Genomic DNA, 72,089 nt, shown 5'->3' with positions numbered 1-72,089 from the left:
CTAGCGCATGTTAATCCCTGCTTCCCTCTGCGAAGGGGCAATCTTTTACTTTTATGTTGTGTCTCCATCCTTTCTTTGAGCACTTTCTTGAGAGCACAACTGTCATTCTTAGTATAATATGCTTGTCTCAAAATATGATTGATTGTGGTATAACCTTGATGCTTTTATCTTTGACAATCACTACTTCTAGTCTTTCTATGAACTCCGAGAGGTGCCCGGGCATTTATGTTTTGCCAATCAAATACAGGCAAGCGAGATACCACTTTATCATACTCTCTTATGAACATTGCAATCCTGCTTATATACATGATTCATGATGCTTATTATTAATTGTTGGTACCTCTTTATGATTGATATAGCTGTTGGATGATCTTATTTGCATGTACCTTATTATGAACTGCTTAAGTATTAGCCATATCATGAGAATATATACATCATATGAGCAAATGTGTTCGTGAAAGTTCTTTTATCGCTCAGTTGTTAACTGAATTGCTTGAGGACAAGCAATAAGCTAAGCTTGGGGGGAGTTGATACGTCCAAAACGTATCTACTTTCCCGAACACTTTTGATATTGTTTGGCCTCTAATTTGTGTATTTTGGATGCAACTAACACGGACTAACGCTGTTTTCAGCAGAACTGCTCTGGTGTCTCGTTTTTGTGCATAAATCCAACTTTCGGGAAAAACCTCGGAATTTATGCAGAAGGCCCTATTTTCCCAGGAAACTAACGGAGCCAGAAGGGCAATTGAGGTGGAGGCCCGAGGGCCCCACACCACCTGGCGGCGCGGCCCAGCGGGGGCCCGCGCGGCCATGTGGTGTGGCCCCCTCGGCCGGCCTCCGACGCCCCTTCGGACTACTTATTCGCCTCGACCTAAAAACGCACGGAGAGAAGTCGAAGTCGCCGAAACCCTCCGAACGCCGCCACATCGCGAAACTCCGTCGCGGGAGCCGAAGTCTCCGTTCGGCACTCCGCCGGGACGGGGAATTGGAGGAGATCATCACCGCCATCACCGCCAACGCCTCTCCATCAACCAGCAATGTTTCCCCCATCCATGTGTGAGTAATTCCCCCGCTGTAGGCCGAAGGGGATGGTAGGGATTGGATGAGATTGGTCATGTAATAGCATAAGATTGTTAGGGCATAGTGCCTAGTGTCCGTAGATGGTACTTTTATGATATTGTTGCAACTTGTTATGCTTAATGCTTGTCACTAGGGCCCGAGTGCCATGATCTCAGATCTGAACATGTTATTGTTTCATCATGATATTCATTGTTTATGGTCTTACCTGCAAGTTGTATACACATGTCGCTGTCCGGAACCAATGGCCCCGAAGTGACAGAAATCGGGACAACCGGAGGGAATGGCAGCGATGTGAGGATCACATGTGTTCACGGAGTGTTAATGCTTTGCTCCGGTACTCTATTAAAAGGAGTACCTTAATATCCGAGTAGTTTCCCTTGAGGCCCGGCTGCCACCGGCTGGTAGGACAAAAGATGTTGTGCAAGTTTCTCATTGCGAGCACGTACGACTATAATTGGAACACATGCCTATTGATTGATTAGTACTTGGACACCGTTTTATTATTATCTCGCAAATGCCCTGCTATGATTGTTACATGAGTTTCTCTCATCCATGCAACGCCCGTCATCCGTCCCCGTGCCTACGTATTTTAATCCTGCTGTTTACTAAAATCACTACTGCTGTCTTTGTTACTCGCTGCTGTTATTTCACTACCGCTATTGCTATAAAACCGTTACTATCGATAAACTCTTGCGAGCAAGTCTCGTTTCCAGTGCAATCTGAATTGACAACTCCGTTGTTAAGGCTTCCAAGTGTTCTTTGTCTCCCCTTGTGTCGAATCAATAAATTGGGTAATACTTCCCTCGAAGACTGTTGCGATCCCCTATACTTGTGGGTCAATAGGCAGCCTTCCGGAACTTGCCCATTTCCTCCAGCTCTGCCCTCAGCACCGCAGTGGAGTTGGCGGAATCATCCACAACCTCCGCCAGCCTGGCCTCGGCTGCTGCCTTGGCATCCTTTAGCTCTTGGTCATGCTGGAGCGCGGCCTGGATAGCCTGTTCCTTGAGCTCCATGGAGGCGGTCTTCTGGGCATCCAGCGCCTCGTGGTGCTCCTTGATGAGCTGCTCCTTTTCGCCTGGGTACCGAAAAGAAAAGTGTTAACAAAGTTGCCCGGAAAGCACAAGTTAACCGGAAAAGAAAAAGCGATACCTTGGAGTGCGGTGATCTGAGCCTTGAGGGCTTCAATCGTAGCTTCCGGGACAGCTGTTGAACAAAAAATTCATAAGTGTTAAGAAAGAAAACGTCCCGGTAAGAAGATGCCGGAGGAAGAAAAGGAAGCAAACCTTGGCAGTGGCTGTGGGCCTCGGCAAGGTCCCGATGCTCCCAGAGAAGCTCCTCGAAGAGCTGCTTTCGAGCATCCGCCGTGCTCTGTTCAAAGGAAGATAATTGTGAGAAAGAAGCCGGTTTTCTCCATGCTTTTACCTAAGTTTCGCGCTAAGAGCTGCGCTCTCAACCCGAAACTCGGGGACTGGCTATGCCGGTTTTTCGAGCTTTTACTTAAGTTTCGCGCTAAGAGCTATGCTCTCAACACGAAACTCGGGGACTGGGAAGATAGACAAGATCTGAAAAGAAAGAAACCGGCTTCAACAGAAAAGTTGCAAAAAAGATTGGTGAAACTTACCACCACGTTGCTGGTGGCATCATACCACGCACTGTCGAACTCCTTCACTGCGCGCTTGAGCCGCAAAAAGTGTTCCTCAGTGGACCGGGCCCCAGCAGGGTCTGGCGCCGGAAGCCGGTCCTTCCCCAGGCCGCGGGTGGATGCAGATATATCCGCATCGTTCCACTTTTGGGCGTAGGGGAGAAGGTGCCCCAGGTCCCGGCCCTCGCGCTTCAGCTCAACGATCCGGCCCAGGAGGCCGGGAGGTTTTTCTTGGACCGCAGCAGCGGCGGGGCTGGCTGATACGTCTCCGACGTATCGATAATTTCTTATGTTTCATGCCACATTATTGATGATATCTACATGTTTTATACACATTATATGTCGTATTTATGCATTTTCCGGCACTAACCTATTAACGAGATGCCGAAGAGCCGCTTGTCGTTTTCTGCTGTTTTTGGTTTCAGAAATCCTAGTAAAGAAATATTCTCGGAATTGGACGAAATCAACGCCCAGGGTTCTATTTTTGCACGAAGCTTCCAGAAGTCTGAGGGAAAGTCGAAGTGGGGCCACGAGGTGGCGACACACCAGGGCGGCGCGGCCCAGGCCCTGGCCGCGCCGGCCTGTCGTGTGGGCCCCTCGCGTCGCCCCTTTACCTGCCCTTCCGCCTACAAATAGCCTTCGTCGCGAAACCCTCTGTACCGAGAGCCACGATACGGAAAACCTTACTGAGACGCCGCCGCCGCCAATCCCATCTCGGGGGATTCTCGGAGATCGCCTCCGGCACCCCGCCGGAGAGGGGATTCATCTCCCGGAGGACTCTTCACCGCCATGGTCGCCTCCGGAGTGATGAGTGAGTAGTTCACCCCTGGACTATGGGTCCATAGCAGTAGCTAGATGGTTGTCTTCTCCTCATGTGCTTCATTGTCGGATCTTGTGAGCTGCCTAACATGATCAAGATCATCTATCTGTAATTCTATATGTTGTGTTTGTCGGGATCCGATGGATAGAGAATACTATGTTATGTTGATTATCAATCTATTACCAATGTGTTGTTTATGATCTTGCATGCTCTCCGTTATTAGTAGAGGCTCTGGCCAAGTTTTATTCTTAACTCCAAGAGGGAGTATTTATGCTCGATAGTGGGTTCATGCCTCCATTAAATCCGGGACAAGTGACGTAAAGTTCTAAGGTTGTGGATGTGCTCGTTGCCACTAGGGATAAAACATTGATGCTATGTCCGAGGATGTAGTTATTGATTACATTACGCACCATACTTAATGCAATTGTCTCGTTGTTTTGCAACTTAATACCGGAAGGGGTTCGGATGATAACCTCGAAGGTGGACTTTTTAGGCATAGATGCATGCTGGATAGCGGTCTATGTACTTTGTCGTAATGCCCAATTAAATCTCACAATATTCATCATATCATGTATGTGCATTGTTATGCCCTCTCTATTTGTCAATTGCCCGACTGTAATTTATTCACCCAACATGCTATCTTATGGGAGAGACACCTCTAGTGAACTGTGGACCCTGGTCCATTCTTTTACATCGAATACAATCTGCAATACTTGTTCTACTGTTTTCTGCAAACAATCATCATCCATACTATACATCTAATCCTTTGTTACAGCAAGCCGGTGAGATTGGCAACCTCACTGTTTCGTTGGGGCAAAGTACTTTGGTTGTGTTGTGCAGGTTCCACGTTGGCGCCGGAATCCCTGGTGTTGCGCCGCACTACATCCCGCCGCCATCAACCTTCAACGTGCTTCTTGGCTCCTCCTGGTTCGATAAACCTTGGTTTCTTTCTGAGGGAAAACTTGCTGCCGTGCGCATCATACCTTCCTCTTGGCGTTCCCAACGAACGTGTGAGTTACACGCCATCAAGCATATTTTCTGGCGCCGTTGCCGGGGAGATCAAGACACGCTGCAAGGGGAGTCTCCACAATCCAATCTCTTTACTTTGTTTTTGTCTTGCTTTATTTTATTTACTACTTTGTTTGCTGCACTTATATCAAAACACAAAAAAAATTAGTTGCTGGCTTTACTTTATTTACTGTCTTGCTCTCTATATCAAAAACACAAAAAAATTAGTTACTTGCATTTACTTTATCTAGTTTGCTTCATTTACTACTGCTAAAATGGCCACTCCTGAAAATACTAAGTTGTGTGACTTCACAACCACAAATAATAATGATTTCTTATGCACACCTATTGCTCCACCTGCTACTACAGCAGATCTCTTTGAAATTAAACCTCGCTTTACTCGAATCTTGTTATGCGAGAGCAATTTTCCGGTGTTAGTTCCGATGATGTTGCTGCCCATCTCAATAATTTTGTTGAATTGTGTGAAATGCAAAAGTATAAAGATGTAGATGGTGACATTATAAAATTAAAATTGTTTCCTTTCTCATTAAGAGGAAGAGCTAAAGATTGGTTGCTATCTCTCGCCTAAGAATAGTATTGATTCATGGACTAAATGCAAGGATGCTTTTATTGGTAGATATTATCCCCCTGCTAAAATTATATCTTTGAGAAGTAGCATAATGAATTTTAAACAATTGGATAATGAGCATGTTGCACAAGCTTGGGAAAGAATGAAATCTTTGGTTAAAAATTTCCCAACCCATGGACTGACTACTTGGATGATCATCCAAACCTTTTATGCAAGACTGAACTTTTCTTCGCGGAACCTATTGGATTCAGCTGCTGGAGGTACCTTTATGTCCATCACTCTTGGTGAAGCAACAAAGCTTCTTTATAATATGATGATCAATTACTCTGAATGGCACACGGAAAGAGCTCCACAAGGTAAGAAGGTAAATTCTGTCGAAGAAACCTCTTCCTTGAGTGATAAGATTGATGCTATTATGTCTATGCTTGTGAATGATAGGACTAATGTTGATCCTAATAATGTTCCGTTAGCTTCATTGGTTGCCCAAGAAGAACATGTTGATGTAAACTTCATTAAAAATAATAATCTATTATATATTAAAAGTACATTACGAGCTAACCAGAAATTAGAGAATCTATTAGAAAATGTCACAAAAATTAGAGACATCTGACCATCAATTTAATTAATAAGACGATGCCAACCATAGATCTTTTCAAAAAAAAAATTGACATAGAAGTTAAAAAAATTACCCACCAATGCCCTTGATAAGTTTCTTCGTACCCCTTCAATAATACTTAGCTAATAAGAAAATTAGGTCACGTATTCTTCTTCCATCTAAAGGAAAACAAAGTTAGCTTCCCATGACGCTGCCGCCGCCATGTTCATCGAAGTACTCACGGCCAGCCAACCTATTCCATGTGCATGCACCTAACTATTTGTTGACAGCTGATGGTTCCTGTTTTGGTTGGCAGCTGATACTTTCAATTTTTGATGCCTCCTGCATGTATTCATCAGTGCAGATGCAGCCTGCATGATCGATCGGAGATTTGCCTCGCATTGAAGGCTAGATCTAGCCCGAACAAGAGAAGAAAAAAAGTGTACCGACCATGCCTCCTCACCTCCTCAAATTCTTGGCGTCCGTTCTTCCAGATTAATTGCCGCTCATCTCCAAGCCACGGCCACGCCAAACAACCTCAAAGTTCCGGCCTCCACGGCCGGACGTACGCATACGCTCAAATTTTAGTTATGGTGAGGAGCTGCAACTTTGACGTGAAGTGTGGAGATGCAGGGTGCCTCCAAGGAAATTCCTACATGCACGTGCAGTTGCCTTTGCCTTCTAATGTCTAATCGTGTATACTGCCCTTTGAAGTTTGAATGTCTGATTGGATGAAGTCTGTAGTTTCCGTTAATTAGCTATACTGAAGCTCGATCCGGACGGTGTACTCGGCTGCTCGCAGTGGACTCCAGGAAGTGGGATCAATGGAGGTACATGTTGGTTGATAATACTCGCCAGAGTGTAAGGGTATAGGCAGGTCACGGTATCACGGGAGAGCTCCAATACAGCCACTGTACGACTATCCCTACATGATCGTTTGATGCTGCACATAATTATAATGAGATGATCATGATCCTTGCCAATCGCCACCAGAAGTGAAAAGCCCAGGCTGCAATTATTCAGTTGGTTCCAAATTAGTAAATTGCTAATATTCATTTTATGACCTGCTATTTATCTCTCCCCTGTCTGTTAACAATCAGACTGGATATGGCCAAGTTATTCTGCCATATTTGTTGTGAATTATATTATATTGCACTATTCTTGTACACGTCAATTCAGCCACCTGATAACTAAGGTGGATTACAGCTAGAGTTATCTAATTTTAGCTGGTACTGTCATGATCCATGTTAATGATACTGATAGTCTCTTCAAACTCTGAATATATGGATATCTATCATAATGTTGCATGCATTCATCCGATTAATCCCACGTAAAAATGCTTAACCTTACTCGGTAGTATTATGCTCAGTTCTTGATAACTTTCCTCGGTGCTACACTGCCCTGATTTATTGCCTTCAAACGTATGCATTTTGTCGGTCTTGGCTTGATTGTTAGTTAACCTAAATGCATTAATATTGTTAGTAATTTTGGGGATCTGCAATATAGGTTATATTGATGGTAAAGCTAATATACACTGTTTAGATCACTCCAAAATATCCCTGGAATTTTCTGCTTCTGCAGTATATATTGACGATACATGTATAAATGAATTTTCTACAAGGGTTGTGTATGTTCTTCGCTAATGTTCCATTAATTATTTTCTAAAGCCGTTTTGCAACCTAGAACGTCAAAATAGAGTAATCATGTACCAGATTTTTGGTTATATGAGTAAGTATTTTGATGTATCAGATTTCACTATGCTTATCTGCTTATGTATATAGAAAATAGTTTACCTTGAAGTTTTGCAAACCGGTAAATCATTTAATGGTTCGTTCTGTTACCCTTACCACTAGCTCTCATATGCATGTTATTTTCTGACAAAAGATGCATTAGTTAAACTCAAGCATCACTGGATAAAAGCAGTTTACACACGGCCTCTCCATATCCAAAACATTACAGCGTGAATTGCTCTGTCACAAAGTGTCAGTTTCGTAGCATAGGAACCTGAACTATGCTTATATTTTTTGTTGAAAGAGAGACATGGGCCAAACTTACCTAAGCAGCTACCGGGCAGGAGAGGAAAACAACAGGTACAACTGAAATTTACATAAATCACTTGCAAGATCAGACTTTCAGTACAAAAATTACTTGATTTCTCTTCTAAACGTAGGTATACCATATTACTAGCTATTTCTTGAGCAGGTGCATACGAATTACTTTTGATGATACACAAATACCAAATGTCTCACATAATTACAAATTATATAAGAATTTGGTGAAAATCAATTATTGCTTTGACGACTCATATTTCCCCCATTAGTAATCGTGTTTTTTTTGTCAACTTAGAGAATTATTCGAGATATAGATATTACTTTAATGAATATTCTTACAGAACTTAGCTTAGACTTGCTTCGAGTCAGGTGTTAGCCTACCATGCGAACATATAATTCATTTATGAATGTATTTTTTATTTTAAGATTTAATACGGAATGAGAGTAGGAGGACTCAGCTTGAGTCGTTCCTGCTGGGAGAACCAACTCGCGTCGCCCAAGTATGCACGAGCAGATGTTAGTCAGCTGTGGTTAAGGAAAGGTCTCAGTGTTTTGGTTTCGACGGATGCCCAAGGACGACGGGATTGCACAAGGCAAACATGACTAACATATAGCAGTAGCAGCCTAGCAGGCCGGCACGTGCATCTTTGATGTGGATTAGATCTTGTCCTGACCATCCTATTTCACTACAATCTGAATTGCTAATGTTATGGCTGCAGGATGATATCGAGGAGTTAATTCAATAATGGTCAGCTTATTTTTTCGACTCTGGGCGTCAAGGTTACCGCAGCATCGTTAGCTTCCAGCAAAGAGGCAATCGGTGTCACCACTGAGCTGCCTGCTACAAATTAATATTATTTACTTGAGACATTATGATTTTTTTTCCAAATGTCTAACATGGTTATGAATTATAGAATAATAATTAATAAGTGATAGAAGTATTGCTTAAATAACATAATATCTATGTAATTACAGTAATTGTATTTTTCGTTGACCATAGAATATTCTGTAAACTTATAGTTAATTTATAAAAACATGTTATTAACAAATAGGGTTTTTGAAACCTATATATAATTTATAAATGAATTAAATTATTAAAACTTTTTTACACCCGAGTGTCACACGGTAGCTTACTTGCACAAATTGTCTTATTAAAGACAATTATGCAAATTTCCTTATAATCTGTAGCAGGTGGAGACTAAAAATTTGCTAATGTTTTAGAGAAGTTTTTATTTGTTCCACAATTAATATATAATTATATGAACAAATTACTTTGATTGGTCGTACAAAAAAGTTACGATTAGATGTTTTCTTGAAAAACAGTCCACAATTTCCACAAGATGATAATCTCCGACATCTTATTCAAATAAAGGATCTAATTTATATCTTGGAGTCTCATACCTAAAACCTCAAACATCATGCATTTTGGCACTATGCGAGCAAATGAGAGGAAGAACATTAAATAGGTAAAATTTATTAAGCCACATTTGTAAGCATAAATTTATTCTAGAGCACAAACAAACAACTAAAGATGGGGCCCTCGCATTTGCGAGGGCCACTTGGCTAGTTCTTAGTAGAAAGTTTTGAAGCAACACAAAGGAAGATATAAGTTTCAGCGGTTGCTTTCAACTTCCACATGTTTATCTCATGGATATATCTCATGGATAATTGTCAACACAAAGTAATATGATGAATGCAAATAAGCAAGTATGTAGGAATCAATGCACACAATTGACACAAGTGTTTGCTTCTAAGATAGAAAGAAGTAGGTAAACTGACTCAACATAAAGTAAAAGAATAGCCCTTCACAGAGGGAAGCATGGATTACTATTTTTGTGCTAGAGCTTTTTATTTTGAAAACATAGAAACAATTTTGTCAACGGTAGTAATAATTCATATGTGTTATGCATAAGACATCCTATAAGTTGCAAGCCTCATGCATAGAATACCAATAGTGCTCGCACCTTGTCCTAATTAGCTTGGATTTACATGGATTATCATTGCATAACATATGTTTCAACCAAGTGTCACAAAGGGGTAACTCTATGTCGCCTGTACAAAGGTCCAAGGAGATAGATCGCATTTGATTTCTCGTTTTTGACAGATCTCAACTTAGGACATCCATATCGGGACAACATAGACAACAGATAATGGACTCCTCTTTAATGCTTAAGCATTCAACAACAGATAATATTCTCATAAGATATTTGAGGATTAATGTCCAAACTGAAACTTCCACCATGATTCATGGCTTTAGTTAGCGGCCCAATGTTCTTCTCTAACAATATGCATACTCAAACCATTTGATCATGATAAATCACCCTTACTTCAGACAAGACGAACATGCATAGCAACTCACATGATATTCAACAAAGGTGTAATAGTTGATGGCGTCCCCGTAAACATGGTTACCGCTCAACAAGCAACTTATAAGAAATAAGATACATAAGTAACATATTCAATACCACAATAGTTTTTTAAGCTATTTTCCCATGAGCTATGTATTGCAAAGACAAGGAATGAAATTTTAAAGGTAGCACTCAAGTAATTTACTTTGGAATGGCAGAGAAATACCACATAGTAGGTAGGTATGGTGGACACAAATGGCATAGTTTTTGGCTCAAGGATTTGGATGCACGAGAAGTATTCCCTCTCAGTACAAGGCTTTGGCTAGCAAGGTTGTTTGAAGCAAACACAAGTATGAACCGGTACAACAAAACTTACATAAGAACATATTGCAAGCATTATAAGACTCTACACTGTCTTCCTTGTTGTTCAAACACTTCACCAGAAAATATCTAGACTTTAGAGAGACCAATCATGCAAACCAAATTTCAACAAGCTCTATGGTAGTTCTTGTCGTCGTGGGGAACAGACAGATGCCATAGGATGGCTTAAGTTGGGCCGAATGGACGCTAGAGGATTCGGGGGAGGGTTTGCGATTAGATGGGATGAACTTCCGGATGCTTTCCTTAAGAACTTAGCCAAGGCTAGAGGTGGAAGAAGAAAGACATAAGGAAGAACTCGCTCTAGATCATCTTCTTCATTGATCTCCACAAGTTACAAGTTTCTGAATACAAGGGCTCACACGTACCTACATACATGCCCGTGAAGAGGGCTACCCCCTCTCCTTATATAGGGGAGAGGGTGGCTTACAGGGGAAGAAACCCTAGAAACCCTAATGGCATCTTTGACTAGACAAACTACTTTACAAAGTTACTTTAATCATAGATGACACCGGGGTCTTCTTTAATCAGGGAGGCTGACGTCCTCCGGCTTCTTTCAGCATCATCCTCTTCTTTATCGTCAGGCCTTCGTTTAAAGCTACTTTGCTTAGCTCATCTTTGTCCTCTAGCTCTGGAGAGAATCTTTGACCAGTCCCGCCGACGTGCTACAAGACACTTCTTACCGGTGGCCCGGTGTCTTTTCTATCCGGTTCCGGTATACCCCTGCGGGGATACCGGCTTAGCTTCACTTAGCCAAATCCTTAACTTCGTGCTCCGGTATAAACATTAAACCGGTATCTTGATGGCCTAAACCATCCGGTTTTGGCATGCCTTTGGCATACCGGGGGTCATCCCCCCAACATTAGTCCCCGAAGCTGGTATAGTCCGGTGGATCCTATCCGACGGACCATGCCAGGTTCTCATACCTTAAGGTACCGGTTTAATCTTCCGGCGATGAACTTAGATCTCCGGCATCTTTGCCGGATTTACTTCGCTCCCCCTTCTCAAGGCGCCTCCGGTATCCTATTCCCCGGCATCTTAGACATTAACTCTCTCCTCGGCGAAGTCGAGAATTTCTCGGGTACAGTGCCTGTCAGTGACATGCGCACTGTGTCTGACGCGCCAGTGTCAGAGGTCACTTCCCTTCGGCTTCTGCGCCAGTATTTATTGCGCCACACCGGATCCTCGCGGCCGTTCCGGATCCGTGTGGCCTCCCTGTGGCATGTTATTTTCCGCACGTGTATCTGCGTGCCACGTGGCGGCCCACGAGGTGAACCGCCACGGCCCGACGGTTTTCGGCCCACTTCCTCTTCTCTCTATATAAGGGCGGAGCGGTTCCACTTCATCTTCTTCTTCGCATTCACCCCCATTTCCAGAGCACTTCGAGCCCTTCGCCCCTTGCTTCCTCGTCGCCGCCGGTCGCCGCAAGAGCGCTGCAACTATCGACGTTGCGACGCTGCTCTTGCTGCGCCGAAGCTCTTCATCGCGCGGAGTTCCTGCTGCGCTCCTTCCTCGCTGCTGATTCGAGCTTCCTCCGGCGGACTTCGCCCTTCTCCGTCGCCAGCTTTCGTCGACGGCCAGGAGCTCGCCATTTCTCTGGTGAACTTCTTCCTAAGCGCCTCCGCCGCCTCAGGTTAGGCTCAATACGCATTTACCTCTTTTCTCTTTGCTTTCCAGATCTTGGGCCGGTAGAGTATTTACTTCCTTTTTATTTTGCTTTTCCTCTTACTCGTAGATCTTCGCGCGAGGGTAGTTTTTGGGTAAACTCGTTTTGCGAGTAGATACCGGCGTCCTCCGGATCCACATGTCTAGCGAGGAATCTCTTCTCGCCTCATCTTCTAGTAGCCAAGGAAGTAGGACTTCCGACGGACTTACCGCAGATCTCGCCCGGATGGAAACTCGAATCCGGCAAGGACCAAGAGGTCGGCACCTCCAGCCCGGGCCCCGGAAAGGATCTTTCCAGTATCACACGCGGAACTTGGAGAGGTTCCGACGTGACACAACATGAGATTGACTGGCTTTACCGGTCTCGGAGGATACCGGAGGGAGTCTCCTCGCCGGCTTCCGGGCGACGAGATCGAACCGGTGCTTGAACCCGGTGAGGTCGTTGTCTTTCTTGCTCACTTTGAGCGTGGCTTCGGCCTTCCTCGCCTCCGACTTCTTCCGCCAATTTCTTGATTTCTATCGACTCCAGCCTCACCACCTTCCCGGCAACGCCGTTTTCTATCTCTCTTGCTTTGTCGCCTTCATGGAAGGCTATATCGGCATCCGTCCCGCTCGCGAGACCTTTGCCCGCTTCTTCTCTCTCCGGATCAATTCGGTCCAGGGCAAGGATATTCCCAAGCCCAAACCCCCCGTACAATGCGGGTCTTGTATCATCGGCTCCCGCCAAGGGAGCCCCTTTTTTAAGTTCAACGGCCTCGAGTCCTGCCGGTTGTGGCAGACAACGTTCTTCTACGTGAAGAACGACGGCGCCGCGGATCTCATCAATCTGCCGGCTTTCAACCCGGCGCCGCCCACCAAGGCCAACTGGAGCTACTTCCCCGGTACGGATCACATAGAGACGAACCGGGTGGTACGCTTCATGGAAAAGTTGATGAAGGAGACCAACATCTGCTCCGATGATATCATCCGCACCTTCATCGGCCGCCGGGTGCTTCCCCTCAAGCGTCGGGCGCATAAGATAAGCGAGATGTACGGCCCCGGTGATCCCACCAAGATCACCGGCCTTCCATTAAGCAAAGCGGATGTGGTCCTCAAGGCTAGTCAAATATGCCAAACGGACATGCCGGATGACTGGGAGTGGGGCTTTCTGCCTCTCAGCTCCCTCAACCCTCCAACCAAGGAAGTAAGAGATTGCGCCCCCGGGTTGTTCTACCGGTAACTTTTACGCTATGGCTAACTGTTTTTCTTTTTGTTTTCAGGCCAAGGACCGCTTCCCTCACATCGAGTCAGATCGGCGAGGCCCTTGCCGGAAGCGCCCTTTGGACAAGGTTGATCCAGATCCCTTCGTCCCTTGGTACGATCTCAAGATGGGCCGCATCCCCACTCAGCGCCCTGGTAACTTTTCTTCCGCGGCTTCCGGTTCCGACGATGAGCTCACCATGTTTGAGGTAGTTTTCTCTTCCGATCTCTCATATTTTGTTGCCTATTTCCTTCTGTAGACGCTCCCTCAGCCGGCCCCGAACCACAGGTCCACGAGCACGTGCCTCCCCGCAGGCCGAGGTCGGTCATGAGTTCCCGGACAAGCTCATGCCCTCGAGCAAAAGAACAAGGCGCCTGCTCCTGACGCCGGCTCCAGCCAAGCTCCCCCCGCCAAACGCTTCCGGACGGAAGTCCTTGGGGGGAAAGAGACTGGCAGGAGGCGCTATAAGCATAAGCAGATGCCGGTCACCTCTAGGTAAGTTCTTTGTTTCTCTATTTGCTTCGTTTTCTAAACTTTTCCTTTCTCTTTGCCGCTTTTGATCTTTCCTCCCCTTTTTGTTTAGCCCTGCTCTCAAGCTGTCCAAGAGCGCCAGCGGCCCGAAGCCGGTGACCTCCGAGGGAACCGCAAGGGCCCCAACTCCTCCTCCTCAGTCAAGCCCGGTACCATCCGGTACCGGCGACCTCTCTCGCCTCCCCCTCTGGGAGGCACCACAAGTGCGGGGCGCGCGGCCCCTACACCTCCTGATCACCGCGCGGAGGAGGATCTCACCTCCCCTCCAGAGAACCCAGATACCGGCGCCAGCAACACCGGCGCCGATGATGAAGCTGCCAGGCGGGCGGAACCTCTGGTTCCTCTCGCCCCAAAGAAGAAAAAGAAGAAGCACTCTAGCTCTCCCCCCACCAAGGCCGCGCCGGACACTTCCGCGCCGACCTCCTCTACACCGCCCCCAGAAGCTCCTATTCTTGAGCCTACTGGGGCCACTCCAACACCGCCACTAAGCATGTTATTAACAAATAGGGTTTTTGAAACCTATATATAATTTATAAATGAATTAAATTATTAAAACTTTTTTACACCCAGTGTCACACGGTAGCTTACTTGCACAAATTGTCTTATTAAAGACAATTATGCAAATTTCCTTATAATCTGTAGCAGGTGGAGACTAAAAATTTGCTAATGTTTTAGAGAAGTTTTTATTTGTTCCACAATTAATATATAATTATATGAACAAATTACTTTGATTGGTCGTACAAAAAGTTACGATTAGATGTTTTCTTGAAAAACAGTCCACAATTTCCACAAGATGATAATCTCCGACATCTTATTCAAATAAAGGATCTAATTTATATCTTGGAGTCTCATACCTAAAACCTCAAACATCATGCATTTTGGCACTATGCGAGCAAATGAGAGGAAGAACATTAAATAGGTAAAATTTATTAAGCCACATTTGTAAGCATAAATTTATTCTAGAGCACAAACAAACAATTAAAGATGGGGCCCTCGCATTTGCGAGGGCCACTTGGCTAGTTTCAACAACAATGCTTATCGGAACAATTCTAGTAACAACTATAGGCCATATCGTTATAATAATGGTAACGGTTATGGTAATTCTTATGGGAATTCTTACAACAATAATATGAACACACCCCTGCACTTGAAGCTATGCTTAAAGAATTTATTAGTACACAAACTGCTTTTAACAAATCTGTTGAGGAAAAGCTCAATAAAATTGATATTCTCGCTTCTAAGTTTGATAGTCTTGCCTCTGATGTTGATCTTTTGAAATCGAAAGTTATGCCTAATATGGATATTGAAAATAAAATTGTTACTACAGCAAATGCCATCCAAGTTAGAATTAATGAGAATATAAGATTAATGGCTGAATTGCATGCTAGGTGGGAAAGAGAAGAAAATGAAAAACTAGCTAAAGAGAATAATGTAGCTAAAGTTTGGACTATTACCACCACTAGTAATGTTAATGCTCCACATGTTGCTGCACCTCCTACTATCAATGGTAAAATAGTTGGTGTTGGCAATGTTTCTACTCCTAGTGCAAAGCGTGCAAAACTGCCTGAAACTGCTAAAACTGCTCGAAACTGCTCGTCATAAAACTGCTGAAATTTTTTCCAACATTGGGGATGATGATCCCATTGCTGTAGATTATAATGGTTTGGATTTTGATGATTGTCACATCTCTGAAGTTATAAAGTTCTTACAAAAACTTGCTAAGAGTCCCAATGCTAGTGCTGTAAACTTAACTTTCACAAAATATATTACAAATGCTCTCATAAAAGCTAGAGAAGAGAAACTAAAACTTGAAACTTCTATTCCTAGAAAGCTAGAGGATGGTTGGGAGCCCATCATTAAGATGAAGGTCAATAACTTTGATTGTAATGTTTTATGTGATCTTGGTGCAAGTATTTCCGTTATGCCTAAGAAAATTTATATTATGCTTGACTTGCCACCATTGAAAAATTGTTATTTGGATGTTAATTTTGTTGATAATGCTATAAAGAAACCTTTGGGGAGAGTTGATAATGTTCGCATTACCGTTAACAATAACCTTGTCCCCGTTGATTTTGTTGTCTTGGATATTGAATGCAATGCATCTTGTCCCATTATATTGGGAAGACCTTTTCTTTGAACTGTTGGAGCTATCATTGATATGAAGGAAGGTAATATTAAATATCAATTTCCTCTCAAGAAAGGTATGGAACACTTCCCTAAAAAGAGAATGAAGTTACCTTTTGATTCTATTATTAGAACAAGTTATGATTTTGATGCTTCATCTCTCGATAACACTTGATATACACTTTCTGCGCCTAGCTGAAAGGCGTTAAACAAAAGCGCTTATGGGAGACAACCCATGTTTTTACTACAGTACTTTTATTTTATATTTGAGTCTTGGAAGTTGTTTACTACTGTAGCAACCTCTCCTTATCTTAGTTTTGTGTTTTGTTGTGCCAAGTAAAGTCGTTGATAGTAAGGTTCATACTAGATTTGGATTACTGCGCAGTAATAGTATTTCTTTGTTGTCACGAATTTCGACCTGCCTCTCTCGTAGGTAGCTCAGAAAAATATGCCAATTTACGTGCGTGATCCTCAGATATGTACGCAACTTTCATTCAATTTGGGCATTTTCATTTGAGCAAGTCTGGTGCCTCAATAAAATCCATCTTTACGGACTGTTACTGTTTTGACAGATTCTGCCTTTTATTTCGCATTGCCTCTTTTGCTATGATGGATGAATTTCTTTGTTCCATTAATGTCCAGTAGCTTTATGCAATGTCCAGAAGTGTTAAGAATGATTGTGTCACCTCTGAACATGTTAATTTTTATTGTGCACTAACCCTCTAATGAGTTGTTTCGAGTTTGGTGTGGAGGAAGTTTTCAAGGATCAAGAGAGGAAATGATGCAATATGATCAAGGAGAGTGAAAGCTCTAAGCTTGGGGATGCCCGGTGGTTCACCCCTGCATATTTTAAGAAGACTCAAGCGTCTAAGCTTGGGGATGCCCAAGGCATCCCCTTCTTCATCGACAACATTATCGGGTTCCTCCCCCGAAACTATATTTTTATTCCATCACATCTTATGTGCTTTGCTTGGAGCGTCGGTTTGTTTTTGTTTTTTGTTTTTGTTTGAATAAAATGGATCCTAGCATTCATTGTGTGGGAGAGAGACATGCTCCGCTGTTGCATATGGACAAATATGTCCTTAGGCTTTACTCATAGTATTCATGGCGAAGGTTGAATCTTCTTCGTTAAATTGTTATATGGTTGGAATCGGGAAATGCTACATGTAGTAATTCTAAAATGTCTTGAATAATTTGATACTTGGCAATTGTTGTGCTCATGTTTAAGCTCTTGCATCATATACCTTGCACCCATTAATGAAGAAACACCTAGAGCTTGCTAAATTTGGTTTGCATATTTGGTCTCTCTAAAGTCTAGATAATTTCTAGTATTGAGTTTTGAACAACAAGGAAGACGGTGTAGAGTCTTATAATGTTTACAATATGTCTTTTATGTGAGTTTTGCTGCACCGGTTCATCCTTGTGTTTGTTTCAAATAACCTTGCTAGCCTAAACCTTGTATCGAGAGGGAATACTTCTCATGCATCCAAAATCCTTGAGCCAACCACTATGCCATTTGTGTCCACCATACCTACCTACTACATGGTATTTCTCCGCCATTCCAAAGTAAATTGCTTGAGTGCTACCTTTAAAATTTCTATTCCCTACCTTTGCAATATATAGCTCATGGGACAAATAGCTTAAAAACTATTGTGGTATTGAATATGTACTTATGCACTTTATCTCTTATTAAGTTGCTTGTTGTGCGATAACCATGTTTTCTGGGGACGCCATCAACTACTCTTTGTTGAATATCATGTGAGTTGCTATGCATGTCCGTCTTGTCTGAAGTAAGGGAGATCTACCACTTTAATGGTTAGAGCATGCATATTGTTAGAGAAGAACATTGGGCCGCTAACTAAATCCATGAATCATGGTGGAAGTTTCAGTTTTGGACATATATCCTCAATCTCATATGAGAACACTAATTGTTGCTACATGCTTATGCATTAAAGAGGAGTCCATTATCTGTTGTCTATGTTGTCCCGGTATGGATGTCTAAGTTGAGAATAATCAAAAGCGAGAAATCCAAAATGCGAGCTTTCTCCTTAGACCTTTGTACTGGCGGCATGGAGGTACCCCTTTGTGACACTTGGTTAAAACATGTGTATTGCGATGATCCCGGTAGTCCAAGCTAATTAGGACAAGGTGCGGGCACTATTAGTATACTATGCATGAGGTTTGCAACTTGTAAGATATAATTTACATGATACATATGCTTTATTACTACCGTTGACAAAATTGTTTCTTGTTTTCAAAATAAAAGCTCTAGCACAAATATAGCAATCGATGCTTTTCCTCTGCGAAGGACCTTTCTTTTACTTTTATGTTGAGTCAGTTCACCTATTTCTCTCCACCTCAAGAAGCAAACATTTGTGTGAACTGTGCATTGATTCCTACATACTTGCATATTGCACTTGTTATATTACTCTATGTTGACACTATCCATGAGATATACATGTTATAAGTTGAAAGCAACCGCTGAAACTTAATATTCCTTTGTGTTGCTTCAATACCTTTACTTTGATTTATTGCTTTATGAGTTAACTCTTATGCAAGACTTATTGATGCTTGTCTTTAAGTACTATTCATGAAAAGTCTTTGCTTTATGATTCATTTGTTTACTCATGTCATTACCATTGTTTTGATCGCTGCATTCATTACATATGTTTACAATAGTATGATCAAGGTTATGATGGCATGTCACTCCGGAAATTATCTTTGTTATCGTTTACCTGCTCGGGACGAGCGAGAACTAAGCTTGGGGATGCTGATACGTCTCCGACGTATCGATAATTTCTTATGTTTCATGCCACATTATTGATGATATCTACATGTTTTATACACATTATATGTCGTATTTATGCATTTTCCGGCACTAACCTATTAACGAGATGCCGAAGAGCCAGTTGCTGTTTTCTGCTGTTTTTGGTTTCAGAAATCCTAGTAAAGAAATATTCTCGGAATTGGATGAAATCAACGCCCAGGGTTCTATTTTTGCACGAAGCTTCCAGAAGTCTGAGGGAAAGTCGAAGTGGGGCCACGAGGTGGCGACACACCGTGGCGGCGCGGCCCGGGCCCCGGCCGCGCCGGCCTGTCGTGTGGGCCCCTCGCGTCGCCCCTTTACCTGCCCTTCCGCCTACAAATAGCCTTCGTCGCGAAACCCCCGAGTACCGAGAGTCACGATACGGAAAACCTTACTGAGACGTCGCCGCCGCCAATCCCATCTCGGGGGATTCTGGAGATCGCCTCCGGCACCTCGCCGGAGAGGGGATTCATCTCCCGGAGGACTCTTCACCGCCATGGTCGCCTCCGGAGTGATGAGTGAGTAGTTCACCCCTGGACTATGGGTCCATAGCAGTAGCTAGATGGTTGTCTTCTCCTCATGTGCTTCATTGTCGGATCTTGTGAGCTGCCTAACATGATCAAGATCATCTATCTGTAATTCTATATGTTGTGTTTGTCGGGATCCGATGGATAGAGAATACTATGTTATGTTGATTATCAATCTATTACCAATGTGTTGTTTATGATCTTGCATGCTCTCCGTTATTAGTAGAGGCTCTGGCCAAGTTTTTACTCTTAACTCCAAGAGGGAGTATTTATGCTCGATAGTGGGTTCATGCCTCCATTAAATGCGGGACGAGTGACGTGAAAGTTCTAAGGTTGTGGATGTGCTCGTTGCCACTAGGGATAAAACATTGATGCTATGTCCGAGGATGTAGTTATTGATTACATTACGCACCATACTTAATGCAATTGTCCGTTGTTTTGCAACTTAATACTGGAAGGGGTTCGGATGATAACCTGAAGGTGGACTTTTTAGGCATAGATGCATGTCGGATAGCGGTCTATGTACTTTGTCGTAATGCCCAATTAAATCTCACAATATTCATCATATCATGTATGTGCATTGTTATGCCCTCTCTATTTGTCAATTGCCCGACTGTAATTTGTTCACCCAACATGCTATCTTATGGGAGAGACACCTCTAGTGAACTGTGGACCCCGGTCCATTCTTTTTCATCGAATACAATCTGCAATACTTGTTCTACTGTTTTCTGCAAACAATCATCATCCACACTATACATCTAATCCTTTGTTACAGAAAGCCGGTGAGATTGACAACCTCACTGTTTCGTTGGGGCAAAGTACTTTGGTTGTGTTGTGCAGGTTCCACGTTGGCGCCGGAATCCCTGGTGTTGCGCCGCACTACATCCCGCCGCCATCAACCTTCAACGTGCTTCTTGGCTCCTCCTGGTTCGATAAACCTTGGTTTCTTTCTGAGGGAAAACTTGCTGCTGTGCGCATCATACCTTCCTCTTGGGGTTCCCAACGAACGTGTGAGTTACACGCCATCACTGGCGTGCAGCACTAGAGGCTGCGGGCCGGCGGCTGAGGCGCTGCCCTCCATGGCCTTTCCCCGGGAAGCCCCCGGCTTGAGGAACTTTGTGATCTTGAGGGTCTCGGGCGGCGGCTTCGGCTTGGCCGCGGAAGGTCCTTGGCTTAGTGGCGGTGTTGGAGTGGCCCCAGTAGGCTCAAGAATAGGAGCTTACGGGGCGGTGTAGAGGAGGTCGGCGCGGAAGTGTCCGGCGCGGCCTTGGTGGGGGGAGAGCTAGAGTGCTTCTTCTTTTTCTTCTTTGGGGCGAGAGGAACCAGAGGTTCCGCCCGCCTGGCAGCTTCATCATCGGCGCCGGTGTTGCTGGCGCCGGTATCTGGGTTCTCTGGAGGGAGGTGAGATCCTCCTCCGCGCGGTGATCAGGAGGTGTAGGGGCCGCGCGCCCCGCACTTGTGGTGCCTCCCAGAGGGGAGGCAGAGAGGTCGCCGGTACCGGATGGTACCGGGCTTGACTGAGGAGGAGGAGTTGGGGCCCTTGCGGTTCCCTCGGAGGTCACCGGCTTCGGGCCGCTGGCGCTCTTGGACAGCTTGAGAGCAGGGCTAAACAAAAAGGGGAGGAAAGATCAAAAGCGGCAAAGAGAAAGGAAAAGTTTAGAAAACGAAGCAAATAGAGAAACAAAGAACTTACCTAGAGGTGACCGGCATCTCGCTTATGCTTATAGCGCCTCCGCCGGTCTCTTTCTCCCCAAGGACTTCCGTCCGGAAGCGTTTGGCGGGGGAGCTTGGCTGGAGCCGGCGTCGAGAGCGAGCGCCTTGTTCTTTTTGCTCTGGGGCATGAGCTTGTCCAGGAACTCATGACCGACCTCGGCCTGCAGGGGAGGCACGTGCTCGTGGACCTGTGGTTCGGGGCCAGCTGAGGGAGCGTCTACAGAAGGAAATAGGCAACAAAATATGAGAGACCGGAAGAGAAAACTACCTCAAACATGGTGAGCTCATCGTCGGAACCGGAAGCCGCGGAAGAAAAGTTACCAGGGCGCTGAGTGGGGATGCGGCCCATCTTGAGATCGTACCAAGGGACGAAGGGATCTGGATCAACCTTGTCCAAAGGGCGCTTCTGGCAAGGGCCTCGCCGATCTGATTCGATGTGAGGGAAGCGGTCCTTGGCCTGAAAACAAAAAGAAAAACAGTTAGCCATAGCGTAAAAGTTACCGGTAGAACAACCCGGGGGGCGCAATCTCTTACTTCCTTGGTTGGAGGGTTGAGGGAGCTGAGAGGTAGAAAGCCCCACTCCCAGTCATCCGGCATGTCCGTTTGGCATATTTGACTAGCCTTGAGGACCACGTCCGCTTTGCTTAATGGAAGGCCGGTGATCTTGGTGGGATCGCCAGGGCCGTACATCTCGCTTATCTTATGCGCCCGACGCTTGAGGGGAAGCACCCGGCGGCTGATGAAGGTGCGGATGATATCATCGGAGCAGATGTTGGTCTCCTTCATCAACTTTTCCATGAAGCGTACCACCCGGTTCGTCTCTATGTGATCCGTACCGGGGAAGTAGCTCCAGTTGGCCTTGGTGGGCGGCGCCGGGTTGAAAGCCGGCAGATTGATGAGATCCGCGGCGCCGTCGTTCTTCACGTAGAAGAACGTTGTGCCGCCACAACCGGCAGGACTCGAGGCCGTTGAACTTAAAAAGGGGCTCCCTTGGCGGGAGCCGATGATACAAGACCCGCATTGTACGGGGGTTTGGGCTTGGGAATATCCTTGCCCTGGACCGAATTGATCCGGAGAGAAGAAGCGGGCAAAGGTCTCGCGAGCGGGACGGATGCCGATATAGCCTTCCATGAAGGCGACAAAGCAAGAGAGATAGAAAACGGCGTTGCCGGGAAGGTGGTGAGGCTGGAGTCGATAGAAATCAAGAAATTGGCGGAAGAAGTCGGAGGCAGGAAGGCCGAAGCCACGCTCAAAGTGAGCAAGAAAGACAACGACCTCACCGGGTTCAAGCACTGGTTCGATCTCGTCGCCTGGAAGCCGGCAGGAGACTCCCTCCGGTATCCTCCGAGACCGGTAAAGCCAGTCAATCTCATGTTGTGTCACGTCGGAACCTCTCCAAGTTCCGCGTGTGATACTGGAAAGATCCTTTCCGGGGGCCCGGCTGGAGGTGCCGACCTCTTGGTCCTTGCCGGATTCAGTTTCCATCCGGGCGAGATCTGCGGTAAGTCCGTCGGAAGTCCTACTTCCTTGGCTACTAGAAGATGAGGCGAGAAGAGATTCCTCGCTAGACATGTGGATCTGGAGGACGCCGGTATCTACTCGCAAAACAGTTTACCCAAAAACTACCCTCGCGCGAAGATCTACGAGTAAGAGGAAAAGCAAAATAAAAAGGAAGTAAATACTCTACCGGCCCAAGATCTGGAAAGCAAAGAGAAAAGAGGTAAATGCGTATTGAGCCTAACCTGAGGCGGCGGAGGCGCTTAGGAAGAAGTTCACCAGAGAAATGGCGAGCTCCTGGCCGTCGACGAAAGCTGGCGACGGAGAAGGGCGAAGTCCGCCGGAGGAAGCTCGAATCAGCAGCGAGGAAGGAGCGCAGCGAGAACTCCGCGCGATGAAGAGCTTCGGCGCAGCAAGAGCAGCGTCGCAACGTCGATAGTTGCAGCGCTCTTGCGGCGACCGGCGGCGACGAGGAAGCAAGGGGCGAAGGGCTCGAAGTGCTCGGAAATGGGGGTGAATGCGAAGAAGAAGATGAAGTGGAACCGCTCCGCCCTTATATAGAGAGAAGAGGAAGTGGGCCGAAAACCGTCGGGCCGTGGCGGTTCACCTCGTGGGCCGCCACGTGGCACGCAGATACACGTGCGGAAAATAACATGCCACAGGGAGGCCACACGGATCCGGAACGGCCGCGAGGATCCGGTGTGGCGCAATAAATACTGGCGCAGAAGCCGAAGGGAAGTGACCTCTGACACTGGCGCGTCAGACACAGTGCGCATGTCACTGACAGGCACTGTACCCGAGAAATTCTCGACTTCGCCGAGGAGAGAGTTAATGTCTAAGATGCCGGGGAATAGGATACCGGAGCGCCTTGAGAAGGGGGAGCGAAGTAAATCCGGCAAAGATGCCGGGAGATCTAAGTTCATCGCCGAAAGATTAAACCGGTACCTTCAAATATGAGAACCTGGCATGGTCTATCGGATAGGATCCACCGGACTATACCAGCTTCGGGGACTAATGTTGGGGGGATGACCCCGGTATGCCAAAGGCATGCCAAAACCGGATGGTTTAGGCCATCAAGATACCGGTTTAATGTTTATACCGGAGCACGAAGTTAAGGATTTGGCTAAGTGAAGCTAAGCCGGTATCCCCGAAGGGTATACCGGAACCGGATAGAAAAGACACCGGGCCACCGGTAAGAAGTGTACTCGTAGCACGTCGGCGGGATCGGTCAAAGATTCTCTCCGCAGCTAGAGGACAAAGATGAGCTAAGCAAAGTAGCTTTAAACGAAGGCCCGACGATAAAGAAGAGGATGATGCTTGAAAGAAGCCGGAGGACGTCAGCCTCCCTGATTAAAGAAGACCCCGATGTCATCTATGATTAAAGTAACTTTGTAAAGTAGTTTGTCTAGTCAAAGATGCCATTAGGGTTTCTAGGGTTTCTTCCCCTGTAAGCCACCCTCTCCCCTATATAAGGAGAGGGGGTAGCCCTCTTCACGGGCATGTATGTAGGTACGTGTGAGCCCTTGTATTCAGAAACTTGTAACTTGTGGAGATCAATGAAGAAGATGATCTAGAGCGAGTTCTTCCTTATGTCTTTCTTCTTCCACCTCTAGCCTTGGCTAAGTTCTTAAGGAAAGCATCCGGAAGTTCATCCCATCTAATCGCAAACCCTCCCCCGAATCCTCTAGCGTCCATTCGGCCCAACTTAAGCCATCCTATGGCATCCGTCTGCATTCCCCACGACGACAAGAACTACCATAGAGCTTGTTGAAATTTGGTTTGCATGATTGGTCTCTCTAAAGTCTAGATATTTTACTGGTGAAGTGTTTGAACAACAAGGAAGACAGTGTAGAGTCTTATAATGCTTGCAATATGTTCTTATGTAAGTTTTGTCTGTACCGGTTCATACTTGTGTTTGCTTCAAACAACCTTGCTAGCCAAAGCCTTGTACCGAGAGGGAATACTTCTCGTGCATCCAAATCCTTGAGCCAAAAACTATGCCATTTGTGTCCACCATACCTACCTACTATGTGGTATTTCTCTGCCATTCCAAAGTAAATTACTTGAGTGCTACCTTTAAAATTTCATTCCTTGTCTTTGCAATACATAGCTCATGGGAAAATAGCTTAAAAAACTATTGTGGTATTGAATATGTTACTTATGTATCTTATTTCTTATAAGTTGCTTGTTGAGCGGTAACCATGTTTACGGGGACGCCATCAACTATTACACCTTTGTTGAATATCATGTGAGTTGCTATGCATGTTCGTCTTGTCCGAAGTAAGGGTGATTTATCATGATCAAATGGTTTGAGTATGCATATTGTTAGAGAAGAACATTGGGCCGCTAACTAAAGCCATGAATCATGGTGGAAGTTTCGGTTTGGACATTAATCCTCAAATATCTTATGAGAATATTATCCGTTGTTGAATGCTTAAGCATTAAAGAGGAGTCCATTATCTCGTTGTCTATGTTGTCCCGATATGGATGTCCTAAGTTGAGATCTGTCAAAAACGAGAAATCAAATGCGATCTATCTCCTTGGACCTTTGTACAGGCGACATAGAGTTACCCCTTTGTGACACTTGGTTGAAACATATGTTATGCAATGATAACCATGTAAATCCAAGCTAATTAGGACAAGGTGCGAGCACTATTGGTATTCTATGCATGAGGCTTGCAACTTATAGGATGTCTTATGCATAACACATATGAATTATTACTACCGTTGACAAAATTGTTTCTATGTTTTCAAAATAAAAAGCTCTAGCACAAAAATAGTAATCCATGCTTCCTCTCGTGAAGGGCTATTCTTTTACTTTATGTTGAGTCAGTTACCTACTTCTTTCTATCTTAGAAGCAAACACTTGTGTCAATTGTGTGCATTGATTCCTACATACTTGCTTATTTGCATTCATCATATTACTTTGTGTTGACAATTATCCATGAGATATATCCATGAGATAAACATGTGGAAGTTGAAAGCAACCGCTGAAACTTATATCTTCCTTTGTGTTGCTTCAAAACTTTCTACTAAGAACTAGTTAAGTGGCCCTCGCAAATGCGAGGGCCCCATCTTTAGTTGTTTGTTTGTGCTCTAGAATAAATTTATGCTTACAAATGTGGCTTAATAAATTTTACCTATTTAATGTTCTTCCTCTCATTTGCTCGCATAGTGCCAAAATGCATGATGTTTGAGGTTTTAGGTATGAGACTCCAAGATATAAATTAGATCCTTTATTTGAATAAGATGTCAGAGATTATCATCTTGTGGAAATTGTGGACTGTTTTTCAAGAAAACATCTAATCGTAACTTTTTTGTACGACCAATCAAAGTAATTTGTTCATATAATTATATATTAATTGTGGAACAAATAAAAACTTCTCTAAAACATTAGCAAATTTTTAGTCTCCACCTGCTACAGATTATAAGGAAATTTGCATAATTGTCTTTAATAAGACAATTTGTGCAAGTAAGCTACCGTGTGACACTGGGTGTAAAAAAGTTTTAATAATTTAATTCATTTATAAATTATATATAGGTTTCAAAAACCCTATTTGTTAATAACATGTTTTTATAAATTAACTATAAGTTTACAGAATATTCTATGGTCAACGAAAAATACAATTACTGTAATTACATAGATATTATGTTATTTAAGCAATACTTCTATCACTTATTAATTATTATTCTATAATTCATAACCATGTTAGACATTTGGAAAAAAAATCATAATGTCTCAAGTAAATAATATTAATTTGTAGCAGGCAGCTCAGTGGTGACACCGATTGCCTCTTTGCTGGAAGCTAACGATGCTGCGGTAACCTTGACGCCCAGAGTCGAAAAAATAAGCTGACCATTATTGAATTAACTCCTCGATATCATCCTGCAGCCATAACATTAGCAATTCAGATTGTAGTGAAATAGGATGGTCAGGACAAGATCTAATCCACATCAAAGATGCACGTGCCGGCCTGCTAGGCTGCTACTGCTATATGTTAGTCATGTTTGCCTTGTGCAATCCCGTCGTCCTTGGGCATCCGTCGAAACCAAAACACTGAGACCTTTCCTTAACCACAGCTGACTAACATCTGCTCGTGCATACTTGGGCGACGCGAGTTGGTTCTCCCAGCAGGAACGACTCAAGCTGAGTCCTCCTACTCTCATTCCGTATTAAATCTTAAAATAAAAAATACATTCATAAATGAATTATATGTTCGCATGGTAGGCTAACACCTGACTCGAAGCAAGTCTAAGCTAAGTTCTGTAAGAATATTCATTAAAGTAATATCTATATGTCGAATAATTCTCTAAGTTGACAAAAAAACACGATTACTAATGGGGGAAATATGAGTCGTCAAAGCAATAATTGATTTTCACCAAATTCTTATATAATTTGTAATTATGTGAGACATTTGGTATTTGTGTATCATCAAAAGTAATTCGTATGCACCTGCTCAAGAAATAGCTAGTAATATGGTATACCTACGTTTAGAAGAGAAATCAAGTAATTTTTTGTACTGAAAGTCTGATCTTGCAAGTGATTTATGTAAATTTCAGTTGTACCTGTTGTTTTCCTCTCCTGCCCGGTAGCTGCTTAGGTAAGTTTGGCCCATGTCTCTCTTTCAACAAAAAATATAAGCATAGTTCAGGTTCCTATGCTACGAAACTGACACTTTGTGACAGAGCAATTCACGCTGTAATGTTTTGGATATGGAGAGGCCGTGTGTAAACTGCTTTTATCCAGTGATGCTTGAGTTTAACTAATGCATCTTTTGTCAGAAAATAACATGCATATGAGAGCTAGTGGTAAGGGTAACAGAACGAACCATTAAATGATTTACCGGTTTGCAAAACTTCAAGGTAAACTATTTTCTATATACATAAGCAGATAAGCATAGTGAAATCTGATACATCAAAATACTTACTCATATAACCAAAAATCTGGTACATGATTACTCTATTTTGACGTTCTAGGTTGCAAAACGGCTTTAGAAAATAATTAATGGAACATTAGCGAAGAACATACACAACCCTTGTAGAAAATTCATTTATACATGTATCGTCAATATATACTGCAGAAGCAGAAAATTCCAGGGATATTTTGGAGTGATCTAAACAGTGTATATTAGCTTTACCATCAATATAACCTATATTGCAGATCCCCAAAATTACTAACAATATTAATGCATTTAGGTTAACTAACAATCAAGCCAAGACCGACAAAATGCATACGTTTGAAGGCAATAAATCAGGGCAGTGTAGCACCGAGGAAAGTTATCAAGAACTGAGCATAATACTACCGAGTAAGGTTAAGCATTTTTACGTGGGATTAATCGGATGAATGCATGCAACATTATGATAGATATCCATATATTCAGAGTTTGAAGAGACTATCAGTATCATTAACATGGATCATGACAGTACCAGCTAAAATTAGATAACTCTAGCTGTAATCCACCTTAGTTATCAGGTGGCTGAATTGACCTGTACAAGAATAGTGCAATATAATATAATTCACAACAAATATGGCAGAATAACTTGGCCATATCCAGTCTGATTGTTAACAGACAGGGGAGAGATAAATAGCAGGTCAGAAAATGAATATTAGCAATTTACTAATTTGGAACCAACTGAATAATTGCAGCCTGGGCTTTTCACTTCTGGTGGCGATTGGCAAGGATCATGATCATCTCATTATAATTATGTGCAGCATCAAACGATCATGTAGGGATAGTCGTACAGTGGCTGTATTGGAGCTCTCCCGTGATACCGTGACCTGCCTATACCCTTACACTCTGGCGAGTATTATCAACCAACATGTACCTCCATTGATCCCACTTCCTGGAGTCCACTGCGAGCAGCCGAGTACACCGTCCGGGTCGAGCTTCAGTATAGCTAATTAACGGAAACTACAGACTTCATCCAATCAGACATTCAAACTTCAAAGGGCAGTATACACGATTAGACATTAGAAGGCAAAGGCAACTGCACGTGCATGTAGGAATTTCCTTGGAGGCACCCTGCATCTCCACACTTCACGTCAAAGTTGCAGCTCCTCACCATAACTAAAATTTGAGCGTATGCGTACGTCCGGCCGTGGAGGCCGGAACTTTGAGGTTGTTTGGCGTGGCCGTGGCTTGGAGATGAGCGGCAATTAATCTGGAAGAACGGACGCCAAGAATTTGAGGAGGTGAGGAGGCATGGTCGGTACACTTTTTTTCTTCTCTTGTTCGGGCTAGATCTAGCCTTCAATGCGAGGCAAATCTCCGATCGATCATGCAGGCTGCATCTGCACTGATGAATACATGCAGGAGGCATCAAAAATTGAAAGTATCAGCTGCCAACCAAAACAGGAACCATCAGCTGTCAACAAAGAGTTAGGTGCATGCACATGGAATAGGTTGGTTGGCCGTGAGTACTTCGATGAACATGGCGGCGGCAGCGTCATGGGAAGCTAACTTTGTTTTCCTTTAGATGGAAGAAGAATACGTGACCTAATTTTCTTATTAGCTAAGTATTATTGAAGGGGTACGAAGAAACTTATCAAGGGCATTGGTGGGTAATTTTTTTAACTTCTATGTCAATTTTTTTTTTGAAAAGATCTATGGTTGGCATCGTCTTATTTAATGATGGTCAGATGTCTCTAATTTTTGTGAGATATTCTAATAGATTCTCTAATTTCTGGTTAGCCCGTAATGTACTTTTAATATATAATAGATTTATTGCTTTATGAGTTAACTCCTATGCAAGTCTTATTGATGCTTGTCTTGAAAGTACTATTCATGAAAAGTCTTTGCTATATGATTCAGTTGTTTAGTCATTGTCTTTACCATTGCTTCGAATCACTTCATTCATCTCATATGCTTTACAATAGTATTGATCAAGATTATGATAGTAGCATGTCACTTCAGAAATTATCCTTGTTATCGTTTACCTACTCGAGGGCGAGTCGGAACTAAGCTTGGGGATGCTTGATACGTCTCCAACGTATCTATAATTTCTTATGTTCCATGCTAGTTTTATGACAATACCTACATGTTTTGTTCACACTTTATATCATTTTGATGCATTTTCCGGAGCTAACCTATTAACGAGATGCCGAAGTGCTAGTTCCTGTTTTCTGCTGTTTTTGGTTCCAGAAATCTTACACAGGAAATATTCTCGGAATTGGACGAAATAAAAGCCATACTTCCTATTTTCCACGGAAGGTTCCAGAGCACCGAAGAGGGACCAGAGGGGAGCCAAGGGGTCCCCACCCCACATGGCGGCGCGGCCAAGGGGGGGCGCCCCCTGATACGTCCCAAACGTATCTATAATTTCTTATGTTCCATGCTACTTTTATGATGATACTCACATGTTTTATACACATTATATGTCATTATTATGCGTTTTCCGGAACTAACCTATTGACGAGATGCCGAAGGGCCGGTTGTTGTTTTCTGCTGTTTTTGGTTCCAGAAATCCTAGTAAGGAAATATTCTCGGAATCGGACGAAATCAATGCCCAGCATCCTATTTTTCCACGAAGCTTCCAGAACACCCGAGAGCCAGCAGAGGGGGGCCACAGGGCCACCACATGACAGGGTGGCGCGGCCAGGGCCTGGGCCGCGCCCCCCTATTGTGTCACCGCCTCGTCAGCCCTACGACTCCGCCTCTTCGCCTATTTAAAGGTCCCTGACCTAAAACTTCGATACAGAAAAGCCACGGTACGAGAAACCTTCCAGAGCCGCCGCCATCGCGAAGCCAAGATCTGGGGGACATGAGTCTCTGTTCCGGCACTCTGCCGGGACAGGGAAGCCCCCGGAAGGCTCCTCCATCGACACCACCGCCATCTTCATCAACGCTGCTGTCTCCCATGAGGAGGGAGTAGTTCTCCATCGAGGCGAAGGGCTGTACTGGTAGCTATGTGGTTAATCTCTCTTCTATGTACTTCAATACAATGATCTCATGAGCTGCCTTACATGATTGAGATTCATATGAGTTTTGTATCACTATTCATCTATGTGTTACTCTAGTAATGTTATTAAAGTAGTCTATTACTCCTCCACGGTGTAATGGTGACAAGTGTGTGCATCGTGTAGTACTTGGCGTAGGTTATGATTGTAATCTCTTGTAGATTATGAAGTTAATTATTGCTATGATAGTATTGATGTGATCTATTCCTCCTTCATAGTGTGATGGTGACAAGTGTGCATGCTATGTTAGTACTTGGTGTAATTGCAATGATCTATCATGCACTCTAAGGTTATTTAAATATGAACATTGAATGTTGTGGAGCTTGTTAACTCCGGCATTGAGGTGCTCTTGTAGCCCTAGACAATTAGTGGTGTTCATCATCCAACAAGAGAGTGTAGAGTGGTTTTATTATGTGATCAATGTTGAGAGTGTCCACTAGTGAAAGTATGATCCCTAGGCCTTGTTTCCAAGCATCGAATCTCCGTTTGTTTGCTGTTCTGTTGCATGTTTACTCGCTGCCATATTTTATTCAGATTGCTATTACCACTCATATACATCCATATTACTTGTATTTCACTATCTCTTCGCCAAACTAGTGCACCTATACATCTGACAAGTGTATTAGGTGTGTTGGGGACACAAGAGACTTCTTGTACTGTGATCGCAGGGTTGCTTGAGAGGGATATCTTTGACCTCTTCCTCCCTGAGTTCGATAAACCTTGGGTGATCCACTTAAGGGAAACTTGCTGCTGTTCTACAAACCTCTGCTCTTGGAGGCCCAACACTGTCTAAAAGAATAGAAGCACCCGTAGACATCACCCCCTATGGTGTGGGTCCCTCAGGACCCCTCCGAGGCTGCCCTTCCGCCTATAAAGTCTCTCCGTCGCGTAAACCCTAAAGAGATAAGCCACGATACGACAAAAGTTACGCAGCCGCCGCCATCGCGAAGCTAAGTTCGGGGGACAGAATCTCTGTTCCGGCACGCCGCCGGGACGGGGAAGTGCCCCCGGAAGCCATCTCCATCGACGCCACCGCCATCTTCATCGCCATCGCTGTCTCCCATGATGAGGAGGGAGTAGTTCTCCCCCGAGGCTAAGGGCTCTACCGGTAGCTATGTGGTTCATCTCTCTCTCCCATGTGATCTTTATGTGATCATGAGCTTTGTATCACTATTACTATGTGCTACTCTAGTGATGTTATTAAAGTAGTCTATTCCTCCTTCATGATGTAATGTTGACAGTGTGTGCATCATGAAGTACTTGGCGTAGGTTATGATTGTGATCTCTTGTAGATTATGAAGTTAACTATTACTATGCACTCTAGAGGTTACTTTAATATGAACTCCGGATTCACTCTCCACGGTGTGATGGTGACAAGTGTGTGCATCGTGTGTGTTTCCTTTATGACGTTGTGGAGCTTGTTTACTCCGGCTTGAGGGTGCTCTCGTAGCCCTACACAATGAATGGTGTTTATTATCCAACAAGAGAGTGTTAGAAAGTAGCACAAGAGAAGAGAAGTTATTTATTTATGTGATCATTGTTGAGAGTGTCCACTAGTGAAAGTATGATCCCTAGGCCTTGTTTCTAAGCATTGAAACACCGTTTCCAACAAGTTCTGTTACATGTTTGCCTGCTGCCATCTTTATTTTAGATTGCTATTACCACTCATACTCATCCATATCACTTGCATCTTACTATCTCTTCGCCGAACTAGTGCACCTATACATCTGACAAGTGTATTAGGTGTGTTGGGGACACAAGAGACTTCTTGTATCATAATTGCAGGGTTCTTGAGAGGGATATCTTTGACCTCTACCTCCCTGAGTTCGATAAACCTTGGGTGATTCACTTAAGGGAAACTTGCTGCTGTTCTAAAAACCTCTGCTCTTGGAGGCCCAACACTGTCTACAGGAATAGAAGCGTGCGTAGACATCACCAACCGAAGAGGGAATATGTGGTGAGACCACATGCTAGTGGTATGAGGGGTAGAGGAGGTGGAAGAGGCCGGGGTGGACGTGCTAACTCCAGCCAGGAGTATCAGGACATGGAAGAAGATGATCCAAGAGACCGTCCAGGCTCTGGGAGAGGTGATATGGAATGGTTGCGGAAACGTGATATGGGCACACGTGAAGGACAAATGCAAGTGAATACCTTGGCAATCACTTCGGGGTCCCATGTTGCCGATGTGGTTGGGGTTTTGGAGGGGAAGGCCGTGGGGGAGACGACACCACAGAAGAATCAGGCACCGAAGAGGCACAAAGTTATCGATCCATCATTCCCGTTGGCGGCCTCCAGTGAGGAGGGCCGCCGGGGACAATGAAGACACGTGGGTATAATTGCCGGGGACTAGGCTCCGACCCGGCAATTAGATCGCTTCTAAAAATTCGGAGGCAACATAGAGCTGATATATTGTTTTCTATCTGATACTCACCTGGATGGAGATAGTGGTGATAGACTGAGAATTAAGCTTGGTTATGCTCATATGTTTGTGGTGCCAAGCAATGGCAGAGCGGGAGGGTTGATGCTGCTGTGGGATCAACATGTGAATATCCAGTTAAAATACAAGCATACAAACTATATTGATGTTCTTGTGTCAGGAGATACACCAGACAAAGATTGGAGACTCACGGGTCTATATGGAGAATCAGTATGGCGACACAAATATCGTACGTGGCGCTATTTGCGAGACTTACACCAACAAGCTAATATTCCTTGGTTGGTGTTGGGTGATATGAATGAGATCATCTCAGAGACAGAAGGAAGGGGGAGCTCCAAGGCCTCGGTTATACATGCAAGCTTTTAGAGATTGTCTCTCTGACTGCGGTCTCGATGATTTGGGATATATTGGAAACAAATTTACTTGGAAACGTGGTAACATATGAGAACGGCTGGATAGGGCAGTCGGTAACGTGGGTTGGATGCATCTGTTTCCACACGCGGGTGTCCACCATCTTACCTCTACAGGTTCTGATCACAGACCAATTCTGGTAGATACTGATACATACGCTGCAGTGCTGAGCAGTAATAAGAAGAGGCTTCGCTTTGAAGGCCGCTGGTTGAAGGAAGAACAAGTAGAAGATATTGTGTCGACATCATGGTTGCATGCTCCTCCAGATGCCTCTGTTATGTCGAAACTCTCAGCTGTACACTCAGAATTACATGAGTGGGATCGTAATGTTCTGAAAGCTCCACAGAAAAAGGTTAAGGAGTTGACGAAAGAATTGGATCAGTTGCTTAGTGGACCGATGTCTGATGAGTCTGGCCAGAAGCAGAAGGAAATTACCAGGCAGATTGAGGTTGCTCTGGAGCAGGAAGAAGTACACTATATGCAGCGAAGTCGTGCCAACTGGCTTATGCATGATGATAGAAATACGACATTATTTCATAATTATGAAAAGGCACGTCGAAAACGTAATACCACTCTGAAGTTGAAAAATGTGAATGGTGAGTGGATTGAAGGAAATAATGAGATGGGCTCTCTAATTCATGAGTACTTTTCGAATCTGTTTACCTCTGAGGTGCAACAAACTAATGAGGAATTAGTGAATAGGGTGATCCCTAGGGTAACCTCAGATATGAATGGATCTTTACTAAAGCCATATACTGCTGAAGAGGTAAAAGCAGCCATGTTTAGCATTGGAGATTATAAGGTACCTGGTACTGATGGGTTGCATGCAGTGTTCTATAAGAAATTCTGGGATGTGGTGGGGGATGAAGTTACACGTGAGGTACTTCAAGCACTAAATACTGGTGTTATACCTAAGGAATGGAACGGAACTGCTATTGTTTTAATACCTAAGGTGGAAAGTCCTGAGCTCGTTACACAGTTCCGACCGATTAGCCTCTTTAATGTGATTTACAAAGTGATCTCAAAGGTATTGTCGAGAAGGTTGAAAGTTTTATTACCTGATATTATCTCGAAGACACATAGTGCTTTTCTCCCTGGGAGATTGATTACAGATAATGTGTTGGTTGCCTATGAAAGCTTCCATGCAATCAAGACGAAGAGACAAGGGAATAGAGGTATTTGTGCGGTGAAATTGGACATGCACAAAGCGTATGATCGCGTGGAATGGAATTTTCTTCGGGATATGATGTTGCGGCTAGGTTTTGACCAAGGCTGGGTTAATCTTATCATGGCATGTGTCTCTTCGGTGAATTACAGGGTTTGGTTCAATTCAGAAGAAACCGAGACGTTTACCCCTACAAGGGGTATTAGACAGGGTGATCCTCTGTCACCATATTTATTCTTGATCTGTGCTGAGGGTTTGTCTAGCCTTCTAGCGTATGAGGAGATGATTGGTGGTATTCAAGGGGTCAAAGTGTGCAGGAACGCACCGCCAGTGTCACACCTTCTTTTTGCTGATGATTCTCTGATCTTGATGTCGGCTGATTTGTCTAACGCCACGACTCTCCGAAATGCATTAGAGATGTACTGTGCAAGCTCCGACCAACTTGTAAGTGAAGCAAAGTCTAGTATTTTTTTAGCCCAATTACAAATGTTCTGATACGGGAGGAAATTTGTGCACACCTCAATATACTAGTAGAATCTTTGTCAGACTGATATCTTGGACTGCCAAGTATTGTGGGCATTGATCGAAGTGATTGCTTTCAACACTTGATTGAAAGAATCTGTCAGTGAATTAATGGATGGAATGAGAAACTTCTGTCTATGGGAGGGAATGAAATACTTCTGAAGGCAATAGCTCAGGCTATACCGGCATATGCTATGTCAGTGTTTAACATACCAAAGTAAGTTTGCAAGGAAATTTGTAATGCAATTGAAAGGTTCTGGTGGGGAGGTACAAGCACTCAACGCAAAATTCACTGGATGGCGTGGTGGAAGATGAGTATTCCTAAAACTGATGGGGGAATGGGTTTTCGTGATCTACACTGTTTTAACCAGGCAATGTTGGCTAAGCAATGTTGGCGGTTATTAAGTGATCCTGGTTCTTTATATGCTCAAGTTTTGTGTGCAAAATACTACCCGGATGGTGATCTGATTAATGCCAAATTGAAGAAGGGAGCATCGTTTACCTGGCAGAGCATTATGGCAGGTTTGAAAACCTTCAAAAGAGGTTGCATTTGGAGACCTGGAGATGGTAGTACTATAAATATTTGGACAGATCATTGGGTACCAGATAGTCCAACACGGATGGTGACTATCCAAGAGGTCGTTGTCTTTTGACAAGAGTAGAGGAATTAATTAACCCAACAACGGGTGGTTGGGATGAGGATCTGCTTTGGGAGAATTTCTGGCCCGTTGATGTATATCGCATTCTACGGATACCGTTGCCAAATTATGATCAACCTGATTTCATTGCATGGCACCCCACCAAAACAGGTTGTTTCACGGTTAAATCGGCATACCATATGGAGTGGCGGGTGAAGTATAGAATGAGGGCACAGAGATCTGATGCTACTGATAGATCGTCACCTCATGAGGTTTGGAATCGAATTTGGAGAGCAAAAGTGTCTCGGAAAGTCCAGATTTTTACTTGGAGAGCATTGCATGGGATTGTCCCATGTTTATGTGTTTTGGCTAATCGACATGTTGGATCGGCTGTTAACTGTCCAGTTTGTACGGTGGATGCGGAGGACCTAAGGCATATGTTGTTCAAATGCCCAAGATCAATGTTGGTTTGGGAGGGTTTAGGACTTGCCGATGCTGTCAGTTTGGCAGTGCGGATGGACCACTCTCGGTCGCTAGTTCTTGAAGAATTTATGTGTTCCTCTCGACCTGGTGGTATAGCATGTGATATGGAGCACCGAGCTGAGTTAGTGATGATCGCATGTTGGTATTTGTGGTGGTCAAGGAGGCAGATTAAAAATAAAGAGTCTGTACCGAGCCCGAAGAGAACAGTCATCTACATTCAAGGTATCTTGGCCAATAGTGTGAAGCTTAGAGGAACTGGTAATGCCATCCGCAGGAATGGATGGACGAGGCTGGCTAAGGGTGTGTATAAACTGAATGTGGATGCCGCTTTTGATGCTGATTCAGGAAGAGGTGCTACATGGGCGATAATTAGGGACTCTAGAGGAAACTTTGTTGCAGCTAACTGTAATTTCACTGATTCGGTGATTGATGCAACATCAATGGAGGCCTCGGTGCTGCTCTCGGGTCTCCAGTTGGCTGAACAATTTGGTGCCAATTCCCTAATGGTGGAGTCTGTTGACTGCCAAAACCCACCGGCGGGCAGCGGCCTTGTCAACACTGTAGAGCCGGGGGGAGCCTAGAGCTGCGGCTGGCTGAGACCCCTCCGAGCGACGGCCCGCAATGCTCTTCTGGTCACACGCGGCGTTGCGAAGTGCAAGGGCGTGCCACCTGACCTATACCTGGTCGGGAAGGTGATGAGATTGCCTCGCTTAGTTTCTGCAGGGCATACATGTAAACGTTAAATACGAGCCTCGATCGGCTCTCAGGTTATCCCGTGAATCGGCTCAAAGAGCCGATCCACCCATGATCCGTACGGGGTGTACGAATACTTGGTGGTCCTGCTTGATCAAGATGAAGCTAATGAGATCTACGACGATTTAGGGTTTTCACCACATAATCGGATCATCCTACTCCAGGTTGGGCCGGATGGCCACGCACGGTGCTCGTAAGCCGATCCTAAACAAGGCCGAAAACCAACATGAAGTTGATCCTAGGAACATCCCGTTTAGGACTTGCGAACGCCACCCTACGTGCCACAGGATCCTCCCCCTTTGTAAGGCCAAACTATTGCAGATATTAAACTAATCCTTGTAGAACAAGGAGCAATCGTAACGGATCAGATCTACTAAATAATGATCAAGCGGGGTGCCGCCCCCACACCCGGGATAGGCGTGAGGACGGCTAGATATGCAAGGGTTGCACTACGTAAGCATGCTTAAACGAAGAACAATGCTAACCCTAACACATCTAATGATAACTACGTTGCTCGCCATCAAAAGCGCTTCGATACGAGCAACGCATGAACAACGTGGGCTTGTGCTGCCTAGATCGCAAGATGCGATCTAGGCAGCATGTCGCTTACCCGATAGAAACCCTCGAGACGAAGGAGTTGGCGATGCGCCGAGATTGGTTTGTTTTTGGGGTTGAACGTGAGTTGTTGTTTATTCCATAAACCCTAGGTACATATTTATAGTCCAGGGGACTTTCTAATGTGGGCATGCACTAAACCGTGCATGACTAAGATTCTATCTCTAAACTAAAACGGATCTAATATGTTACGTATACACGGGCAATTAAACCCAACGAGGCCGATTCATATAATTCTCCACGTATATTTCTTTAAGTCCATCTTGACCGCGGCCCACCTCTGACTCGGTTAAATCTTGGTGATAACACATGCCCCCCTGGTTTTGGAAATGGAATTTCCAAAATCATTACGCTCTCGTTGGGTCATGTCGTGGCAGAACCGTCGCAGTATCCGTTATCATGATGACTTGCCTTCTCAACTTCTCCGCGTGATTTGGCAGTCTTTTCTCTTTCTTTCAAACACCACTTCCTCGGAAACTGCTGTGGCATTGAATTTTCACCATCCCCCTTTATTTAACCGCCACGAACAGTTCTGCCCTGCATCCTCACATTAGCAGCCCAAAAACCCTCCTGCACCATCATGTCTTCTTCCTCCTCAGCCCCATCGGACTCCTCCAGCCAGTCCTCCATGTCCCGCGAACCGACGCCGGAGCACAACCCAGCGGCAGCCCATGCGGCCAATACCCGCCGCGCCATTGCGGCCGGGGAGGAGTCGGATCATGACTTCTCCATCCGGTCCGAGGACGACCAGTCCTCGACGGACGGGAGAGCGACCTCCGTTTCCTCGCCGACGGGGAATCGGAGGAGGAGAGCGATGACGATCGCTTCTCCCGGGACGACTTCACCTCCTCCGAGGGGGTGATGGAGGAAGAAGAGGAGGAGGAGGACGACGACGATGACGACTCCTCGAAGGCTACCCACCAGCGAAGCGCCTTCGCATGTGGTGGGACGACGACGAGCAGGCGACGACGAGGATGGGGATGAGGCCCCCATGGAGGGCTACGGGAGTAGCGACGAAGAGCCCATCGGCAGCAGTGCCGATGAGAGCTCGGAGGATGATGATGAGGACAACGACGGCCCGTAGATAGGACCTCTGTCATAGGGTCAGTAGTGGTAGATGGGGCAATGTATCCCCTCGCATTTCCTTTTGAGAGCAATTCAGTTCTTCATGTAAGAAATCCCGCTTATCAATGAAGAATTGTTCCCCACTTTGATTTTGCCGATTTCTTCTGAGTTCGGTTGAGCCGATTTGCCCACTTTGCCAATGTGTGATGAGCCGATAACAACGCACCGGCCCTTCAACAGAGCAATCTACCAGGCCTGTTGCCCCCCGAGTCTCAGCCGATGTAAAACAGAGACGAGGAATACGCGCATGAACTGTGTAGACCTGGGCCTGATTGTGTGCGGGGAAATTCCTTACGTAGCGCCAGCCGATTTGAACACAAATCGGCCTCTCTGAGCGGAAAGCCTTCAAGGCGAGCTGCCCCCCGAGTCCTTACTCGAGGCGAGAATGTGCCACAACCGATCCTCTTTCTTCCTCTGACAGCTCGATAATCTTCCGTTCCAGCTGTACTAACCCCACAGATTGGATAATCCTCGCACAACCAGAGTTGATGGCTACGCATCGGCCGTTTCTTGATTCTTGACATGCTGCTCCTGACATTGTCCTTGAAGAAATTTCCCTTGAGTCGATGACCCTGCATCGGCTTTCATGTCCTTAAGTCGATGCCTGCTGCATCGGCTATGTTCGAAAATTTTCGAATTTTCACTTTTTGTTGTTTTTTACAGCCGACCTGTGCATCGGCCCCCATATCTCAATACCCGTCAACAAAAGATGACGCTTCGTTGTATACCCTCATATTTCATATACTGGCGCCCCCGAGCCGATTCTGTCAAGAAAATTGATGGTATCGGCTCGTTGGATAACATGTTGAACCCAGGGCAGAGAGGTAGGTGAGGATAATTTTGGCCGATTGCTGGAATCGGCCTCCACGTTGCTTGTTCGTTGCAGGTTTTGTAAGTTCCCTTCGTAAATTTTTGGGGCCGATCACAAGGATCAGCCTCTACTGGTTTGCCCATTGGTTTGGTCTTGCTACTTGGTCAAGCTGGATGAAACCAACCCAACCTCTGACTTGATGCGCCTGCTGTCGCCCACCTTGTGTGCTCCGTAGAGTCGTGGAGCGCTACGCTCTGTCGGCAAGACGAGTACCATGTTTGTGCCAGCCGATGTCTCATCATCGGCTTTCCTCTCGTTTAGGGCGCCACTCCATTTTCCGTGGACGACCCTCTTCATCCAGGGTTCGCTGAACCTTTGCAGCCAGATCGGGCCGTGCCTTTCTTAGCGTATGCAGGTACAACCTTTCGGCTTCCTCCGAGCCGCGCAATCGCCGAACCCTCGCGCTTCGGGAACGGCTGAGTCCGTCGGGGCACCACCTTGGCCGGTGGTACCTGTCTTCTTCCACTTCTCCCTCGTCTTCCGAATCTTCAAGATCTGCCCAACGAGGTGACTCAGCCGCGTTTGCTTTGTGGTGGGAGAGGCCCTAAGCGCTCGAACACGGACACGTTGGCTGCCTCCTTCTTTTTCGATTGCATTCGGGCAATTGCCGATTGTGGGCAATCGGCTCATTCCTGAATCCCAGCAGTGTCTGAAGAAGGGGCAGTCCCAATGCCTGGCGTTGTCGTCTTGCTCCCTTGATGCTTCCGTGGCATAGCGCTCATGCTCCTCCTCATCGTGATCCCGCCGACGATATCTTCTGGCTTCTCTAGCCAAACGATCTTCTCTCGTAATAGGGTTGCCGGCGTTGACCATATTGATTAACATATTTGTTGAGGAGGTGATCGGAGAGGGGTCGCCGATATCTTATATTCTTCACCTCTCCTCTCGTGACATAGCGCTTGCCATCATGACGGAGCCGATCGCATGGAGCGGCCTCATCCGTATCCTTGCTGTGAGAGCAGCTGCCCTCATCTCCATCTTTGCCGAGTGGTTTCCAGTGCCCTACCATATTGATGCTCGAACGAGGGGCCTGGCCGGCAACCTTCGTGGTAGGTGATTCCTACCATGTTAACGGCGGGGAAGGGTTGGGTGTCGACCTTCATGGCGTACTCGGTTGAAAATTAGTCGCCCCTTCTCTATCGCCGCTTGGATGTGCCGACGCCACACCCGGCAGTCGTTGGTGGCATGGGAAAGCGAGTTGTGGAATTTGCGGTACGGCTTTCCGTTTAGCTCTTTCGCCGTGGGGAACTTGAGACCTTCAGGAACCGTCAACTCGTTTCTCCTTGAGCAGGAGGTCGAAGATTTGTTCAGTCTTGGTCACGTCAAAATCAAATCCCCCGGGCGGCCCCGGCGGCTTTACCCATTTGCAGGCCACGGGGTTCCTCCCCGCGTCCACTCAGCCACTCGCTATCTCTTGGCCTCCCGCAGCACTTCATCCTCCTCCGTATCGACCATGACTACCGCACGTTTGAACTTGTCTTGGTACAGGTCGGGGTGGCGCTCGTTCATATGCCGATAGTTTCCGAACCATGTGCGCCGGTGAGGGATAATCTGCTTGGGAGGCCATGTCCTTGAGCTGTGTTGCAAGTCCCGCTACCGCCAACTCGATCGCTTCCTTTTCAGTTATACGAACCGAATAACATCGGTTCCTAAGATTCCTGAAGCGCTGGACGTATTCTCGTCACCGTTTCCCGCGCTTCGACGTAGTTGTGCTAGATCGGCAATGCCGGACTCGGAAGCTTCGTATGGTATTGCATATGGAACTGTTCTTCCAATTGCTTCCAAGACTCGGATGGAGTTCGCCGGTAGAGAGGTGTACCATCCAAAAGCCGATCCCGTGAGGGACCGTGAAAAGAGCCTCACGCGTAGCTGATCCGACACCGAAGCCGGTCCTAGTTGAGCCAAATATCGGCCGACGTGCTCGATGGAGCTGGAGCCATCCGATCCACCGAATTTGGAGAAGTCGGGGAGCCGATATTTTGGTGGCAGCGGGATCATCTCGTAATCGTCCGGTACGGCTTGGAATAGCCGACCGCCCTTCTTTTCGGCATCATGCCGAACCGGTCTCTCGCATGGTACCGATCCGATCCGCCGTGCCGGCCGTAGGAGTTGCACTCGAAGATTCGCCGGGGTGGCGTACTTGGCCTCGCCACGTTTGCTTTTCCAGCTCGAGCCGCCTGCAGGAGCCGGGCTCGGGAGTTTCGTCGGTGTGGCGTATTTAGTCAGCCACGTCCGCTCTGCCGCCGACGTTCCTCCCGTCTTCGCCGGAGTCCCCGATGTTGTGGCCTGGTTTGTGAGTGCCCGGTCACCACAATCCGGCACATACATGCATGCGTACCCATGAGGGATCTCCTTAGGCGCCTCCATTAAGAACCGGTAGTCACCGGGGTCGCCACCAATTCCGTAGACGAGGAATGCCGGTGTAGTCGGCACTTCAGCAGGTGCTGCCAACGCAAATGGCAGCGGTGGACGGGACCGGAATGGCAATTCTCCTTGATGCGTCCCGAGAGCTGGTCCCGACGGCGAGTACCGGTGGCTCATGATCTCTCGGATCACGCGCGAGCGACACGCTCCAAGCACGTTAACCAAGTTCTCGCAGTGGCGGTGTAGCGAGTGAGCCACCGGGTAGTTGATCTCCTCGCCGCGACCCCCGGTGCGTTCCTCCGACGGGGAAGAAAGGTCTATCCCATCGAGTGCACCTTCCGGTGAGAACCCCTTCCATCCGATGCCACCGTAACGGGTTCTCTCGAAAAGAGCCGATGAGGTCGGCTTCGAGGGTAGCCTTGATCTCATTGTATTGCTTCTTGAGGTCGTCGAGCGGATCCTCGTAGGTGACCGGCGTGCCGTCCGCCATCTCGGATGTAGATGGCGATGTGGTTGATGTAGACGATGGTCCCACCGGCGTGCCGGAATGTGTTGACCGCCAAAACCCACCGGCGGGCAGCGGCCTTGTCAACACCGTAGAGCCGGGGGAGCCTAGAGCCGCGGCTGGCCGAGACCCCTCCGAGCGACGGCCCGCAATGCTCTTCTCGGTCACACGCGGCGTTGCGAAGTGCAAGGGCGTGCCACCTGACCTATACCCGGTCGGGAAGGTGATGAGATTGCCTCGCTTAGTTTCCTGCAGGGCATACATGTAAACGTTAAATACGAGCCTCGATCGGCTCTCGGGTTATCTCGTGAATCGGCTCAAAGAGCCGATCCACCCATGATCCGTACGGGGTGTACGAATACTTGGTGGTCCTGCTTGATCAAGATGAAGCTAATGAGATCTACGACGATTTAGGGTTTTCACCACATAATCGGATCATCCTACTCCAGGTTGGGCCGGATGGCCACGCACGGTGCTCGTAAGCCGATCCTAAACAAGGCCGAAAACCAACATGAAGTTGATCCTAGGAACATCCCGTTTAGGACTTGCGAACGCCACCCTACGTGCCACAGGATCCTCCCCCTTTGTAAGGCCAAACTATTGCAGATATTAAACTAATCCTTGTAGAACAAGGAGCAATCGTAACGGATCAGATCTACTAAATAATGATCAAGCGGGGTGCCGCCCCCACACCCGGGATAGGCGTGAGGACGGCTAGATATGCAAGGGTTGCACTACGTAAGCATGCTTAAACGAAGAACAATGCTAACCCTAACACATCTAATGATAACTACGTTGCTCGCCATCAAAAGCGCTTCGATACGAGCAACGCATGAACAACGTGGGCTTGTGCTGCCTAGATCGCAAGATGCGATCTAGGCAGCATGTCGCTTACCCGATAGAAACCCTCGAGACGAAGGAGTTGGCGATGCGCCGAGATTGGTTTGTTTTTGGGGTTGAACGTGAGTTGTTGTTTATTCCATAAACCCTAGGTACATATTTATAGTCCAGGGGACTTTCTAATGTGGGCATGCACTAAACCGTGCATGACTAAGATTCTATCTCTAAACTAAAACGGATCTAATATGTTACAGATACACGGGCAATTAAACCCAACAGGCCGATTCATATAATTCTCCACGTATATTTCTTTAAGCCCATCTTGACTGCGGCCCACCTCTGACTCGGTTAAATCTTGGTGATAACAGAGTCAGACTCTCTTGAGGTAGTTCAAGATGTTCTCGATCCGTCAGAGTTCAGAGGGTTCTTTGCGGTGGTAATTGATGATTGCCAACATTTACTAATGATGCTTGGCATGGCAACGTTTCAACATGTTCCGCGAGAAGCTAATGTTGCCGCTCATGAGCTTGCTCGCTATGGTTCTTCGCAGGGTTTTAGGGGTTTCTGGTTTTCGGATCCCCCAGATTTCTTAGTTTCTGTAATAGTTGAGGACCGTATTCTCATTCAGTAATAAAGTTGCCTAAAGTTCAAAAAAAAAAAAGCCTAACCAGATACCCAGCAAGCGAAAAACGAAGAAAAAAAACACTAATGGGCAGCGGCCCAAAATCGCCAGCAGCGCGTGCTAAATAGGTTTTGCCGCTAACGAGAGCGGGAGCCAAGCGTCAAATAGAAGGGCCCGGCCCAGTGAGTGTATCTACGCTCCCATAGGAATCGTAGCGGGCCCAGCCCAACCAGCATCCTCTTTCCTCGAGGGCCCGCCCCAACCCAACGGCACTTTCTGGAACCCCCCACCGACCCAGCAAAATCCGACCGTTGCCGCTCCCCGATTTTGCCTTGCCTTCCTCCAACCTCCCGCACACCCAAATCTCTTTCCCCAATCTATTTTCCTCCCGCTCCCCCAAACCCCAAGAACACAACCTCCCGCACACGGAAAACACGCCAAGAAACCAAGAAAATCTTCTCGCTCCGCCTCCGACGAATCTAGCCTTCGCCGCCCCCAAGCACCGCGCCTTTCCCTCCGGCCGCTGCACGCCGCCGCCGGCGACCTCTTCCCCTCCACCGTCCCCGCCGCCAGATCGGAGATCGATCCGGATTCAAGACTCATCCCTCGCGTCGGTCGGTAAGATCTATATTTCCTCGATTGGGTTCCGCGTTTCCCTTACTTGTTTCCTCCCCTTAGTTGCGCGAGGTTGTGGGCAGCGAGTTCCAAACCCTAGCTCTCCTGCTCTGCGGTATCCTGTACGATTCGTGTACGCGCTTCTGTTATGATGGCCGCACGCGTCGTATGCGCCGGTTGCGAATTAGTATTTTGCTGCTAGCATCGCGAAAAGTCCGATCATAAATCCATATGTTTCGCTCGCTTCTTCTTCTTCTTCTTGGGCGTGCATCGACGCGGTGTCTTGGAATATGTTATTCATAGACGCGACGCGAGAAGCAGTCTTTCTGAATATGCAACGCATATTGTTAGCGGAATTGCTGTCAACCTAAAATCTAACGGATATCTGGGCTGCCTTCGCGAAACAATTCGGTCTGATGTTAACTGCTGTGCAGATTGCGATCTCTGTACAACGCAAATAGGGTAGAGATTGCTTCTGTCTTCTGATCTGATGTTAAAGTAAAATCTAGTTGAGATCTTGGTTTGCCAATGTGTGTTCTGATGCTAAATCCTATGCTCATTGCGATTTCCCTATTGTACATTTACAGTTGCGTTGTGTTATTGTTTTTTGCTGTCTGACTAATTTCCCTTTTCCACCATTTCGCTAGCTCCGGCTTTCGAGGTAGAGGAATAAGGGCTTCTGTTCTGCCGCCATGGCTTTCGCAGCTCCAGCAGCTGTGTTTCTTGATGAGAACCTGCCAATCCATAGAGGTGAGGCGGCTTTTGGCTCAAACTAATCTCATGAAAAGGAGGTTTCCTGCTGTAAACATCTGACGTACTTGTTCCTGATGATGTGCAGGCAAGAGGGCTGATGGGCTGAATGCCAAGCCACTGAAACCATCAGCTAAGCCGTCAGCCAGGAAGGCCCTGCGGGATGTGTCCAACACCAGCAAGCCCCTGCGGGATGTGTCCAACATCAAAGGTAACGCCGCCTTGAAGGACAGGTCCGTCCTCAAAGACAAGTCTGCTCTGCGTAGCCAGGAAACCATTAAGAAGAACCCAGTGAACAAGACTACAATCTTTCCTGATGAGGCGACCAAAAAATGTCATGACTGGGCTAAGGGTGGCGTGGAGGGTGCCCACTTCACTGGGAATGATGCTCAGAAGTTGGACAGTGACAAGATAAATCAACGTGAGAATCTGTGTCCTGTAGTTGCTTCGTTTGCCGGTTCGTTGGTGGGTGGAATTTTTCAATGTGTACATGTGGCTGATTATATCAACTATGCAGGTGTCAAGAAGAAAGTGGATAAAATAAATTCAGCATTGCGTGACTGGCCAGATGTGATATTTGATCCTCTGCTATTTCCAGCTAAGGTAAGCCACCGACATGCACGGAATTTTTAGAAATCCTCTACAGATTATTTTGAATCCCTATATACTTCTGCAGCCATCTATCCAGTTCTTGCATTAACACTTCGCAACTATTCGTCTCTTGGTTCTTGAACTGCCAAACTTGTATCCAGACAAACTAATCTTGGTAAACATGAAGAATGTTCATCTCAGTATGCTATTAGTATCTATGATACTCTGTTTTCCTTCAGAACTGAATGCATTATCTAACCTATTGAGCTATGACTTTTCCTAGGACATCATATAGCATAAAAGACAGAATCTTAAATGATTATTTGTCCCACTGTTGCATGATTTATTTGTTCCACTGTTACATGATTATACGTTCCACTGTCACATGATTATTGTTCCACTGTGACATGATAAGTCAACCAGGAGAGTTTGATGTGTAATGTGATCCTTTCATGCCTCTTTGTTCTTGCTATCTCTACAAGCAATACGTACAAACAACATGGACTTAGTAACAAGATGTATCAGCAATACATATAACTCTATGTTGATACAAATTAAGGAATGACTTCTGAATTCGTATAACTCTATGTTGGATGTATATTTGAATCTTTACTTTCCACTGTACTGTTTGCCAGTAGAACTGAAGGAATTTGCTTTCCATTATATGTATATCGCTTTACTATCTATAGGTGTCTTGTCTCAGTGCAGTTTCTTTACTTCGCATTTACCCCTGATGACTATATGGATACTGACATCTATAAACCAGTAGTCATTCCTTAATTTGTTTGGTATGTTGTTACCGGGTCTATACAAGCTACTGCACATATATCCTGGTTTGTCATTTGTTCATGCTCCAGTTAACAACATTTCTGGTTTATGTTCAGTTTTCCCTCCTTTAATTCATTATGTTGATACCATAAATGCAATATCTGTTTGTTGATGATTCAGGCAGTTGCACCGTTTTATGAAGAAGTAAACGTGCTGGAAATGGAGCCTGAGATTCTTCCAGATGTCACCAGCAGCCGTGGTCTCTCAACTTCAGGTCTCTTTCTTCCTTGCAATGGTGCATTTCTCTCAACTATACTGGCGATCTAGAATTTATGTCAGTTTTCTCACATGTAACTCGTGTACATTTGCATCCAGGCAATCTTGCAAAGCTGGCTGAAGATTATTTCGGTGATGACAATTACCCATTCCTGGAGCCTGTTGAGTTTCAGCTGAAAGACGAGGAAAGTTGTCATCCCTGGAGCCTGGAAGGAATGAACTGAAGACATATCTGTCCACCTGAAAACTTCAAACACTGTTGCTGTCGCTGTCTTTGCAACACTGCTTGCTCAGGAGCCGTATTAGAATGCTAGATGTTGCTCTCTTTCTCCCGTCTGTTCTGATTGATGGATGTGGTGTGAGACGTGCCTTAAGATTTCAGCGTCTTTGTTAGCGGAAGCAGCTCAGCTTCCTGTTTGTTTTGGCTGGGACTCTTTCCAGTGACCTGTAAATGTTTGTGCGAGAATTTAAGATGTTGCAGGAAATTTAGCCGTTTTTGTGTCGCCTGTAGTGAATTCTTGATCTTTGATTCTCATCTCAAGTCATAGGTAAGCGCAAGTTAACAGAGTGTATTGGCAAGTGAAATTAAACGTAACAGTTTTGGAATGCAAAGCAGGTAAACTAATTTCTACAAAGACCAGATCACATTAACTGGCAAGGAACTTGTTATCCCCTGCCGTATGTCACATTTCTCCCGAGTGAATCTATTTTCGTCGCTGCCCCTGTCCGTTGTAGCCGCCCAAATAGCAGTAGTGGGGGGAGCAAAAAAAAAAATGTACTCGGCGTTGTTTCCAGATAGCTTTGCCCAACATGCAGACCTGGCTATCTAGATTGGAGACCTTGTAAACGATACTTATCTTCTTTTTTTTTTGGAAGAACAATAAAAGATACTTAGAGCATCTCCACCGATGACCTTCAAATTGTAGCCGGCAGCACACATGCCGGGTACGTATTAGGGTCGCCGACTACTAGTGCTAGTCAAAAAAGAATTAGTTCGGGCTGGAAAGTTGGTCCCAACCCAACGTGAAGTTTCCTTGCATGCGTCGCCGACGTGCCCAAGAGCATCTCCATCGACGCGCCCAAATAGTCGCCGGCAGGGTCACCGGCATTGTTGTATGGGAGGCGCCGACAGTGCATCCTCTATTTAGGGATGATGTTCCCACATCGGCGCCTTTCAAACGGCGGCCCCCAAAACTTTTTTTTAACAATATTTTGAAACAACATATCAATCACATTTTATTCATACTATATTCAATAATTCATACAATCAACAAATAGTACTTAAATTATTCATGCAATCAAACAAATAGTACTTAAATTATTCATATAATCAATCAATCAAACAAATGGAAATTAAATTATTCATACAACCAAACAAATAGAAATAAAATCATGCATTATTGGCGGCTTCTCTCCTCGTCCACAAATGCACAGCTAGATCCGTCTTAAGTTGTGCATGGATATCTGCATCTCGAATTTCATTGTGCATATGAAGAAAAGTGGCAAATTCTTGGGGTACATGCCCTACCTCAGCAAGTGGCCCTTGATAATCAAATGGTTGATCATACTGCACATGTTCCTCGCGCTCGCTCTCAATGATCATGTTGTGCATGATCACACAGGCGTTCATCATCTCCCACATCTGAGACTCAGACCAAGTGAGAGTAGGGTACCTGTGTAATATCCCGGGATTCGAGATGTTTGCGGGGTAGAATTAGAAAAGGGATGTGCATTGCATCGCAAAACTAGGGAAAATTTTGCGCTTAATTGCATAAAACCTAAGAGGGAACAAGTTTCTCTCTCGACACCAGCTAGGTTTAGGGATCCGAGAGTGCGACAAACTTGGACATGATCTTTTTGAATTAGGGCTTTGAAATGAGTGGGAACAATTGCATTTCACACTTTGAGTTGTGTGATTGAATTTGAAATGAGTTTGAAGTGAAATTCAAACTCAAACAACACATAAAATGTGAAGACAATTAATAATTCAAATAATAATATTATATTGGATAATATAAATAAGAAAAAAATATGCATATATCACAATAAGCTCATTAGAGAAACATTGAGCTTTACTGCTCATCACACACAAGATACATTGTCTTTACAATATTAAAATAGAATAAATATTACATAACTCATTTCAGAAAATGATAAATGAAAAAAAAGTAAAATTACAATATATCAAAGAACTAGCTAAACTAAAATATCTTCATCTTCTTGATCTTCTTGATCAACAAGTTGATGGAGTAGTTCTTGATCATCTCATCTTGATCCCTGCATAGCAACAATAGAAACAGAGATGCACATTGTGCCAAGTGGCAATGCCACTTGGTAGATCAGAAACAATGGTAAATAGGGAGGATAAGATTCAATCAGCCGAGCTGATCCACTCCAAGGGGCACAAGTTTCAACCTGTGAAGCACACATCTCACAAGGATGAGTGCATGCTCACCAACACACACACACACGGGAGGAGTCACCAAAATGGCATAGGACATGCTATCGACCAAGGAGGCCATCACAGGTTGATATAAAACATTTTCAAGCACAAACCCTAGATGCTCATTGACATAAGCACCAGAAGGGTAAGAACATTAAGAAGAACAAGAACAACAAGAACACCATAGTAGCCAAACCATCAAGCATCTATTCCACCAAGAACAGGCAGCTGTTGAGCAAGAAATGGAGTAGCACCAGCACAGGCCAGTCAGGAGGAGCAGGGCAAGCACCAACCCAACAGCCAGAAGCAAAACCTCTACACCAACACCATCTAGGAGTTGGAGTGAGGTATACATCAAATCATGGACAAACCAGATGGTTTTGTCCATAATATTGCACAGGCATGCTACACACAAACACACAAGGGTGGAAACCCTGTTTGATCATCATTTGGTCATAGACCAAGTGAATCTGGTGAAAATGGCAAAGCATCCAGAGATGAATCAAACTTATGTCCATGGTTATGCCAATCATTCAACTGATAGCATCTTCCAAATGGAAATAGGAAGGAAACCATCCCAGACAATTAAACCATATCTACCAGACTACACTAGCCCTTTTAAAACCATCAGAAAAAGACGGTAAAAATGTTTCTGCCACTATTTTTCAACACCAAAAGCTGCTGGCAATCCAAATGGATCACCCAGCAAGCACATATCCCATCATAGCAAGCCAACAAGGTGGGAGATATCAAAACAGCAGCCAGATGCTGCTCAGGCAAACTCAACCACACACAAAGCATCCAAACAGCAAGTCAAAACCATATATCATCACCCAGAAGGGTTCAAGATAGAGCTAGGGTCCCCAACAATAGTTGGCATCCCTCTAGCTCAAGCATATACATCATAAGAATCATTACTGCAAAGCATTTCATCTCATTTATCCATCCATTCATTCATGATAAGCAATACAGATAAATGAAATAAGCAATTAACCAGCAACAGAAACACTTGCTAAGCATCCAATGGATCACTGCAAGCATAAGCACATGCTTTATCAAGAATTAGCAATCACCAGTACATGGTGAGGTGCTACACAAGCACAAGAATAACCATTAGCAAGCACATATAGGATTACAGTGAGCAGTTATCAAGTAACTGATGATCATATGATCATCATAGCTTGCTAGAGCTTGCTAGAACCAACCAGAGCATCAGTAAATTATAATAGTTACTGAATTATCACAACCAAGTCATAACTGAATTAACAGTAATTGAATAAAAAACTTTATAATTGTATCCAGAAGCACATCAAGAAATTGATGTACCATTGAATCAAGCAACACAAGATGGCACAACAGCACACATCACACATCACTAGCACTTGCACAGGCAAGGATTGCTCAAGGCAATTAGCCAGAGATATAAATTATAGATAAACAGGAATATATAGTGTCACAGCAGCAGCTGGAGCATCATGGCAAGGCCATGAGCATCACAGCATGAGCATGAGCATCACAGATGCAACAATAGCATGGCAATGCCATGAGTATCACAGTAGCTAGAGCACACACATAAGCTTGAGCACAACAAGGACATCAGTTAGGGTAGAACAGCACACACATAAGCACATCAACAACATAGATAGAGCAGCAACAATAGAGCATGGCTAGCAGCAGCAACAGCTCTAGCCATGGCATAAGTGGCCAGGAGCACAAGCATAGCAGCAGCAAGCACAACACAGAAGAAGCATGGCATGGTCAGCACCTCGGAGAGGAGCATAAACGGTGGCATACCTGGAGCTGGACGCTGCGAGCGTGCCATGGCGGCACGGCGGCACACGCCTGGTCGTGGCGGTGCCAGGCCAAGACCTAGCCGTGGTCTACGCCAAGCACATCGCTCCGGCGCACCACCAACGCGCTCTGGACACCACCATGGCGTCCAGGAGCGTCAGCACGGCGAGATCGCCGCGGATCCCGTAACCCTAGACGCAGAAGAGGGGTCGGGGACAAGCGGAGGCGACGCCATCTCCAAATCGACGCGAATGGAAATGATCGGCATCGAGAGGCGGTCCGATTGCGACCCATCTCATCGCTAGGGATCAACGGTGGCGGCCAGGAGACACCGGCGACGGTGACGGTGACACCGAGTCGCATGAGCGTGAAGGGGATTAGGGTTAGGATGAGAGGAGAGAGACGCGAGTGTGTGTGACGGTTGGGCCGAGCCCAACGGGCTGGTCCAACCTAACCGACTCGGTCGATCTGTCTAGTGGGCCCAGGAGGAGCAAAATGGTCTTTTGACCATAAGATTTTAATAAAAATTGAAATTAAAATCTAAAAACCCTAAAATAACTCTAAATCAATAAATAAAAATATGTTGTCGCTTTAAAATTTTGAGAACTATTCAAAACAAATACTTTCATCACAAAATAAACAAATGTTAAAAAATGAATGTGATGAAATAAGATAAAAAATTGAATAAGAAAATATGGAGTTTTTAAAACAATTAAAGGAAGAAGGAAAATTCATAAATATTTTAAATAATTTAGAAATCAAAGAAAATGAATAATTTTTTTGATTAAACATCTCAATACAAATAACCAAGAATTATTTAATAGCTCTTAAGGAGCATTATAAATTGTGCTTATTCGCCACCTCCGACATTAAATAATTAAGCATCGGGAATGGGGAAAAAACCCTAAAAATCAAAAGCATGCATATTTGAATCTTTAACCATTGCCCTTATCGGACAATGATGCTATCTTTCAGAAACAGAGGACGAGGGTCAGTCCAAACAATCCAACTGCACTACCTTGCAGTCACCAGGCAAGTTCATCGCTTGCTCATGTCAATTTGAGTATTTTTATCAAATTACTTGCAAAGTGGTACCATACTTATAACTTTTGCATGAAAAGCAAAAATGTTAATTTCATAACTATGAATATGACTATGTGGTGGGAAATGGAACCATGGTATGAGTATGGTGGAGGTTCCATTGCAATGGGTTTGTATCCATCTGAGATTAACAACAAATGTCATCCAGTGATTCTTGTGCCGTAAGACCCGTGTTAACCATAAGATCTAGAGTGGGACGGAGTAGTCAGTTGTGTTTCTTCCTCTCGTACATCAAGGGATGCGCTTACCATAGCAGTTGTGTCTTGCGAGAACAACCGGTGGGTGGGGATCCCATGTTGGGATTCTTAGCATAGAAAACAAAAAATTCCTACCGCAAGAACGAATAACAAGCCAAGATCTAATCTAGTAGATGGTAGCAACGAGATGAATGTGAGACTAACCCTTGAAGATTCCAAAGCCTACGCGATTAGATCTCGTGGTTGATGTAGTCGATCACTTGCCACTTTCAAAAGCGCGTAGAAGATCTTGACGGTGCCACAGTCGGGCAGCACCTCCTTACTCGGTCACACGTTCGGTGTTGATGACGACGTCCTTCTCCCCGTTCCAGCGGGCAGCGGATGTAGTAGATCCTCCTCGGAATCCCGCCAGCACGACGGCGTGGTGACGGTGGTGGTGGAGATCTCCGGCAGGGCTTCGCCGTAAGCACTGTGGGAGAAATAGGAGGAGGGAGGAGAGGGAAGCTAGGGTTTGGGCGCAGGGTGGTGCTGCCACTTGGGGAGCTAGGGCTGCGACTTGAGGTGCCCTTGGGGTTCCCCTTGGTCCCTTTAAATAGGTGGCCAAGCCCCTTGGGTCGTCCATAAACCTGCCCCCAAGTTTGACTGAGTTCCGACAGGTTTCCGGTTCCGAAAACCTACTCCTACTCGGACTCTTTTGCCAATTCCGAAATTGCATTAAGGAAAGACTTATTTTCCCTTAAGGCAATATGGTTGCACCTATTATGGAACCCTCCGGACTTCCTTAGACATCCCGGGTTGTCCCGGACACTTCCAGAACCTTCCATAATATTCTGGACTATTCCGGTCCTTCCAAAACCTTCTAGAAGCTCCGGTCAAAACACCGGACTTTTCCGAACCTCGGAAAATGACTTCCCATATATGAATCTTATTCTTCGGACCATTCCGAACCTCCTCGTGATGTCTCGGATCCCATTCGAGACTCCGAACAACATTCGAGCTCCATTCCATATTCCATATCTACTTATAATGACATCAAACCTTAAGTGTGTCACCCTACGGTTCGAGAACTATGCGGACATGATCGAGACTCCTCTCCAATCAATAACTAAGAGCGGGACCTGGAGATCCATAATAGCTCCCACATATTCAACGATGACTTCGTGATCGAAAGAACCATTCACATACGATACCGATTCCCTTTGTCACACGATACTTTACTTGTCCGAGGTTCGATCATCGGTATCTCCATACCTAGTTCAACCTCGTTACCGACAAGTACTCTTTACTCGTACCGTGGTATATCATCTCTTGTGACCTAGTCACATGCTTGCAAGCTACGATATTCCACCGAGAGGGCCCAGAGTATATTTATCCGTCATCGGGATGGACAAATCCCACTCTTGATCCATATGCCTCAACTCACACTTTCCGAATACTTAATCCCATCTTTATAACCACCCATTTACGCAATGGCGTTTGATGTAATCAAAGTATCCTTCCGGTGTAAGTGATTTACATGATCTCATGGTCGAAGGACTAGGTAACTATGTATCGAAAGCTTATAGCAAGTTGAACTTAATGACTTGATCTCATGCTATGCTTACTATGGGTGTGTCCATCACATCATTCACCTAATGATATGATCTTGTTATTAATAACATCCTATGTTCATGATCGGAAATCATGATCATCTATTAATCAACAAGCTAGTTAAATGAGAGGCTTACTAGGGACTGCAGGTTGTTTACACAACACACATGTATCAATGTTTCCGGTTAATACAATTATAGCATGGAGTGTAAACATTTATCATGAACACTAAGATATAACAATAACTATTTTATTATTGCCTCTCGGGCATATCTCCAACAGTCTCCCACTTGCAATAGAGTCAATAATCTAGTTTACATTTGTAAAGATATAACACCTTGGCCTTCTTGTGTTTATCATGTTTTGCTTACGAGAGAGGTTTCAGTCAACGGATCCAACACGCTCAGAAACGTATGTATTTTGCAATTCATTTGCGTCTCAACGCATCACTCATTTTCCAAATGAGTCGGCATTAATCATATATGTTCAGTCTTCTGGTGGAACCTTAATTCCGCGGTCCGAAATATGTCACTAATATTGTCACACATAATATAGCTTCAAAGTTCCGACACTATCGGAACTACACCAAGTTCTCAAAGAACTCCTCGACTTAAAACATCCTCGGTCATTCTCAAAACAATGACATACTCGCCTTCGTTTGTAGAATCCGTCACAATATTTAGAACTCATCTAAATCTAGCATAGACTTCTTCTAGCTCATTGTGCTACCTTTTAAACAACACTTAGCCTAATTGAGATTGAAATTTTATTTTTATATGTGACCAAACTAATATCGGTGCAACACCTTACATCGATTTGTTTGTCATTACCCATACAAAACTATATATATATCCTTGGTTCTTCTAAAGCACTCAGAGATATTCTTACTGTTGTCCAATGATAATTACATGAATCATTCTGGTATATGCTCTTAACACTTTAGAGCACAGGACATCTGATTTTGTACATATTATTCGTGATCTAAAATCACTCATGTGTTTTTACTCATCAAGTGTCAAATACACTTAAGTCTTGTTAAACCTTCACATGGAAAAGAACACCTTCTTAATATTTTTATATTGAACTACTTAAATATTCATTCTATGTACTTTAACTTAAACTTATTATGTGTTTCAATCTATCTTCATAGATCTTGATACTAAATACGTTTCAGTCCATATCCTTTCATTGAAGTTAATTCTCAATGAAACCTTTTAATCATATCAAGTACATGATTACATTATTTATAATCAACGATATGTCATCTACATAAAGTATTATAAATATGTCTCAGCGCTCCCACTTAATTTCTTGCAAATGCAAGCTTGTTCATAGTTTCTGATGAAATCATAACTCTTTGATCGTTTCATCCGGTGAAGATTCCAACTCCGTGATACTCACTTCATCGAGTGAAGTTTGTATACCTTTTTAGTATTCTACGGACTAGCAAAACTCTCAGTTGTATCTTGTATACACCTTTAATACACACTTCTGTTAAGTAATGTATTTTACCATCCTACTAGAATATCTCATAAAAGAAATATGTAGCGATTTCTACAACAATCCGCGTAGACTATAAGCATCACTTCATCCACCGTTTGGCCTTGCAATGAAGCAATTGCCCGGTGTCGTTAGAACTAGATTGCTCAGTTCTTGTCGAAGCAATAAAAGGAAGGACACAAGATAGATCTCATGTAGCACATCTTATAGCAGAAATAAAGACATGGTTCATGGTAGTAGACTTATATCTATTGTAAAAGTGGATCGAGTTCAGAATAGGGCAAGCCACTTTTTTTTTGCATGGTAATACGATTCTCATTGATAAATAAAAGACGAGATACAAAGTACGTATACACCGATCTTACAGATCTGGAAAGATAGGATAAACCTATGTGACAAACCAACGCCTATCCATCTTCTTTGGCACCACCGTAGCAGCCACCAAGGAAAAAATGGATAGATCACCTCTTCACACGAGCTCGACGCGGCTCCATCGGCTGATCATCGGCTTTTCGGACCTCCAATGTAGTTTGCCATAGGACAAACCATTACCGTTGAAAGAATCGGATCAGGGCAGCATGTCCCTGGACACGCCATCGAACTCCAGCAGCGGCACCCACGCACGACGATGTCGGAGTAGGGAACCGGAACCATCAGCCTTCAACCACGAACCCACCACAAGGTGCACCATCTTCCAGCTGTCACCAGTGCAGACCACCGTCTGCACGTACTCCTGGACGAACCCTCTCTGCTCCACCTTGGCGCCGGAGACAACGCCGCAGCAACGGGGACAGAGCAGGAGTAAACAACCATCTAATGGAGTCGTCGCCGCCGCCTCGCCGACACCATCCATGAACCCTATGAAAGTGCATGGAGCCCCCATGTGTGGTTTTGGTAATTAATGACAATCCCTATGGACTAATGTTTGCATTGAGTTATATTTGTAGGAGTTGTCCATAAGCAATTCTTGAACCATATGTTGGCTTCAAGGTTGCAATAAGAAGAAATTGATGAAGGATATCAAGTGTCAAGTATGTCTTGAAGATGAAGATGAAGTGAGCCCTCAAGTTATCTCAAGACATCAACATGATGAAGAATGAAGAAATGTTGTGCAAGTTCAAGATGAGCCAACTCGAAGAGACCATATGCTTGAAGCTTGCCATCCATATGGTGTTCATGGATTTGTGAAGATGTGCCGAAGAAGAAGCTCTCCCATGGTGGATTATGGGGGAGCAATCCACAAGACTTCATCAAGCAAGCACAATCAAGAAAGGCGTTTCATCTTGTTGAGGTCAAGATCGTCATCATCGAGCTTAAGTGGAATGCGCAAGTATAAGGTTTGCTCTTGATAGGGTTTCTTTCTCACCGGTCTCATGGTGTAGTTGGAGACCGGTTTATAGTTTAGTTGCCGTACTATCAAGAGGGCTCTCGAGTGAGTAACTCGATTGTATCGTTCGGAGAGAGTTCAAACCTTTGCATTCTTGCATCATCTTTCTTGGTTGTTATTTGGATCTTATCCATGTGATATTTTAGAGCTTGTGCTTATTCTCATGACAAGCTCTAGTTCTTCGAAAACGGATTTCGCATAGATCACTTGTTGCGTTTTCGAGTTTGGTGATTTTCTCGGTTTCTCATGTTGAGGTGTTGCACCTCTAAAAATAATAGAAAATCACCCCCAGCTAGTTTCCATATTTTCAACTAAATTGGTTTCGTCTTAATCCGAGTTTCCAAACTCTAGATATTGTCTTTTGAAGTTTGTCTTCAATTTGTTTTAAAGAAAAAAGGAAAAGGAGAGGAGGGGCAGCCGCCGGAGGCACGGGCGGTACCACCGGCCTCACCATGGCCGGAGCCTCCGGGCTCGGTACCGCCCGCGGTACCGCTAAGGCGCCGAGTGCCTCCGTAAAGCTCCGGGGCTATGGGGAGGTTCGGCGGTACCCGGCCGGTACCATGGCCGGAGGCTCCGGCCTCCCCTCCCTGCCCGCAGCTCGCCTCCCCGCTGCCTCCTGCCTTCTCTGGCCGGTAGTACCGGCCACCAAGGGCCGGTACTACCGGTCCCCTTCTTCCCCGCGCGCAGCACTCCAACGGGCAGAAATTGGGGCATCCTTTTAAGCCCCCTCTCTCTTGTTTTATTACTGCTTGCTTCTTCTTCTTCCTCCTCTCTTCTCAAGCTTTGCTCCACCATTGTTTGTTCATACTTGAGCTTGAGATCTTTCTCCCCAACCAATGATTCTTGCATCTATTTGAGAGAAAGGTTGAGGGGATCTAGATCCACACTTTGACCAAACCAAATCATCTCTTTGTGAGTGAATCTTTGGGATCTAGATCTTGGAGAACTTTGTGTTCTTCTTTTGTTCTTCCTCTCTTATTCCCCCAATAGCTTTTGTAGCTTTGTTGGAATTTGAGAGAGAAGGACTTGAGCATCTTTGTGGTGTTCTTGCCATTGCATTTGGTGCATCGGTTTGAGTTCTCCACGGTGATTCGTGGAAGTGAAAGCAAGAAGGTTGTTACTCTTGGGTTCTTGGAACCCTAGACGGATTCTAGGCCTTTGTGGCGATTTGTTGGGAGCCTCCAATTAAGTTGTGGATGTGTGCCCCAACCTTTGTGTAAGGCCCGGTTTCCGCCTCGAAGGAAATCCCTTAGTGGAACCGTGACCTAGGCCTTTGTGGCGAGGGTCACCGGAGATTTAGGTGAGGCGCCTTCGTGGCGTTCGGTGTGTGGTGTGAGTACCGCATCTTGGGGTGAGGCCTTTGTGGCGTTGGTGTGCATCGAGCAACCACACCTCAAGGTGAGCCTCTTGTGGCGTTCGGGAGCACTAAGCAACCGCACCTCTCCACCGGAGATTAGCACTCGCAAGAGTGTGAACTCCGGGATAAATCATCGTCTCCCGCGTGCCTCGGTTATCTCTATACCCGAGCTCTTTACTTATGCACTTTACCTTGTGATAGCCATCGTGCTTGAAGTTATATATATCTTGCTATCACATACTTGCTTGTATTGCTTAGAATAAGTTGTTGGTGCACATAGGTGAACAATAGTAGTATATAGGCTTTGGGCTTGACAAAGTAAACGCTAGTTTTATTCCGCATTTGTTAAGCCCATCTCGTAAAAGTTTTAAATCGCCTATTCACCCCCCCCCCCTCTAGGCGACATCCGTGTCCTTTCACCCTAAAGCCACCGATCTGAAAGATCGGCAAGCACACAGTGCCACCAACTCCGAGACGCCGCCATGAAGGACAGCGCCGATGTGGGAGAAGAGTTGAGGCAGATTTATTTGCTCGGGCGCCGTTCCCACCACCCCAACGGCGCGCCATGCCAGAGAACTCCTAGCCCTAAGTACCATGCAAAAAACGGGGGCCCCCTCCCTCCTACCGCCGGAGCGGCAAGCGGAAGGAGAGGGGCCCAACGCAGATGCCGTAAATTGGAGCAGGAAATTTTTTCCGCCGCCGCCTGGGAGAGACCGCCGCCTGGGAGAGACGCAGACGCGGAAGACCTAATTTCCGAATAGGGCAAGCCACTGCCTTGCGAAATATGCAAGAGCAAGAGGCCGCATAGGCCATAACGTACTAATGTGTGGTCGGTACAGGGCTGAGGTTTTGTCTCAGGTACTGGAGTATGACCTTCTTGTAAGCCCTGAGATTTAATATAACCACTTTTACCCGTAAAAAACTATTATTTTAAATTAATTATAAACCTAGCCGTGATGGTCCTTTTAAAAAAAATCTATACGCTGGCACCACCGTATTTCCCATGGCGGCTTTTTTCTATTATAAGGAAGAAAACGTATCTGCCGCGCGCACACACGCCACGTTGCATAGACAATACCCAGTCAAGGCACAAGTGTGCTTGGTCTACGCACTACGCTGTGAGATTATCTTCACATTTGTTTTCTCCTTTTTCTTTCAGTTTATGTAGCTGTCGCTCCTGGCTCGGCTCTGGATTGGATCGAGTATGAAACGAAGACATTTGTTGTAGTCGTGGCCGACGTTGCCCTGCCCAGTAGGGATACACAGCCCGATTTTTATTTGTTTTTAAAAAACCCTGTTTTAACCCTGTAGCAAAACCTGCGACTACATATACTCCACAGGCACAGGTCAAACTCAAACCGAATCGCGAGACGTACAGGCCAACCACCCTTCCAGTTCTCACTCGATCCACGCACGCGCATCTCGATGGGCTCCGAAGGCACCTACGACGACGCCGGCGCCGCCGCGATTGACCTGCTCCGCACGGCGGCGCCCGTCCGGCCGGACGCCGACCACCTCCTCACCAGCCGCACGGGGCTCGTCATCGTCGACGTCGTCAACGGCTTCTGCACCGTCGGCGCCGGGAACCTCGTGAGCAGCTCTGCCTCCTCCCTCCCCATCCCTCCGTCTTGTCTCCCCTCCTCCTGACATCTGCTTTCACCTTCTTGGCTTCTTCCTCGGCTCAATCGGCTGACGCTGGCGTGCTGAGAATTAGATTGTCTCCTTCTGGCGTCCGATCTCCCGTTGTTCCTTGGCTTTTCCGTGCCTCCTGGACGAAGCTTGCGTTCTAAAAGTAGGATTTTGGCTGCCTGCCTAGGATGGATGGGGACACGAGTGAACGGACGGGGCCATGGGGATGTCCGCCCGCTGTCCCGCCGCTTCCCGCCTTTGCTTTCTACTGGTACCAGCACCTCTTGGTGTTCTCTTCTGTTTTTGTCTTTCTTGCCCTGAATCTTCACTTCTGTTTTGTTCTATCCCATCAATAGTACATGTCTGTTTTTGGCCGATTCCTTCTGTTTTGTTTCCTCCCATGAATGCCAATCTGGCTGGGTACCCATATTCTCGGCATCCTTCTGTTTTGTTTCCTTCCATTAATGTCAATCTGGCTGAGTCCCCATATTCTCAGCATAGTGTTTATAGCAAAATACAAACTGTACTGCATGCTTTTGTTCTTTTCCTTTATCTGGAAAAGCGTGCAGTTCTCTGTTTCTTCATGCAACACACTGCTCCCCAACACGTTTACTACTGTTGCTTACAATACAAGGTGTTGCCTGTCTTGAATTTGCAGGCCCCTGTTACTCCAAACAAGCAGATAGAGAAGATGGTGGAGGAGGCCGGGAGGCTCGCCAGGGTGTTCTGCGACAGGAACTGGCCCGTCTTCGCGTTCCTCGATACCCACTACCCGGATAAGCCCGAGCCGCCTTTCCCGCCGCACTGTATCATCGGCTCCGGCGAGGAAAATTTTGTTCCAGGTTGATGCAAACACTTTACACTCTCCTTAATTATCTTCAAGCTTCTCGCATGTCATTGTCAGCTTCTATGACTGACTGGCTCTTTCCTGTTGGATTGATGCTTCGCCGAAGCTTACTAGTCCATATTTGGTTTCTGACCAAGTCCAGTCTAACACATGCAGCTCTGGAGTGGTTGGAAAACGATCCCAATGTGACCATCAGGAGGAAGGACTGCATTGACGGTTATCTTGCCTCATTTGAGAAGGACGGGTCCAATGTCTTCGGCGACTGGGTCGCCAAGTTTCAGATCCAAACTGTAAGTGATCGGTCCCGCTCTCTTAATGAAACGGTAAAGAAAATTGTGACTGCGCTTCAGCGTGACTCGTGAATTGGCTTTGGTGCAGGTTTTAGTTGTAGGAATATGTACAGACTACTGCGTTTTGGACTTTGCGAGCTCGACTTTGGCAGCCAGAAATATTGGCAGAGTACCGCCGTTGCAAGATGTTGTGATCTACTCCGAGGGATGTGCTACTTTTGACCTCCCTGTTGAAGTAGCCATGAATATCAAAGGAGCTTTAGCTCATCCACAGGTATATTTTTTTGGATCCTCAACCGCTCATCTAAATGTCTTATCATTTTGTATTAGAAGAGGAATACCGAGAAGGCGCCAAGGCGCATAATACCAAACATGAAACAACCCCGAAAAACGCAAACAAAAAACAGAGCAAACCTGTGGTAAGCTAGCTAAAACAGAAGAAAGAAAGGCAGGAGGGAAAAGAAAAGGTCAGTGCTACTATGCTGCCATTATCTCTAGAATGTGCCAATATCTTCTATGCATGATCACTGATGCTGCAGAGTTCAGCCGGAGAGTGATTAATTGTATATTGCCTTTAGTTAATTCTAGATTCTAGATTTTAGAGGAAGAATACCATGCAAAGCTCTCCAAACAAAAATTTAACATGGTAAATGCATTGTCTTCCTTGCTGTAAATGCACAAATCACCATACATGTTATATGCATTGTTTATCCAGGTTGTGTTCAGCTGTTTTCTTTTCACCTGATTCTTTCTTCCTGGACACAATGGTGGCTGTTTTTTACCTCAGACATCTTCTAGAATGCTTCGTGCGTTATAGGAAAATTATTTCCATTGATAGTCCTTATTGCCAGCTACTTAACTTTCAAATGCTGCAGGATCTTATGCATCACATGGGACTTTACATGGCCAAATCAAGGGGTGCGAAGATAGTTGACAGAATTATTCTTGAATAGTAAAGACTGGATCAATTCATCTAGTCTGACTATACTGTTGTCCTTCAGTCCTTACGTTTATCCGTCTGGTGTGCAATAAAAAGTATGCGGACTTCCTGTTTATTGACAGGTTGTGTGTAATTATCCAGTGGCTAAGATTAACCAGCATTTACCATCCGGTGTGTAGAATAGACATCATTTCCCCCTGTTTTTGGTGTCGCCTAGTTTGTATCTTTTGAGTGCCAAGATTGTGCATCCTGAAAGATGTATCGGTGAACTGCACTTTTGGATAGGAGAAGACCTGGCGCAGGAAGACAATATCAGTCACCACCCACCGGTGTTGAAGAAACTGTCGATATGGAGGATCATCAGCTGGGCGCACAAGCATAGAAACATATCAATGTTAGTGTCCTGTAACCTGATCTGAACAGAAGTTGGTATTAGTGTCTTCCGTTTTGCCATGTATATAAAGTGTTCAGTTTAATAAGCAATTTGTTCAGCCATTTCTCTTGAAAATAATTCTTTCGATGAAGTAAGGATCAACTTAAAGGCCAACAAGGCGCTAAGGTGGCCCTAGCTATATAGAGGCTACTGATCATTGTTCATATCATACAATCTTGTTCAGTCACGAGATTGCCATGGGTTCGCAATTTATTGATCTGCACTGTGTCTGGCTTATGAGGATGCTAAGACTTAAAGCGCCAGGTCCCAAGAAACGGACCAGAGATGCGCTATGAGGAAGCTGGCCACTGCTTGTATGCATTTCAGGGAGCGCATTTACCTCTGCTGATCAACGCTAAGCATTCACGCTTCTTGCATTGATATAGTTCCTGCTAACCCAGCTGCCTCAAAAGGTGCAGACTGTTTATCTTAGCACTCAACTATTATTTTTTTCCGAAAAGGAACAACAAGAAAAGGAAAGACAAGCATAGGTTGTCTAATTGTCCTCAATATGGTCAATACACTATTATTACAATTTTTACAACAGTTATACAACACTACAACAGGTCAATACATCGCCGGCAAACAACCAGCAACACACATCTTAAACAAGACGGACTGGGTCATAGTTATATGTACACACGAACCATGCTACTGGAGTGAGCCTGTGCCACTTGGGCACCGTCAGTTAACAACCAGGAACACGAAAAATCTACTTCTTCCTTTGCTGCCGCTTGCATTGCGGCAATCTTCTATTTCCACCCTATCGTTGTCCCATGCCCCAGAGGCAGGTAACTTCATATGTCACACGCCTCAGGCATACAGGGAAACAGGGGGTTCAAGTCCAATTGAATCCAAATGTTCAAGGCTTGTCAAGAGCTACCGGTGCTGCTGATATTCGCAAACCTGGCAGGTCCTAGCAGACCTAGGGTTTGCAAATGTGCACTGTTCACATGCCCAGATATTACCATCATCCATGCCACGGGTTGAGCTGCCTGACTTGGAGACAGGTGCCTTGTTCTTGCCACTCTTGCTCTTACTGCCAAGGCTCTTCGAACTTACGGCCTTGCTAGATGCAGCATGGCCACTGTGAGGTCCAACGTCATTTAATCCAGACTCCAATGCACGGACCAGGTTCTCGAAATAATTGCGAGTTACACTGTTATTTAGACCGAACTGTTAGGTGAAGATGAGTGGAAAAAAAAATATAGCGATGACATGAGAAGTTACTGAATTAAGGAAAACAAAACCACAAGCTGCCAGATTCCTGCAGCTACACGTATGAAGAAAAGGCCAACACAGAATTACATAGTTGAAACCAGTATCTTTACAAGATTGTAAGAAATGTATTATGATGTTCATACTAAAGATGATGACACCAGTTAGAAAGAAAGTCAGAAACAACAATAATGGGAAATAAAATATAGTAGGATTTGTCAATACCTGGTCAATCCAGCCAATTTTGTACGGAAGTCGTTGAAATCTTTTGATGGGCAGTCTGCATCAAGGTAGATCTGAAGTTCTTTCTCCGCACATTGATGAAGGCGTTCCAAACCTGATTCTGCTTCGCCTGAACAAGCAAAAGATATCCTTTCAGTCATATATACTTTGAAATGGAAGCTACAATAGGAAAAATATGAACCTTGCAGGTATTCAAAGAACTGTCTTTTGGCATGCTCATTGTCTGGAAGGTAATAACCATATGCGTAGGTCCACTTCAATACCCGCCTACACTCAACAATCTGTAAAATAGATTATACTCCCGGTGTGAGACATTCAGGTAACTGAACAGAGTACTGGTGAGGCTTGGGGACTTGAATGTCAATCATACCTGTAACCATGCTTCTATTATGAATTTAAGTTGTGACTCCGGTTGGCTTTGTATGTCACTTAGTTTCTCAAGCTGAAGGCAAACAAATAATGGTCGTTACATGTTAGAGAATTTACCAAAGAAATAATGGCAGTCTATGCCCTGGATGGTATTCCTTTGATAAACACCAAAACAGAGGTGGCGGAAGGCAAATGCCAGCTACCTTGTCATTCTGCAGACTCTGCAGATCCCCAAGCGCCTTTTGCCTCGACTACAGCATAGTTAAAATAATGTGTAAATACAAAAAAATAAGGGTTGCTAGTACATCAATTTTGTAGCATCAATCAAAATACAAAACCAAGAAACAAGAAGTATTTGCACTTTACTTTCATTAACTTAGCTTACTGAAAATTATCATAAATATTCTATTCCACCCTGTGATATTGAGATTTGAGAAACTCGAAACATCCTACACACAACATTGTATCCAATTGTAAAAAACTACCACTGCAACTAAGAACAGATTCCAAGTTGTCTCGTCCTTAGTATGGATATTTGTACACTATGCATTCATAATAGTCATAGGCTCATGGCTGTTGCCAAAGAAAAATTTACAGCATATGTTACCATCCCAAATCCAGGATTATCTCACAAGTCACCACTACATAATAAAAAATTATTCAGTCTTGCATTTTTCAAAGTCACAGGCCTGTGAGCCTGTGGCGTCTTGGCTGCATAGGATTATCTCACAAGTTGCCACTTAAGACCTGATATTAAAGGAGTAGCAATGTTGCTAACTAAGTTCAATATCACTTACGGACTGATTGGCTGCCCATCGTTCATAGTAATGTGTATATCTCTCGAGGGAGTTCTTTGCCATTTCTCTTCTCCTTTCAGAATCGTCAAACTGTTAAAGAAATGTACAATGAATTAGCTAAATTATTTATTAATACTATAAATTTGATGCTCAAGATTAGTTGAACCATTACCGCTCCCTCTTGCCGTGCTGCCTCATAGCGATTACAAGCATAAAAGCCACCTGTCCTCTCCCCATGATCAGACCATGGACCAAGACAAAGCCTGCAATCACAGTATAAATGTGTCAACTATCTGAAATGGCAAAAATTATAAGCAGAACTGTAGCAAAAATGTGATTGTGTACCAGCAAAATTCAAATTTACATGGCGGTGTGCAGGTAATGTGCATGCAACCCTGGTTTTTTTCAATAGGGCGCTTACACTTTGGACAAGGCTTCGAATTAGCTAATATCCTGCAAAAAATAACCAGCATGTGATGAAGAAAGAAAAAGGTATAGCTTATAGTCAAAACAACTCAAAACAAAAATGCAATATATCTGTGCAGATGCATCATTTTATTGACTGAAGTATTAAGGCTGTTATGAAATTGCACAAAGTTTCTATCGCCTAGAAGCAGCAGCGTGGATGGATCTGCTCAGGAAGAGGGCAAGGGTGGTGGGGAGTGAGCACGTGAGTTGCAGCACCCAGGGAAGACATCGGAAAAAAAAAAGTTTGCCTAGGAGGAGAGAGAGCAACCTAAGCATAGGCTTTCATGCCATGTTAGGGAGATGCATATTGTATCCCCATGAGGCCACAGGCCAGTATATATGCACGTACAGGTGAGGAAAATATGCGGAAAAACCCTTATGCAACAGGGATATTACACAACTGATATATGGAAACTATGTAGATCTCTTAGACATTCGACCCTAAAAGAAGGATACAGATTATAAAGAAGTAAAGAACACTAGAACGGGAGAAAAGGAACAAATCTAGAGAAGCCTGAAATAGATATGTGAGATTGGAAAAAAGGTTTGCAGTCCTATTTTCGTATTTACAGCAAGCCTTTTTTCAAGAAACTTAGTTTGGAAGAAATGCAGTAAAGTGGAGTTTCAAAAGAGCAGTAAGAATACTAAGCAATAGGGAAGTGGACAAAATGAGCAAATAGATTATAGAGTGGCACAACTTGTTAGTAACAACTGTGCTTGTTATTCCATTAGCAATTAAATATGGTAACTTGATTGACATGACAAACAATGCTGATTTAGCAGAAATCGACAACACAGTTGGAAGTACAGAAGAAATACGTTATCTTTTCCATACCAATTCATATTTTCGGACTCTGCACTGTTCTTGAGAACCCATTTTGAAACTGTGGAACAGTCCACAGGGCGATGAGCTTCCTCGGTACACTGCCAATTTTGTCATGCAACTTCTCATTTTGAAGTTCTACTGGACATATAACAAAATAAGCTACATCAAGAAATACTCACATTCCAACAGAACCCGTAAGAACAGCCACAAGAAACATCATAGCTGCCACCACCCACGATAAATTCGACAGCATACTCACAGCCAGGAGCAGGACACCATTTTGTCTGCACAACATAACGACACGAAATAAGAAACAAAGTATAATCAATAGGTAAGAGTAGTCAACTGTGATCTAGACAAGATTTAACCATTCCTTTTGCAGTTATCAGCACTAATTACCAAATAATCACGGCAGTCCAAATATTGAAAAAAATGAAATTCTGACATGTCTAATTGTGATAAATGTTAAATCAAATACAAAGGAGAGAATACCAGAAAATAGGGTGAATGTAAGGTACAAATTCTTTTATTTTTTTAATCCTCTGCCCTTCTCCAACTAATGCTAAGTAAAAAATAGAATTCAAAAGAAAATCATGGAAACCCACCCAAATATTATTTCAGCATTTTCTTTGAGGTGAATATTATTTCAGTACTGAACTGCTTAAATTACGGTCAACATCCCTCTAAATACAGACTTACTTTTCTATTATCTTCAATGTAAGATCTGCAAAGATAGCGTTCATACTTTCCCTTATCCTCGTCACTAGCTAACAAATTAACCATATCTTGTCCAACAGCAGCAGCACAGGATGGATCGGGACATCTCAACATCAAACATCCTGGGCCATCATTTATAGCTGTGCTAATATAGCCTGTCAGTGAGAAAAAAAAATCAGCACTAACTAAACATTAGAGCTAAAAACTCCTAACATTGAATTTGATAACAAGAAAATTTTGAATAAAAGGATAGGGGAAAGTGGAACTATTCCATGAATTGATGGAGGAAAAACTCAAATCGTTCATGGAATATACCACAGAGGCATACAGACTGCGTAAAAAAATCTAAAAAGGGACCAACTGGCAACAAGAGAACTATGATGAATCGCAATCAAACACCGCGGAATACTGATGTGTTTTGACACAAATTTTGATTTGTAATGAATCATTCATGATTTCTAGTCAAGTGGCCAAGACAAAATATAGAATGCTGAACTGGAAACCAACGGACTTTTATCTACTCAATTTCAAATGGTTCAACTAGATACTACACTAACAATTAAATACATAATTCTAAATGGCTAGATCTTAGAACATTCAAATATAGCACAGATGAGTGTTATATCAGAGACAGAACAAAAAGTGATAGTATGCGCCTCAGAAATGAGAACCGCAAGAAGATTGTTATCAGTTTTAAAAAGAGCATGGCAAAACTAGTTAAGATTGCAACATTAACATTACGGCTTGCAACCTATAATAACAAAAACAAAAGTAAAATACATTGTACATATTTATGCATGCCTTGAATTGCCAGCAGCATTTGTCTAAATAAACACAAATTCAGGAAAGACATCCCGTAATATGCCCAGGTATTCAATTTTTGATCGAGGGAAAATATGCCCACATGCAGCTATGGGAAACATCTGTGTTCAGCAGTTCAATCACAAGAAAAAACAAGAAATAACTTGTAAATAGTTAGGCACTAAAGTGTATATATTGTAAAATCATCTACGCAAGGGTAACGTAAAGACCATCCAAAGAAGGGGTAATAAAAGAACAAACCTCTCCAACATACACCACAGAAAGGATGCCCACATGAAGCAGCACTCATTGACTCACGTGGACAGCTTTCGAAACAAATCCCACATGAAAGCTGTTAAAGGACAAGTCATGTAATAAGTGAAGTATATACAAATGACCAACATGTGATGGAAATGTTTTCATTAGCATGTCTAGAAGACTAGAACATAAAAGCCCATGCCAGTTTGCCGGAAGCATTTAACAGAACAAGCTTATTTTTCAACATTTTCTCCAGCAGAATACAGGTTAACAGGCAGGCCATATTAACTTCACGAGTGGCTAAGACATATACAGGCAATGTACTAGTATCGTCCTCAGCTGCAAGAATGCTATATTATCCAAATGGGGGTTCTCAGGCAACAGAGCAAACATATTCAAATAGTGGGCCTTACTTCTCTTTCATTTGGCATTTCAATTTGCTTCTCCGGTAAACCAACAGCAGTACGGACTCGTGCTTCATCAACAAACCACTCATCATGTACCTTACTAACGCTCCTGCAAAAAGAAACTTTATAATGCCTTTACAGTAAAGAAATGTCATGAGCTGCACAAATTAAATACCACCATCTACAGAAGCTGTGACCAATAAGAAGATAAGCTCTGAGATTTGCAAACTGGGAAGGGCAAAAGGACGTAGGATCTTAATATGACAGTGTCTCGATGGCCCACCTTTATTTTGTGCTTGAACTTGGATAAAAAAATATTACTTAATTATGTAACTACCATGCCAAATGTTGATGCCTATTACCAGTTATAACTGCGAAGAAGGGCACATGCTTCTGCTTTTGAGATTGAAAGAACAGTTGAAACCCGATTCATGTCATCTGCTTGATGTTGCTTTATGTCATCTTCACTCAGCACACTGTAGTTTTGCTGGAATTTAAACAAGAGAACAGTGATAAGATAAACAGAGCAATAAGGTTAAATAAAAAAATCAAAGAACCACATAAATCGAATATCACCAGTTCAAGTTCATGGCAAGGTTAACAGAATATAATAATTGCTAAACAAACCAAATTCCTTCTGCAGTAAAATATGATACTCCCTCCAGCACAAATTTAACTAGTATGCCAAATCAAGGTAAAAGGATGAGAGAAAAATAGAATTTATTTTTGGTTGTGTTCTCCATGCCCGGGAAGGAATTTGCCATAAACAAACGATATCCAGTATACTATTCAACGTCATAGAACACATGTGAGCATGCACGCAGCAAATAAAGAGGGAAAAACACTACATCTGTTGATCACTAAAAACATGATAGCCAAATCTTGGAGGGGACTTGCGATGTGTGTCAAATCTTCCCAATCAAACAAAAGAAACAATATCATGAGGAGGGTGGAGGGAGTGGAAACTGAAGGACGGGGAGTGAAAGAGAAAGGAAGAAGTGCAAAGTTAAACACTTCTTTTATCATAGAAACTTCCTAGAGGCTAGATTGCTCCAGTCTTTGTAAATGCTTTAGTGCTCCAAGTCGAAAAGAATGAAACTCTTCTACGCACTTGTTATAACTTAATAGCATCATCCAAGATGTACGCCAACATTAAGTTAACTATGTCCTTCCATACATTATTCACTGACTAGAAGAGTAATTTTTCGGGTTACATGATTGCATAAGCAAGAGCCCAGCCTTTTGTACTCTATGTTAAGCAACATTGCACAACACACTAACAGCTCCAATCGAATCAGCAACCTTCAGGGCACATCATCAAAACCTAGATTCAGAAAGCATACTATCCTTGCGTCAGAGAAGCAGATCAGTACATGTCTTATACATATTCTCGCTGATTAACTCCTTAGTTCAGAAAGTTTGGCTGTGCATACTTTTCTACGCTCCTACTCGAAATGATGTTCTCCCTCTCATGCTGCATTTACACGACACTTACCAATAACAAAAATGGAATCACAACCGACGCGCAATGCGCCAAACCATGAGTTGCGTGCTACAACTCAAAATCAATGTGCACGGCAGGACACCGGTTGCATCTCGCAAAAGCACAATTCTGCATGCCTAGACGATTGACCAAAAGCAACCTACCCGGATCAGCTTCCATGAATACCAATCCAGCAAATACTACCAACCAAAACAGTCTATATCACTCAACCAGTCACATTCCTACCCGAGAGCATACATACAGACAGACATCTTATCGTTCCGGAACAAACAGAACCGCTGACGCATCGCTACCGGATCTCCCATTTCGACTATGTCGAGTAGGCAGCAAACTGTAGAGCGATGAGACCGATCGGGCGCGCGGGGGGCACCAATCGATGATCACCTGCTGCCTGTGCGAGATGAGGTCGTCGGAGTCGTCCGAGTCGTGATCGGCGAAGTCGTAGTCCGCGTCCCCGTCGTCGCTGAGGGCGAGGCCCGCCTCGCCGCCGCTGTAGAAGTCCTCGTCGGCAGAGTCGCGCGTGTCGTCCTCCGAATCCATTTCCGCCGCCGCGCGCGCCGGAGCCTCGGGAGCGGCCCGGATCGGGCGGATCGGAGCGACGCCCCGCCGCTGCGAGGAACCGGCCGGGCTCGGATTCGTCGGAGCGGCGGGGCGGGGGTAAAGGGGTGGAGAGGAGGAAGACGTGGAGGGGGAAGAGAATGTGTGGATTCGCTCGGGTCGGGTGTGGACGAAGCCCCGAGCTCTCTCTCTCTCTCTCTCTCTCTCTCTCTCCTTCTTTGTTTTTTTTTTCCGCACGTTTTCTTTCTCGCGTCGCGTGACGTCTGTCTAATTTCTATTTTCTACCTTCTTTCTTTACCGCTGTTTTCAGACAGAACCTCTTTTTACCCTTTCGGGTGAAGGAAAAAGGAATCTTCACTGACACAGGATACTCTGCGTCACCCTTTTACGCCCCAATGCCTTGCGTTTTATTTTACCCTACTACTTGGCACACCACGCTTCGGGTCAACAGGATTTTGACGCTTGATGTGTTTGTGTTTTAACTTTACTAGTGGTTGGGGCGCCCCATGGAACGCCTCCTCGCCGGACCGGCGAAGTCCAATCAACGGTTCAAATCTTTTCATCGGTACCCGTCAACTCAAGTCATCTTGGACACACAATAATCTCATATCAACATGTTTCTGCTCCCTCACCAATAACTGAGATTGTGGTTGTGTTTGGTTTCTGATTGATTTCCATAATATGTTACTTAAAAAAAACTTGTTTATAGAATTATAGCAATGCTTACCAGAAAACAAGTGTACATTTGATTTTTCTTGACGAAAGTACAAAAATCGGTTGATACAGGTAACGATCATTACATAGTTCATTTTACATACAAGTTTGAAACAATGCTTGAACAAAAACTGTCCTTAACTCACAACCAGGTAGAAACCTCGTCATAGGAAAATCCAGTGTTCAGATGAAGCTCCACCGACTTCTTTTCGTGTCATCCTGATGATGAGCTCAATGCTTTCCGTGGCACTGCCTAGAAAATTCTCTTTGTTTGCTTATGTAAATCTTAGCCATGCAAACCCCACTTTGTTTTCCATAGCATGTCACCTGGTATCATAGGAATATATTTGTTTATGCACACTAAGATATATTGTCACTCTAGAACTGCAATCATATCATACATTCATACTCCCTCCGTCTCAAAATGTAAGGCGTCTAAGATTTAGCCAAAAGTCAATATCTTCTAAGTTTGACCAAGTTTATACGATAAGGTACAATATCAAATGGATATTTTTGAGAAATTATACTTTTAGATGAATCTATTGATATTAATTTGGCATTATGAATGTTTGTATCTTTACATATAAATTTGGTTAAACTTAAAATATGTTGACTCTTTGTGTTCGGGAAGATGATGCACGGTCACTCCTAGATGTAAGAAAGGTTATAATTTTTTGCTTAAGAACAAATCAAGCTGATTGTAAGTGGACATTTTTAATTAGCTAATCCGATGATTTTTTCAGCTCTGAAAACATAATCAAATTGCAAACAAAAGGGCGGCA

The 72,089-nt window shown here is 44.6% G+C and overlaps 3 protein-coding genes across 3 annotated transcripts; 2 read left to right on the top strand and 1 right to left on the bottom strand.

Annotated features, from left to right (window-relative positions):
• The first annotated feature begins 45,193 nt into the window (after nucleotides 1-45,193).
• On the top strand, nucleotides 45,194-47,300 carry LOC124687742. Its single transcript, XM_047221492.1, has 5 exons — nucleotides 45,194-45,287; nucleotides 45,376-45,708; nucleotides 45,805-45,890; nucleotides 46,827-46,920; nucleotides 47,022-47,300. Exons 1-5 carry the CDS (start codon nucleotides 45,230-45,232, stop codon nucleotides 47,144-47,146), a joined length of 696 nt encoding a protein of 231 aa, XP_047077448.1. The 5' UTR covers nucleotides 45,194-45,229; the 3' UTR covers nucleotides 47,147-47,300.
• A 12,404-nt stretch (nucleotides 47,301-59,704) lies between these two features.
• LOC124692643 (nicotinamidase 1-like) lies at nucleotides 59,705-62,489 on the top strand. The gene is made up of 5 exons (XM_047226056.1): nucleotides 59,705-59,878; nucleotides 60,576-60,759; nucleotides 60,921-61,054; nucleotides 61,143-61,328; nucleotides 61,930-62,489. The coding sequence occupies exons 1-5, from the start codon at nucleotides 59,714-59,716 to the stop codon at nucleotides 62,005-62,007; spliced, it is 747 nt and encodes a 248-aa protein (XP_047082012.1). The 5' UTR covers nucleotides 59,705-59,713; the 3' UTR covers nucleotides 62,008-62,489.
• A 430-nt stretch (nucleotides 62,490-62,919) lies between these two features.
• Nucleotides 62,920-70,590, bottom strand: LOC124692642 (probable E3 ubiquitin-protein ligase ARI8). Its single transcript, XM_047226055.1, has 15 exons — nucleotides 70,420-70,590; nucleotides 68,894-69,018; nucleotides 68,538-68,640; nucleotides 68,128-68,218; nucleotides 67,048-67,220; nucleotides 66,528-66,632; nucleotides 66,358-66,446; nucleotides 65,400-65,507; nucleotides 65,227-65,317; nucleotides 65,055-65,144; nucleotides 64,461-64,508; nucleotides 64,259-64,330; nucleotides 64,070-64,169; nucleotides 63,871-63,997; nucleotides 62,920-63,586 (listed from the first exon to the last, which is right to left on the bottom strand). Exons 1-15 carry the CDS (start codon nucleotides 70,573-70,575, stop codon nucleotides 63,307-63,309), a joined length of 1,758 nt encoding a protein of 585 aa, XP_047082011.1. The 5' UTR covers nucleotides 70,576-70,590; the 3' UTR covers nucleotides 62,920-63,306.
• Nucleotides 70,591-72,089: the final 1,499 nt, after the last annotated feature.

This window comes from Lolium rigidum, chromosome 2 (assembly GCF_022539505.1).
Source record: "Lolium rigidum isolate FL_2022 chromosome 2, APGP_CSIRO_Lrig_0.1, whole genome shotgun sequence".
NCBI classification, from domain to species: domain Eukaryota; kingdom Viridiplantae; phylum Streptophyta; class Magnoliopsida; order Poales; family Poaceae; genus Lolium; species Lolium rigidum.
Note: the sequence above shows the minus strand (reverse complement) of the source record. Positions and strands in the feature narration are given on the sequence as shown.

Coding starts and splice junctions, on each gene's coding strand:
- LOC124687742 (XM_047221492.1), top strand. CDS start 45,230: ATGGCTTTCGCAGCTCCAGCAGCTGTGTTTCTTGATGAGAACCTGCCA. Junction 45,709..45,804: donor CAGTGACAAGATAAATCAAC/GTGAGAATCTGT, acceptor TCAACTATGCAG/GTGTCAAGAAGAAAGTGGAT. Junction 45,891..46,826: donor CTCTGCTATTTCCAGCTAAG/GTAAGCCACCGA, acceptor TTGATGATTCAG/GCAGTTGCACCGTTTTATGA.
- LOC124692643 (XM_047226056.1), top strand. CDS start 59,714: ATGGGCTCCGAAGGCACCTACGACGACGCCGGCGCCGCCGCGATTGAC. Junction 60,760..60,920: donor CGAGGAAAATTTTGTTCCAG/GTTGATGCAAAC, acceptor TAACACATGCAG/CTCTGGAGTGGTTGGAAAAC. Junction 61,055..61,142: donor CCAAGTTTCAGATCCAAACT/GTAAGTGATCGG, acceptor GCTTTGGTGCAG/GTTTTAGTTGTAGGAATATG.
- LOC124692642 (XM_047226055.1), bottom strand. CDS start 70,575: ATGGATTCGGAGGACGACACGCGCGACTCTGCCGACGAGGACTTCTAC. Junction 68,641..68,893: donor CTTCTTCGCAGTTATAACTG/GTAATAGGCATC, acceptor TTCTTTTTGCAG/GAGCGTTAGTAAGGTACATG. Junction 63,998..64,069: donor GTTCTTTGAATACCTGCAAG/GTTCATATTTTT, acceptor TTGCTTGTTCAG/GCGAAGCAGAATCAGGTTTG.